This window comes from Elaeis guineensis, chromosome 12, assembly GCF_000442705.2.
Source record: "Elaeis guineensis isolate ETL-2024a chromosome 12, EG11, whole genome shotgun sequence".
Lineage (NCBI taxonomy): Eukaryota > Viridiplantae > Streptophyta > Magnoliopsida > Arecales > Arecaceae > Elaeis > Elaeis guineensis.
In genome coordinates this window covers 34131243-34203331 of record NC_026004.2, presented here as the reverse complement: position 1 = coordinate 34203331, position 72089 = coordinate 34131243, and the positions used below count along the sequence as shown (strand labels likewise).

General features: G+C 39.8%; 1 pseudogene; it reads left to right on the top strand.

The window, feature by feature from the left end:
- The first annotated feature begins 39912 nt into the window (after nucleotides 1–39912).
- On the top strand, nucleotides 39913–69618 carry LOC105032872 (chlorophyll a-b binding protein of LHCII type I, chloroplastic-like; annotated as a pseudogene).
- Nucleotides 69619–72089: the final 2471 nt, after the last annotated feature.

Here is a 72089-nt window from a genome sequence, read left to right as displayed (position 1 = left end):
TGCAGTCAAGTACTTATCAAGTTGGTGTGTAAGTCAAGATGGAATTGACCCCTCTGAATTAGTAGGAGATATGCATCAGTGTATTTTAATTTAGCAAAATCTTGACCAGGATAATCCATGAGATAAATTTGAAAGGTTGAAATATAATGTGGTCGACTAAATTAAGGTTGACAATTAAATCCTAAGTCACATTGAGCATTTGGGTCAAAGGGATGAATTATGCGGTAACCATACGCCAATAGGTTCTAGAAGGTTACTTTGCAATACTTCGACCTATCCGATCGTCGGGTCACTATTGCTAGATAATTACATCGATTGGTATAGAAAGTTATTTCTATGCTACCAACTTTGATTTGAATCTATGAGGTCACACGCATTAAAAGATTTGATCAGATCTGATGGCTAAAGAGTCCAATTGGATTATGACTCTGGTGACGAGTCCTACTGGGACTAGGACTCTGGAGGAGAATTCCACTGGAATTGAGACTCTACTTTTAATAAAAAATTAATTATTAATTGACTCAATTTAATTAAATAAAAAGCTTTGGATCAAGTTTAATTGAATTAGATTCAGTTCGACTCAGATTGGATTAGATATGATCAATCATGATTACAAAGAAAAATTTGATCCTGATTCGATCAGGATTTGAAATTAGCTCATTCCTAAATGAGTTAGAAATTTAATGAGATATTTAGATTTTTAATTGGATTATATTTATTTTTATCAGTGGGTTCAATCCAAATTAGATTTGGATTAGAATCAGATTAGGAATGAAGAGTCCTTGTCAACTTGGACTCTATCCTTATCTCTTTGTGCCAACATGGACCCTTGCCCACATCTCCATGCCAAATAGGATTTGACTTGACCTTTTTGGCATCAAAGTAATAGACCCAATAAGGGTGGGCAGCAATGATTGATGACTCATAATCCTCTCGCTTGTCAAATTCGAATGCGATCCGAATTAAAGATAAGATAAAAACAGGAAAAGAAAATTTTCATACAAAAAAGGTTGTTGGTGCCATAATAATTTTTTCTTTATTTTTATTGAAGAGTTCTTAGGCATGTGAGACACTAGAATCCTTCCTTATATTGTAAAACTTTTTCTAAAATTTTTTGGATGCCCAAAACTAGTTTGTGGCATGGTGATTATGGCCTTCTTCCCATGGATGAAAAATCTTAGTCTTTGCCTATAAAATGGGGTCACCTCTTCTTGGCATCATACATCCCTTCCCTCACTGCTTTTTGTTTTTCTAGAGCTCTTCTCCTCCTCCTCTCTTTCTCCTTTAGATCTTTTCATCTTTTGGAGTATCCAAGGTGCTTGAAGAAAAAGAAAGAGATCAGCTATTAAAGTTACTCGCAGGCTAGCACCTCCAAGTCTCTGATCTGCACCAGTCTTCATGTGGATTTTTTTATAGAAGTCAGATGGCTTCATGTGGCTATGAGTAATCTGAGGAACACCTTCTCTAACCATTGGATCAAAGAAAATTAATATCAAAATTATTTGGTAATATTTTCTATTTTATTTTAATCGCAATGTTAGATCTAATAGTTAGATCTAGAATTTCAGCATCGATGAGATCAATGTATTTTTATTTTTAAATCTAAAATATATATTTTTTATATTATAAATCATGATATAGTAGTCTAAGATTAGATCTTATTCATGTGATTAAGATTAAATTATTTAATCTTTTGTTTCTGCTGCATAATGCACTACTGCATATTTCCTTCATAATCAACCCCAGATCCAGAGATTGAATTGGATTCAACCCTAGTTATAGATTTGAAGTAAAGAAAAAGTGATTCAAGTATATGAATTGATTACAAGCTTTTATTTATTCATCTTAAAATTAATTTATATTAATTTTAATATATAAACTAGATCCATAGGTACTTTCATATGATGAATACATACTTAAATTAAAAATATTTTAATCTAATTTTTTTGCTATATTTTAGATTTAGAAAAATTTTGAAATTCACATGCACTAGAATCTGTAAAAAATCTAATAATGTTATCAGAGCCACATGTTCATATATATGAAAGTAGCATAAAAATTTTAAAAATTATTTTTAAAATTTTAATTATAGTTTATACATGAGATGTATATGTTTATGTTCCGATCTGAAAAGTATTTTAGATATAAATTTTATTCATATATGCGGTATATGAAAGTATGCATAGGTTAGAAATTAAATTTTTGTAATTTAAATTTTTTGTATAGGCGATATATGATGGTATGTTTAGATCTAAAATTGATTTCTGAAAAATTTAAAATTTTTCATATATATGATATATGATTGCATGCATGTTCTGAAAGTATTTCAAGAACCAAAAACTTATTTTTATGCAATGAATTTAGATCTAAAATTTATTTCAATGATCTAAAATTAGTATATGCATGAATTGTTGGGCATAAGTAGTTTTGTATTAAGTCAATGAATTGCATCTTAGGTTAAAATTGGATCATATTGGGTGAAAATTGATGTAGCTATTAATCAAATCGAGTCAAATATTGATTTAGGTTAGATCAATTAGGCTTATGATTCTACAAGTGTCATGATTGAATTGATTAACTCCATATGTAGAATCGAGTCAATCTAAGGACCTAATCTGACTTTATGGCTTAAATTTGATTCACCTAATCTGACTAATTAAAATCAATAAGCCATTTGGTGTCTAAGGTAAGTCTCGATCGGTGGTTTTTAATTGGAAGACTACTCACCTAGATAATTTTGCCTATAGTGAGTTAATGGCATATCCTTCCGTCAGTCTCACTTATCTGGCCAATTAGATGATTGGGTTCATTAGTTACTAAGGTGTTTTGATTTAGTTTATGCTAATTAGATCGATCATGTGATGACTGATTAGATGAGACCTAACCTAAACCTCCCTAATTAATATAAGCCTTATGGTCTTTCACTATTGTAGAAGTACGGGCGTGGTACTGACGTTGACTGTTCTCGACTAGTTACAGTAGTTCAGTTGCATCGAAAACATGTAACCACTCTACTAGCAAAGAGTTGCTCCAAGGTGAAGATGGGGTTAGGCCCAATATATGTTATCTGAGCGACTCAATGACGGCTTCACATCTGCTTGTGAACGGTGGGTCAGACATAACTAAGGAGTGGGGCAATATGTGTTATCTAAGCTCTCATGACTTAGAGACCAAGTCATTGCAATATACTTAGAAAAGCATCTAGACAAAGAGTTGCCTATGCATCAATATATGTGTCATCAATAACTATTAGGTGAGGTGCATGACATCGGTGGGACTGCAGCACCCACTAGAAACCTTGCATTGGTCACTTTGGATTTTTGCTTTCCACCCTAGGAGTGTCAGAATTCGAAAAAATAATGAGAATCTATTTGCATCTAAAAATTTTTAGAGCAAATATAAATTTTGAGTACAAATGTCTAACTAGAATCTCTACTCTCATAAATAAATAATGTCAGCCTCAACCTACTAGCCCGCATCCTTGAAACCAACTGACTGATTGGTACAAATTATAAGGACTGGCTTAAAAACTTTAAGATAGTCCTGACATCCAAAAAGATTGGGTATGTACTCGATCAGGATACCCCAGCCTTACCAGCTCGTCCTACAGTAGAGCAAAGAGCTACTCTGGACAAGTGGATGGATGATGACCTTAGGGTGAAGTGCTATATTCTAGCTTCCATATCAAATGAGTTGTAAAGCTAGCATGAGCACATGCCCATTGCTTGTGTCATGATCACTCACCTACAAGAGTTATACGATGAGTAGAGCCAGACCGCGTGCTTCGAATTATCCAGATAGTTATTCAATATGAAGACGCGTGATGGACAGTCAGTCCACGATTATTGTATGACAATGATTAAGGACCTAGAGGAGCTTGAGAAGCTCGAACTTAATATGCAGAGAGAATTAAAGATCAATTTGGTCTTCCAATCCCTGACCAGTTCAGTTGGGTAGTTTATCATAAACTACCATATGAACAAATTGGATTGTAACTTATTCGAGTTGGTTAATATGCTGGTCACTGCTAAGGGTACCTTGAAAAGTTCAAGGAGCTCTATTCTTGCTATTGAGCAGACACCTTCCAAGAAAAAATTTCAAGAAAAGAAAAAGAAAAAGCTTGCAAAGAAGCAGAAGAAGGAGAGCAAGCCTAAAAAGGACACTCCAAAGAAAGTTGTGGATAAAGGAAAGTGTTTCTACTGCAACTCCGATGGTCACTGAAGGAGAAACTATCCATCTTATCTGGAGAGCCTAAAGATGAAAAAGGATGATCAACCTTCTGAAGGTATAATAGAATATAACCTAACGGTTTCTTCTACTTCTAGTTGAATGTTGAACTCTGATTCTAGTGCTCATATATGTACTTCAATGCAAGATCTAATAGGAAGTAGGAGGTTAAGGGAAGATGATATGATCCTTCGGATCGGCAATGGAGCAAAAATTACTACAGAAGTCATTGGAACCTATCCTCTTCGATTGCTGTCAGACTTTAGATTAGATTTAAAAGACTGTTATTTTATTTCTGTAGCTAGCTAAAATTTGATTTTCATCTCTATACTAGCACAAGATGGATTTATTTTTTAATTTAATAAAAATTTTTATTTCATTTATTTATAAAATAAATTGATTGTATCTGATCTTTTGATTAACAGTCTTTATCACTTGCATATTGATGCTAATGTGAACTTAAATGAGCAAGTAGTGAGTGTCGTAGACTAAAAGAGATCCAGAGATGAGTTTAATCATAAATACTTATGGCACCATAGGCTTGGCCACAGTGGAGAGGACAGGATAAATAGACTAAAAAAAGATGGGATCCTTAGTTAAATCTGAGTCGATTCCGGCCTGTGAATCTGCCTTCAAGAAAAAATGGCTAGGTTATCCTTTATAGGACAAGAAAAAAAGGCCACTGAGTTACTCACCTTGGTACACACTGATGTGTGTGATCAATTTAATGTGCAGGCCAGAGGTGGTTATAGCTATTTCATTACTTTTATTGATGATCTATCATGATATGGATATGTGTTTCTTATGAAACATAAGTCTGAAGCCTTTGAAAGGTTCAGAGAATTCAGGCAAGAGGTAAAGAAGTAAACAGGTAAACCCATCAAAATTCTATGATCCAATCGAGGAGAGAAATACCTAAGTACTGAATTTTTAGAATATCTTAAGGAGAATGGCATAGTCTCTCAATGGACTCCTCTCTGCATACCTCAACTCAACGGAATATCCGAAAGGAGAAATAAGATTTTATTAGATATGATCCGATCCATGATGAGCTTCACTGATTTATCCATATATCTTTAGAGACATGCCTTACTTACCACAATGGATATTTTAAATAGAGTTCCTTCTAAGTCTGTTCCTATCACACCATATAAAATATGATATGGTAAGAAGTCGAGTCTGAGTTACCTTAAGACTTGAGAATGTCCAGCCTATGTTAAAAAATAGAAAGCTGACAAGTTAGAGGATAGATCAGTTGTAACTCAATTTATAGGGTATCCCAAGGAATCCATTGGGTACTACTTTTGCTTTGCACATAACCACAATACAATTGTGAGTCACAATACCATGTTTCTAGAAAAATAGTTTATCCAGAATGGTGGTAGTAGAAGGTTAATTGAGCTTGATGAAAATATCTCTGAAAAATAACGAGCTATAGATCTTCAGAAATCCATCAATGATGAGCCAATAGTTAATGTTCCACTTCCACCTCGTAGATCAGGTAGAATCTCCTATCCTCTTGAAAGATATATGGGTATACTGAAAGAGGATGTAGAGGAAGCATTTCTTGTGGGAGATGAGGATCATGGTGATGATCCTGGTACTTTTGATGAGGCGATATCTGACATCGATTTTGAGAAATGATTAGATGTAATGAAGTCAGAAATTGACTCAATGCACTCAAATCAGGTATAGTCCTTAGTGGATCCATTGGAGGAAATTATTTCCATTGGGTGTAAATGGATCTATAAAAGAAAAATAGATGCTGATGATAAGGTAGAGACCTATAAGGCAAGATTGGTGATAAAGGATTATAGTCAGTGTGAAGACATCGACTATCATGATACTTTTTCATCTATAGCCATGCTAAAATCCATCCACATATTGCTTGTTGTTGCAGCTTATTATGATTATGAAATCTGATAGATGGATGTGAAAATTACTTTTCTAAATGGATATCTTGAGGAAGATATCTATATAGAGCAATCTTTGGATTTCACATCCGGTGATAGTGATCAATGAGTTTGCAAGCTGCAACTGTCCATCTATGGACTAAAATAGGCTTCTCAGAGCTGGAATCTTCATTTTGATGATGCGATCAAATCATTTGATTTCATCAAAAATAAAGAAGAACCTTATATATATAAAAGGATCAATGGGAGTGTGCTTGTCTTCCTCGTATTGTACATTGATGACATCCTCCTTATTGAAAATGATATTCTCATACTGACTTCGATCAAGACTTGATTATCTAAAAAATTCTCCATAAAAGACCTAGGAGAAGCATCCTATATCCTTGGGATAAAGGTCTATAGAGATAGAGATAGATCTAGAAGGATGCTTAGTCTGTCACAAAAGTTGTACATAAAAAAGGTATTGAAGTGGTTCAGCATGAAAAACTTCAAAAAGAGTTTGCTATCTCTTAGATATGGTATTCGACTCTCCAAGAAGATGTGTCCTAACACTTCTGAGAAGATTGAGTGCATGAGTAGGATCCCTTATACTTCGGTGATTGGGAGCCTCATATACGTCATGCTATGTACTCGACCTAATATTGTCGTTGCTATGAGTGTCACGATTAGGTAACAGTCAAATCTAGATGAGGAGTACTAGATAGCTATGAAAAATATCCTTAAGTACTTATGAAGGACTAAAGATTTGTTCTTGATCTTTGGAGCACCTGAATTGCGGATTAAGGGTTATACAGATTCAAACTTCATATCAAATCCTGATGATAGAAAGTCTACATTGAGGTACGTGTTCGTATGCAATGGTGGTGTAGTCGGCAGAAAGTATTCCAAGTAAAGCATCATCACAGATTCAACCATAGAGGCTGAGTATGTCGCTGCTTCGGATGCTGCAAAAGAAGACTTTTGGTTCAAAAAGTTTGCTGTGAAACTTGGTGTAATGACATCGGATGTCATACCACTGTACTATAATAACAATAGAGCCATGGCACTTGCTAAGAAGCTCCGATCTCATCAAAAATTAAAGTACATTGAACAGTGGTTTCATATCATACATGACTACCTTGAAAAGCAATATGTCGAGGTGCGAAGAGTAGACTCCATGGATAACGTGACAGACCCACTGACAAAATAGTTAAGCCAGCACAAAATGGAAGCCCATCTTGAGAAGATGGGGCTTAGATGAATGACCAATTGACTTTACTCTAAGTGAGAGATTGTTAGATGTATGTCCTAGATGCCAATATTGACTGACATATTTTTTATTCTATGATATATATTTATACTTAAACTATTGATTTAAATCGATAAAGGATAAATTTTTATTTTTTATTTCAGTGTTATATGTCCTTGAATCATCCTTGGAATTGATGTTTTGATACATATTCTTAAGTGTTAAGAATTAGAGGCATATATGATCGATTCCTAAATTACTCTCAATCATAGGATAGTCATGAGGATGATGATTCATCCAAATAAACTGATACACAATTCATTCTTTTGAGATAGATGAGTCTCTAGTCTACAGTATAGAGACACTAAGCAAAAAATACAGATAGTTGTTAGAGAACAACTCGTATCGAGCGTGACCATACAAGAGATCATATGAATTTTTATTCGATTGTCAGTGATTATCTTGATGCTGTAGTTGTATGATTGGTCCTTTGATCTACGGTATGGATGTTGGCTTCAATTGTTGAGCTATGCAAGCAACGTATGCATTTATATGAGATCTATCGATCTTGATAGAGAGGAGTAGTCCTATGAGATTTGAGAAGTTGAGTCCACAAATCTGTGGTCATAGTAGTGTGATTGATGGAAAAGAGTTTTTATTTAGAATCACTATTGGACTTAAGCTGATCGGATCTATCATATGACTGATAATGAGGTTTGATGATTTATCTATGATCTGCCATCTAGTCAGGACTCATGATAGAAAAATTATATCATATATTAACTACAACTAGATATTCTATTTTGATTCTACTGTGTTACCATTACATATTGCTAGATGTCATTAGTGGATTGTGAGAGCTCAATAGGATCATTTTGGATCAATGATCCTTGTCAAGTTAGAGAAAACTATTTCGACCTACTGAAAGAGATTTTAGTAATACCTATGATAAAGATCATAGTATGTCTCACTACTAGACAGAATTGAATCTATAGGATCACACATAAAGGAAGAAGATCTTAATTAATTATAATTAGGCTTATGAAGTACCAATTAATATAGATTTAGAGAAATCTTATTGGGCTCATGTTAACCTTGCTAGCACCTGGGTGAACCCAATTTTACTTGTAGTTGGTTTGCTTATATGATAAGTATTAATCAATTTCTATACTTGATTTGAACCTAATTGAATATGATTCAATGGCCTCCAATGGTTGGATACTTAATTTATGACTTGGATTAAATTAAGAAAGAGTTTTTTGATTTTATTCATTAAGAACCTTTGAAGTGAATTTATGAAATCATGTGGGCTGATTTGAGATTTTTTATTCGGTCCCATATGATGGGATGCCTAGCATTTATGAGTGTGGGTGAATTATGGAAGGCATCCCATTTATTTGATCCAAATATATTTAAGTTAGAACTTCTAATATGATTAAGAGGAGGGATCCTAATTTGATTAGGACACTCTTATTTTGTCTATATAAAGGATCCTAGCCTTACTCCTCTCAATATCTCACTTCTTCCTATCTTTGCCGCCACCCTTACTGTGCCCACGCCCCCTCCTCTCTCTCTAGCCAACGCCCTCTCTCTAGCATCCTTCTTGGAGCTAGGGAGAACTGGGTGGCATCCTTCTGCTAGGTGTCAATTGGTTGGCACCAAGTTCTAGGTAGTTTCATCCTCTTCCTTTCAAGTTGTTTAGAGTTAGTTACAACCACTTCTTAGTTATTATTCTTTTTGATTAGTTGAGGGATCAAGAAAGATTTTTTATTTCTTCAAGAATCAAGAAAGAAAGATCAAAAGGATTCATGAATTATTCTCTATCCAGGCTTGGCTCAAGCCTATTCAGGCTTTCAGCTCAAGCAAGCAGGATCCAAAAAAAAATAATTGAGGTCGGCTCTATGGATACCCATAGAGACAGGATACTTGTGCTGCTGATTCAAAGTTTGATCAACCCCAGATCTAGAGATTGAATTAGATTCAATCCCATTTACAAGTTTGAAGTAAAAAAAAGTGATTCAGATATGTGAATTGATTACAGACTTTCATTTATTCATCCTAAAATCAGTTTATATTAATTTCAGCATATGAACTAGATCCATAAGTACTTTCATATGATAAATGTATGCTTAGATTAAAAGTATTTTAATCTAATTTTTTCACTGTATTTTAGATTTTGAAAAGTTTTGAAATCCACATGCACTAGCACATGTAGAAAATCCAACACTGCTCTGAACAAGTGGATGGATGACGATCTTAGAGTGAAGTGCTATGTGCTGGCTTTTATATCAAATGAGTTGTAGAGCCAGTATGAGCACATGCCCACTATTCGTACCATGATCACTCACCTGCAAGAGTTGTACAATGAGCAGAGCCAAATCGTGTGCTTCAAATTGTCCAAGCAGTTGTTCAATATGAAGATGCTGTTGGAATTTGAGGTTTGAGATATGCATGTGTGTTTTAAAATTTTATTTTTTAAACACCGTAGTAAAATATAAGATTAAAATACTTTTAATCTGAATTATGCATGCATAAAAATATAAAACCACAAGGATCTAGTTTATATGCTGAAATTGACATATGCTGAAATTCAAATTGTGATCAGTTCATATACTTGTTTCGCAATCTCTTTCTTCAAATTTGAATCTAGAAGAGAAGAGGTTCTCTTATAGCTACATAAATATTCAGTCTCTATGGATATCCACTTGGGATCAGCCTAAAACAGTCCTCTAGAAATTGAATTTTTTTCTCTAAGAAAATTCAGCCTGCTGAATCTGAACGAAGCCTGGATCGTGATCAACACTTGATCTCTTTTCTTGATCTTATTTTTTTTTCTCTTCTCTAACTTTTTTCCTCACTTTGTGCTACTACTAGACACAGGAACCAGCACCAATTGGGACGTCCAACACCCTTGGCGTGGAGGAGAAGGGAGGACACCCAAAGATGGGGCATGTGGGACACCCAAGGAAGAAGGAGAAGGAAGAGGAAGAGAGGGCGTGGGAGTCTCTTTTACGGTGTGTGGGGTGGTGGTCAGATTTTTAAGGGATCTTAGGGGAGGTCCCTTTAAATAGGCATGAGGATTGAATCCTATTCAATCTCATAATATAAGTTCTACTTGCATTAGTTTTTTTAATAACTTAAGTTATTTAACTTATATTAGGAATCCTATTAAGTGCCAACTCTTAGAACCTTTGCACCTAATTAAACACATCCTCTTTTGCACCCAAGGGATACCCCATATAAGATCAAGAAGTCCTCTAATCATAAGACACATCCAACTTGATCAAATCAAAGTGACGTCCAAGAATAACTATCAAGAAAATTAATAAGGGACTTGTACCCTTAATTTAATTGATCTAAAATCTTAGACACCCAATAATTAAAATCTCATGAATCTAATTTATGTAGGTTATTAATAGATAATTAAGTTTGAATTATCTTATCAAATAAGTAATCTAAATGAAAAGAGGAATTGGATCTAATCATGTGCTAGCAAGGTTATTTGAAATCCAATCGGATTTCTCTAAACCCAATTGATACTTCATAAGCTCAATTACTAATTTCAGACCTAGTCTCTTTATTGTGTGATCCCATAGGTTCAATTCTATTTGATAGTGAGATATATAATGATCTCTATCAAAGTATCATTGAAACTCTTTTCAATGGGTCGGAATAATTTCACTCTAACTCATCAAGAATTATCGATCCAGAATAATCCTAGTGAGCTCTCACAATCCATCAGTGACACCTAGCAGTATATAGTGGCAATCTAGTAGAACTGAAATGAACCTCTAGAAGTAGTTAATGTGTGATTCAGTCCCTCTATCGTGAGTCCCGACTAAATGGCAGATCATAGATAAATTGTCAAACCTCATCATCAATCATATAATAGATTTGATTAGCTCAAGTCTAGTTGTGACTTTTATAGAAACTCTTTTTCATCAATCACACTACTGTAGCTACATATTCTCATATTTAGCTTCTTAAATTTCATAAGACTACTTCTTTCTACCAAGGTTGAGAGATTCTATTTTGATGTACACCCTACCCCTACAGTGGATAACTGTCACCAACATCCACTACAAGGGCTCATCGAGATCCATATTTATGTGTCAGTCAAACTCCAGCAGTCTCACTATGGGTAATAGTATAATCTCAGATCAGAGGACTATTCACACAACTACAGCATCAAGATGATTACTGACGATCGAGTAGAAATCCAAGTAATCTCTCGTATGATCACGCTCAGTGCTAGTTGTTCTCTAACAACTACCCACACTCATCGCCCATGTCTTTATATTGTAGATCAGAGACTCATTTATCTCGAAGAAAGCGATCCGTGTACCAGTCTATCCAGATCGATCACCATCCTCATGATGATCTTATAGTCGGGAGTATTTAGGAATTAAATATATGTCTCTAATTCTCAATACCTTAAAAATATGTATCAAAACTAATTTCATGGATCATTCAAGGATACGTCATGCTTAAGTAAAAAATAAATTTATCCTTTACTGATCAAATCAATGTATTAAGTATAAAATTATGTTCTAGAATTATTACAATGTGTCAGCCATATTAGCTTCTAGGACATACATCTAACAGATGCATGACAGACAGTCAGTCCACGATCATTGTATGACAATAATCAAAGATCTTGAGGAGCTTGAGAAGCTCGGACTTAATATACAGAGGAAATTAAAGATCAATTTGATCCTTCAATTTTTGATCAGTTTGTTTGGGCAGTTTATCATAAACTATTATATGAACAAATTAGACTATAACTTATCCGAATTGGTCAATATGCTGGTCACTACTGAGGGTACCTTGAAAAGTTCAAAAGACTTAATTCTTGCTGTTGAGCGGGCACCTTTCAAGCAAAAGTCTCAAGGAAAGAAAAAGAATAAGCCTGTAAAGAAGCAGAAAAAGAAGAGCAAGCCTAAAAAGGATACTTCAAAGAAAGCTATGGAGAAAGAAAAGTGTTTCTACTGTAACTCCAACGACCACTAGAAGAGAAACTGTCCGTCTTACCTGAAGAGCCTAAAGATGAAAAAGGGTGATCATCCTTCTGAAGGTATACTCATAATAGAATCTAATCTAACGATTTTTTTTACTTCTAGTTGGATGGACTCTGGTTCTAGTACACATATATGTATTTTAATATAGGATTTAATAGGAAGTAGTAGGTTGAGAAAAAGTGATATGACCCTTTGGATTGGTAATGGAGCAAAAGTTACTGCAGAAGTCGTTGGAATCTATCCTCTTCGATTACCGTCAGACTTTAGATTATATTTAAAAGACTGTTATTTTATTTCTATAGCTAGTCGAAATTTGATTTCGATCTCTGTACTAGCACAGGATGGATTTATTTTTCAATTTAATAAAGATTTTTGTTCCATTTATTTATGAAATAAATTAATTTCATCTAATCTTTTGATTGACAGTCTTTATCACTTGCATGTTGATGCTAATGTGAACTTAAATGAGCAAGTAATGAGTGTCGTAGGCCAAAAGAGACCCAAAGATGAGTTTAACCATAAGTACTTATGGCACCACAAGCTTGGCCATATTGGAGAGGACAGGATAAACAGACTGAAAAAGGATGAGATTCTTAACTTAGTTAAATCTGAGTCAATTCTGGTCTGTAAATCATGCCTTCGAAAAAAAATGGCTAGATTATCTTTTGTAGGACAAGGAAAAAGGGCCACTGAGTTACTAGTCCTGGTACACACCGATGTATGTGGCACATTTGATGTGCAAACCAGGGGTGGTTATAGCTACTTCATTACCTTTACTAATGATTTGTCATGGTATGGATATATGTTTCTTATAAAATATAAGTCTGAAGCTTTTGAAAGGTTCAGAGAATTCAGGCAAGAGGTAGAGAAGAAAATAGATAAACCCACCAAAGTCCTACCATCTGATCGTGGAGGAGAATATCTGAGTGCTAAAATTTTGGGATATCTTAAGAAGAATAGCATTATCGCTCAATGGACTCCTTCCAGTATGTCCCAACTCAATGGGATATTCGAAAGGAGAAATAAGATCCTATTGGATATGGTCTGATCCATAATGAGCTTCACTGATTTATCCATATATCTTTGGGGACATGCCTTACTTACCATGATGCATATTTTAAATAAGATTCTTTCTAAGTCTGTTCCTACCACACCATATGAGATATGGCATGGTAAGAAGCCGAGTCTGAGTTATCTTAAAACTTGAAGATGTTCGGCCTATGTTAAAAAATAAAAAGCTGGCAAGTTAGAGGATAGATCAATTATAGCTTGATTTGTAGGATATCCTAAGGATTCCATTAGGTACTACTTTTATTTTCCACATGACCACAATGTGATTGTGAGTCACAATGCTACGTTCCAAGAAAGATAGTTTATCCAAGATAGTGGTAGTGGGAGGTTAATTGAGCTTGATGAGAATATTTCTGAAGAGCGACGAGTTATAGATCCTCAGAAATCCATCAATGATGAGTCAGTAGTTAATGTTTTACTTTCACCTCGTAGATTAGGTAGAATCTCCCATCCTCTTGAAAGATACATGGGTATACTGAAAGAGGATGTAGAGGAAGTATTCCTTGTGAGAGATGTGGGTCATAGTGATGATCCTAATATTTTTGATAAGATAATGTCTGACATCGATTTTGAGAAATGGTTAGATACAATGAAGTCAAAAATTGACTTAATGCACTTAAACTAGGTATGGTCCTTAATGAATCGATCAAAAGGAATTGTTTTCATTGGGTGTAAATAGATCTATAAAAGAAAAATAGATACTGATGGTAAGATAGAGACCTATAAGGCAAGACTGATGACGAAGGATTATAGTCAATGCGAAGGCATTGACTATCATGATACTTTTTTATCTGTAGCCATGCTGAAATTCATCTGCATATTGTTTGCTGTTGTAGTTTACTATGATTATGAAATCTAATAGATGGATGTGAAAACTACTTTTCTGAATGGATATCTTGAGAAAGATATCTATATGGAGTAGCCTCTAGGTTTCACGTCTAGTGATAGTGATCATCGAGTCTGCAAGCTGTAAAGGTCCAGTTATGGACTAAAGCAGGCTTCATAGAGCTAGAATCTTTCTTTCGATGATGTAATCAAATCGTTTGGTTTCATCAAAAATGAAGAGAAACTTTGTGTTTATAAAAGGGTTGTTGGGAGTGTGCTTATCTTCCTCGTACTGTACGTCGATGACATCCTCCTTATTGGGATGATATTCCTATGCTAACTTCGATCAAGACTTGGTTGTCTAAGAAATTATTCATGAAAGATCTAAAGAAAGCATTTTATATCCTTAGGATAAAGATCTATAGAGATAGATCTAGAAAGATGCTTGGCCTGTCACAAAAATTATACAAAAAAAAGGTGCTGAAGCGGTTCAGCATGAAAAACTCCAAAAGAGGTTTGCTATCCCTTAGGTATGGTATTCGACTCTCTAAGATGATGTATCCTAATACTTCTGAGAAGATTGAGTGCATGAGTAGGATCTCTTATGCTTCAGTGATTGGGAGCCTCATGTACACTATGCTATGTATTCGATCTGATATTGTCTTTACTGTGAGTGTCACAAGCAAGTATCAATCAAATCTGGATGAGGAGCACTGGATAGCTATGAAGAATATTTTTAAGTACTTATGAAGGACTAAGAATTTATTCTTGATCTTTAGAAGAGTACTTGAATTGCTGATTGAGGGTTATACAAATTCGGACTTCATGATGGATCCTGATGATAAAAAGTCTACATCAAAATATTTGTTCGTATGCAATGGTGGTGTAGTCAGCTGAAAGGATTTCAAGCAGAGCATCATCGCAGATTTGACCATAGAGGCTGAGTATGTCATCATTTCGAGTACTGCAAAAGAAGATTTTTGATTCAAAAAATTTATCATAGAATTTAATGTAATGACATCGAATGACATACCACTGTACCGCAACAATAATGGAGCATAGCACTCACTAAGGAGCCCCAGTCTCATCAAAAATCAAAGTACATTGAACAATGGTTCCATATCATATGCGACTACCTTGAGAAAAAATATGTCGAGGTGTGAAGAGTAGACTCCACAGATAACATAACAGATCCACTAATAAAGCAGTTGAGCTAGCCCAAAATGGAAGCCCACCTTGAGAAGATAGGGCTTAGACTAATGGCCAATTGACTTTAGTCCAAGTGAGAGATTGTTAGATGTATGTCTTAGAAGCCAATTATTTACTGACATATTTTTCTTCTATGACATATATTTGTACTTAAACTTTTGATTTAATCAATAAAGGATAAGTTTTTATTTTTCATTCAAGTGTTATGTGTCTTTGAATCATCTTTGAAATTGATGTTACGATCAATATTCTCAAGTGTTAAGAATTAGAGGTATGTATGATTGATTTCTAAATTATTTTTGATCATAGGATAGTCATAGAGATGGTGATCCATCCAGATAGACCAACGTACAATTCACTTCTTTTGAGATAGATGAGTCTCTAGTTTATAGTGTAGAGACACTGAACGAAAAGTGTGGATAATTGTTAGAGAATAACTTATACTGAGCGTGACCATATGAGAAATCATATGGATTTCTATTCGATTATTAGTGATTATCTCGATGCTGTAGCTGTATGACTAATCTTTTGACCTACGGTATTACAGTTGCTTACAATAAGACTACTATAGTTTGACTACACATAAACATTAACTCAATCATAAATTTTTGTAGTGGATATTGGCTTCAGTTGATTGAGCTGTGCGAGCAATGTGTGTATCTATAAGGGATCTATTGATCTTAATAAAGAGAAGTAGTTCTATGAGATTTGAGAAGCTGAGTCTACAAGTCTATGGCTATAGCAGTGTGATTAATGGAAAGAAATTTCTATTTGAAATCATTATTAGACTTGAGCTAATCACATCTATCATATGATTGATGACGAGGTTTGATGATTTATTTATGACCTGCCATCAAATTGGAACTCACGATAGAGAGACTGTATCATACATTAACTATGCCTAGAGGTTCTTTTTCAGTTCTGCTAGGTTACCACTACATATTGTTAGATGTCATTAATAGATTGTAAGAGCTCAATAAGATCGTTTTGGATCAATGATCCTTGTCGAGTTAGAGTGGAATTGTTCTGACCCATTGAAAGAAATTTCAGTGATACCTATGATAGAGATCATGGTATGTCTCACTATCAAACAGAATTGAATCTATGGGGTCACAGATAAAGGGAGAAGACCTGGATTGATTAATAATTAGACTTTTAAAGTACCAATTTATTTAGATTTAGAGAAATCCTATTAGGTTCATGTTAATCTTGCTAGCACCTGGATGAATCCAATTCCTCTTGTAGTTGGTTTGCTTATGTGATAAGCATTAATCAATTCTTATACTTGATTTGAACCTAATTGAATTTGATTCAATAAGATTCAATGGTTGGATGTTTAATTTATGGCTTGGATTAAATCAAGAAAGAGTTTCTTGATTTATTCATCAAGAATCCTTAAAGTAAATTTATGAAACCATATGGGCTGATTTGAGACTTTTTATTGGATCTCATATGATGGGACGTCTATCATTGGGTGTGAGTGTGGGTGAGTTATAGGTAGTGCCCTATTTATTTGGTTCAAGTATTTTTAAGCTAGGACTTCTAATATAATTAGGAGGAGAGATCTTAATTTGATTAGGACACCCTTATGTTATCTATGTAAAGGATCCTAGCTTTAATCCTCTCATTATCTCACTTCCTCCCTTCCTTGCCGCCACCTTTACTATGCCCATCACCTCCCCTCTCCTTCCTCCCTCTAGCCCACGCCCTCTCTCTCTCTTGGCATCCCCTTGTTGGAGCTTTTAGAGAGGTGGGCGGCAACATTGTTTTGGTGTCAATTGGTTGGTGCCAAGTTGTTGTTTGGTTTTATCTTCTTTTTTCTAAGTTGTTGGGAGTTAGTTATAACCACTTCTTGATTGTTGTTCTTGTTAATTAGTTGAGGAATCAAGAAATATTCTTAGTTTCTTCAAGAATCAAGAAAAAAAGATCAAAAGGGTTCACAATTTCAAACCTATCCAAGCTTGGTTCAAGCCTATTCAGGCTTTTGGTTCAGGCAAGTAGGATTAAGAGGAGCCTATCTAGGTCGGTCTTGTGGATATCCATAGAGGCAAAATATTTATGCTACTGATTCAGAACCTGTTCGGCCCCAGATCTAGAGATTGAATTAGATTCAACCCCAGTTACAGGTTTGAAGCAAAAGAAAAGTAATTCAGGTATGTGAACTGATTACAGACTTTCATTCATTCATCCTAAAATCAGTTTATATTAATTACAACATATGAACTAGATCCATAGGTGCTTTCATATGATGAATGCATGCTTAAATTAAAAATATTTTAATTTATTTTTTTTACTATATTTTAGATTTAAAAAAAAATTTAAAATCTACATACACTAGCACCTCTAGAAATTCCAACACTAACTACCAGCATATAAGAGCATATAAAAGAAATCAGATGGTTATGGACTTTTCTAATGTAATCCATTCGAGCCACTGGATGGATTAAGAGTTTAACCCTAGGTGTATGACAAACTGAATCATCTCATGGTCAATCTACATGTGTCTCTGCTCTCTAATCGTTTGGTAGTCAAGTCTTCATCTCCAGGAAGGCTTCTATGAATGCTCCATCTTTATTCGAAAATAAAAAAATAATTTTTATCTATTTTTAAATTAAATTTTTTATTCTTAATTTTACATCAACATATAAAAGTCTCAATCTGTAGTTGAAAATATACAAAGAAAGGAACAGAAAAGTACAACTAAAAATATAATGTATTAGGGATACCTAGCCCCTATTGCAGCCATTGCAGATGCATCCATATAATCAGCCATCACAGATATATTCAATAATTCATCCATCATATGGATGTTTCTAGTCCATAACTATGCATCATATATTTTATAATAATTATATAAAGTATAAAAATAAACTACCCATATTATTCTAATTGTGATAGCATTCATGATCATGTCACTTAAAATATTCAATTTTATGGGCACAGGACCCATATAGGGTTTTGATTCGGGTTCAACTCTTGATCTAAATTTAATTATACATTAACCATATATCACTTTATTTGAGTTCAGTTAATCAATTCTTAAACAAATCCTAATCCAATTAGGTTTGCAGAGATTCGATCTATTATAACTCAAGATCTAATCAAATTTGGTTAATGACAATCGGGTCAACAAAATTTCTAATCAAATTAAAACTATGAATCTGATTTGATCTACAATCATAAACCCTCATCAGATTGGGTCAACGAATTGTAGTCAACATCAAATCCATCAATCAAAATCCTAATTATTTTTTGGAGCATCTTTTTATCATGATCAAATTTTTCAGCCACCAACATGCCAAGGACAAAAATCATGATGGAAGACCCATCATGATGAATGCCCAATCTATGGTGGTCAGCTCTTGGGTCTATGGTGAGCGCATCATATGCAACAATGTTATATTTTGGCTATGTACATCACATGTAGCATTCTAAGGTTCCGTGCATCGCATGCACAAGTCTTACAATTTCATGAAAAACATATCGCAAGATCTATCCTAAACTTGTCACACAAGTCTAAAGGCCATAGAATTTCATACCAAGATTTGATCATGCGCTTAATGAAAGATACAACAAAATAATAATTAAATATTTTGAAAAATCATATTTTTGACATAATATGAATTTGATCCAATCAATATCACAACAATAATATGATGTTTGATTGAATCAATCAAGAGTGGCTCTGATACCACTATTGGATTACAATTATGTAGTGGAATATAGTTTTCAAAATTTTTTCACATGCATTCAACTATTGAAAAAAGGTTTTAACACTTAAAACATGCAAACTGGAACATAAACCCTAGGACTATCTTGATGATTACAATCAAATATTTCAAGCATACATATAAATGAGAGATTAGAAGTGATATACCAATCATAAAGATCTAAATAGCCTGATATCTGATATCCTTGAGGTACTCAAGTGTGTATCCTCCAACGATGATCCACATGAGATAGATCAGGATCCTTTTCAATTTGATGTAGTGCTGCAGCCATCTTCGCAAGTACACTGCAAGATTTTTTCTCAAAGATCGGATTACACTATCTTCTAGTTGCCTTCTATCCTCCACTAGAGCTACACCAGAAATCTTTTCTCAAAAGGTCTCACCACCTCAAACTGATTCAGAAATCCAACTCTTGGAAACTCTGAATCCAAGGATAAACAACTCTTGCCTTTCCATTTCTCTCCTATCTTTTTCTCCCCTTTTTCTTATCTTTTTTAGATTTTTTGCTATCTTTTTCCTCACATTCTCATGCCTAAAAACCCTTGGAGCAGAGCCATATCCCATATGGAGCATTCCTTAAATAATGGATGAAAGGGCATGAGAAAACATCCCTTGGCACCTCAGTTTCCACACGATGACTCATTATTTTCATAAAACTTTATTTCACTGTGTAGAATACTTGGAAAGTTAAGAATTTAATTTGCAGAAGGACTCTCCTATCTACACGCAAAAGCCAAGGTGCCATCATATGGCGTGTCCCATAAGTGAAGGCATGGGAATTTAAGGGAGATTAGTTAAGAGACTTCATTAAGAAGGATTCTTCCTTCTTAACACAAACTTAAATGTGTACCTCTATTTAAATGGCATGTAAGAGCCTTCATGAAGAAGGATTCTTCCTCTTCTGTACCCATATATTCCCAGAAGCCATCTGATGGCATGTGGAAAGAATACAATGCGTGGGAATTAAAGGAAATTAAGAGGAGGGCTCCAGAAGGACTCCTCCTTCTGGATGCATATTTAATATGGGACGCTTCCTTTTATTTGGCATGGTAATATGGCATGAAGGAGGTTATTTCCAGATGAAACTCTTTCAAATAGATTGGTTAGACAAACCAGGAAACCAAAAGTTTGAACCTAATCCTATTAGGTCGAGGCATCAAGCTTAGGGTTAGATCAAAGAATTTTGAACCAAACCCAATTGAAAACTTGAGTTAATTCATGTGCTTTCAATTTAATTAACCCATAAAATTTATAATAAACTCAATTAGTTTAGATCAAGATCAAATTTTTAATATATGTGACCCATTGGATTCCACATCTAGCTAGCAGTGGACTCAGGCTCATGACCTAAAATAATCTGATTAAATTAGATCAGCCTAAATGCATTAATTAATCAAAATACTTTTTAATTAATTTTTAAATTAAACTCTTTTAATTCTTGTGAGTCCATAAGTCAAGATTGATGTCTAGCAACATGTCATGGGTATCTAAAAAATATAAAATTTAATAAAAATATTAAAATTATCCTTCCATGATAAGTTATCATACAATTCAATCCTTCGATCACACAACATCCCAAGCAGGCCATTGGCATGGAATCATTGAAGCAAAAATTTAGTGCAGGGGCAAAATGGTAATTTTAAAACTTTTTTAAAATTACTATTTTACAGCGGAATTATTAATTAATCTCATTAATTAATATTAATTAACCCTACACTAGGATCTAAATATGATACAACAGCATGCATTTAAATTTGAAATTCAAATTTGAATCATTAAATGTTTTACAGTACTGTGTTCAGAACACATCACCTTTTGTGGGTAGTCGATCACCGCAATCTGATCACCGTCGGGGGGCTCTGATTGTCACATCGCAGCCACACAAATATCTGGCCTCTGCGGATCATCCACACGAAGCTCCCGTCTGATCAGCTCCTCACGAATGCTAGTTCGTGATTTCACCCTTTTGATGGCAGATGTTGATCGAACTCCTTCGATCGATGTGTGCCAACTTCTTGGATGCTCTGGATCGTCTGCACAATTGCTAAAGAGGTTGATTGATCTCTCCTTGAAATTTGGTGGACTCACGACACTCGTGGCACACCAATCTCACTTCCCGAACCCTAGGTAGAAACCCTAGGATACACACCAAAAACCCTGCGCCCGATTTTCTCTCTTTTCTTTCTTTTTCTCTCGGAAGGTTTTGGACCTTCACCTTGTGCAGAAGCCTTCCTCACGCCCCAAAGTTTCTCTCCTAATTTTTCTACACACGTCCCACCTTTCTCCTCTTTTTAAAACAACATCGAACGTGTCTTATCCGTGTGAGAGGATAAAGACAAGAGGTTACACATTTGAATTCAAATCAAATTTGAATTCAAACGAAAACCAACTTATCCCTATCCTTTTGGGCATAAGAAGAGAAGGGGCATAGGCCTTTGTGCATGGAAAAAGTTTCACGAGAAACCTTTTCTCGTGTAAGTAATGTGGCACACAAAATGGATAAGGATGAAAGGGCAAGTGATAAGTTATCCATTCAAATTCAAACATGCTTTGAATTTGAATGGCTAACTAATTATTTTATCCATCCATATGGTGCACAAATGAGGATGTGGGGAAGGGTTTTGTGTGAGAAAAATTTCACGAGAAGTTTCTTCTCGTGAATTCAAATGGGTGCAAGGAAGTTGGGTGTCGCAGGGAATTTAAAACAAGGTGGTTTGATTCAAATTGAGCCAACCTAGTTTAAAATAGGTTAAGCACAATTAGACCAGATTAAACCCAACATAATTAGGCTTAATTAGGCTCAATAAAATCCTAATCAAATCAGAAATTAATTAAACCTAACCCCTGATCAAATCAGGGACTAAACCACCTTAGCGATTAGGTCAACATTTAACCTAATCGGGTCAATCCAAACTGAATCCAATTCAATTGGACTTGATCCAAAAATAATTACTCAATAAAATTGAGTTAATTAGTGATTAAATCACTAATTAAACCTCTCATAAATATTGAGTCCAAATCCGATGGGCAATCAGGCATCAGAGACCATCGATATGAAACCCTGATCAAAGAGTTCAAATTTCAAATTCAAAATTCGAAATTCAAAATTTTGACCCCGATACCCAAAATGTGTGGAACTCATGATTAGAGAATCCTAATTCTCAATCATAGAGTCCCAGATAGATAAGACTCATAATCAGCCATCAGATCAGAAAGGAACCTCTAATGTGTGTGACCCCGCAGGTTCGAACCTAAGCCGGTAGCACAGGAATCAATTCCTGTACTAATCGAAGTGACCATCTAGCAATGGTACCCGACGATCGAATAGGTCAAATAATCGCAATCACAATATTCAGAACCTACGTGAATATAGTTACCTTATAATTCATCCCTTTTGACCCCTGTGTTTAGGATGACTCAGGGTTAAACTGTCAACCCTGATGATATCATCCGAATCGTGCTCAACTCAATTAGTCCTATGACTCCTCACTAGGACTACCCTGGCCAAGGTTTTGCTAAATTGAAACATGACTGTACACAGCTCCTAAACTGGAGTGGTCAATCCCATCTTGACACACGCACCAACAAGTCAAGTACTTGACTACACCCAGCAACCTTCCGTCACTGAATTAGAAATTCAGGTAGTCCAGTGCCTAAGTGCAGTGAGTTGCTTGCAAGTCACCGTGGCGGTCTCAGGTCGGAGGGACATTTATACCCATATCCCATCGGAGCAAATCTTGACAGCAGAAATAGCTCCAGAGTTGGTCACGTTCAGTGCAGATGTACCATTACATCTCACCTGTATGCCATACCAGTGTCTCCACACTCTTTGGTTATGAGGACAACCAACCCATATGGCACACAACGACCTATGCTCGATAAACGTTGTCATCCTTGGTAACAACGTATCATTTGGTCGCGAACATGTTTAAGGACTAAGCGACAAATCCTCCTTTGTCGAGTCTAAATAGTCCTAAGGACTTCACCACAACACAGGAGTTCATTAGAAGATGAAACATTTGTGATGAAAAAATACCAAAATAACTTTTATTTATTTATAATTCATGTACTAATACAAAAGGAGCACAACCGTCAACAGGCTGACGATTGGCTTTGGGACACTATTCCCAATAATTTCCGACTTGGCCTAAAGCCTATCGGTACAGTATCTAATACCCATCTTCGACTTGTAGTCGTTGAACTCCTTCACCGCAATGGCTTTAGTGAATGGGTCGGCCAGGTTCTCCTTCCCGTCGATCTTCTGAAGGTCGACGTCACCTCGATCCATGATCTCCCGGATGAGATGGTAGCGGTGCAGAATATGCTTCGTCCGCTGGTATGCCTTTGGTTCCTTCGCCTGAGCAATGGCTCCAGAGCTGTCGCAGTAGAGCAGAACTGGACCAACAAGGGAGGGTGCTACTCCGAGCTCGGTGATGAATTTCCTCAGCCACACCGCTTCTTTGGCAGCATCTGATGCAGCAATATACTCCGCCTCGCATACTGAATCAGCCACAGTGTGCTGCTTGGACCTCTTCCAGCAGACAGCCCCACCATTAAGGGTAAAAAAAAATCCTGACACACTCTTGCTATCATCTCAATCAGACTAGAAACTAGAGTCTGTAAACTCTATAAGTCTCAAGTCTGATTCACCATATATAAGCCACTGGTCCTTAGTATTTCTCAAATACTTCAGGATGGTTTTAACAACCTTCCAGTGATTCTCTCCTAGATCAAATTGGTATCTACTCACTACCCCTAGTGAGTATGCCACATCTGGTCGTGTACATGTCATGGCGTACATGATAGATCCCACTGTCGAAGCATATGGAATCCTACCCATACGCTCTCTCTCTTGAGGTGTTGTCGGACAATCCCTCTTCGAGAGAGAAATTCCATGGCCTATCGGTAGATAGCCTTTCTTGAAATTTTCCATGCTGAACCTTTTCAGCATAGTATCAATGTACGTGGACTGGGATAAGCCAAGCAACTTTTTGGATCTATCCCTATAGATCCTCATCCCTAGGATGTAGGAAACTTCTCCCAGATCCTTCATGGAGAACTGTGACGATAGCCAAATCTTTATTCCCTGTAATGCAGGGACATCATTCCCGATTAAGAGAATGTCATCCACATACAATATAAGAAATACTACTACTGGACCATTAGCCCACTTATAAATGCAGGGCTCTTCTCCGTTCTTAACGAAGCCATACGTTTTGATCGTCCTATCAAAACGTATGTTCCAACTCCGAGATGCCTGCTTAAGTCCATAAATGGACCTTTGTAGCTTGCACACCTTAGACTCATCTATGGATGTGAACCCTTCAGGTTGTATCATATACACCTCTTCGTCCAGCTCTCCGTTTAGGAAAGCTGTCTTCACATCCATCTGCCAGATTTCATAGTCCAGATGGGCAGCTATCGCAAGCATAATCCTAATGGATTTGAGCATTGCCACAGGAGAAAACATCTCGTCATAGTCTATACCATAACGTTGACGATATCCCTTGGCAACCAGATGGGCTTTATAGGTCTCCACCTTTCCGTCTGCGCCCCTCTTCCTTTTGAAGACCCACTTACATCCTATGGGTTTTACTCCTTCGGGTGGGTCAACCAATGTCCACACATCGTTGACTTTCATGGACTCCATTTCGGATTTCATGGCCTCTAGCCATTTCTCAGAGTCAGGTCTCTGCATTGCATCCATGTAGGTGATCGGATCCTCATCATTTTCATCAAGTTCGACAGGATCACCATCCCGGACCATGAAACCATAGTATCTGTCCGGTTGATGTGGTACTCTACCAGACCGCCTTAAGGGTGCATAATCAATGGGCTCTGGATCTGATCTAATCAAATCCGGTTCAGGTTCAGTAATATGTGTCGGTTTTTCCACCTGTCGAACTTCATCAAGTTCGACTTTAGAGGCAACAGTTCCTTCACTAAGGAACTCCTTTTCTAAAAAGATTGCCTTAAGACTGACAAACACCTTTTGCTCATCAGCAAGGTAGAAATAATATCCTTTGGTCTCTTTTGGGTACCCTATAAAATTACACTTGTCAGACCTAGGTCCAAGCTTGTCTGTAATTAAATGTTTAACATAAGCCGGACACCCCCAAACCCTAAGGTGCGAGAGTACTGGCTTACGTCCTATCCATATCTCATATGGCGTTTTGGCTACAGACTTACTCGGAACTCTATTTAGAAGGTAACAAGCCGATTCGAGCGCATATCCCCAGAGGGAGATCGGCAAACCAGCAAACCCCATCATGGATCGAACCATGTCTAACAGGGTCCGATTCCTCCTTTCAGATACACCATTATGCTGTGGTGTTCCAGGAGGAGTCCACTGAGAGAGAATTCCATTCTCCCCTAGATACGTCAGAAACTCATTGGAAAGGTATTCACCTCCTCGATCAGATCGAAGAGTTTTAATACACTTCTCAGTTTGTTTTTCTACCTCATTTCGGAATAGTTTAAACATTTCAAATGATTCCGACTTATGCTTCATTAAATAGACATACCCATACCTAGATAGGTCGTCTGTGAAGGTTATGAAGTAGAAAAATCCACCTCTTGCACTTGAGCTCATGGGTCCACATACATCAGAATGTACCAGACCTAAGAGTTCACTGGCTCGTTCACCTTTTCCAGTAAAAGGTGACTTGGTCATCTTCCCAAGAAGACAGGACTCACAGGTTGGAAGTGATTCACAATCACTAACTTCAAGAATTCCTTCTTGAGCCAACCTGTTTATCCTGTTCTTATTGATATGACCTAGCCTACAATGCCAAAGGTAGACTTCTGACACATTATCTATTCTAGAGCGTTTACCGAATTTTTGAACCACATTAACAGGCTGTGATAGTAAGTAAATTCCATTATTTAATTATCCAACAAATATTGTAACACCATTCAAAATGATATTGCAAATATTTCTTTTTATTAAAAAATCATAACCGTACATGGCCAAAAGGCCTACAGAAATAATATTTAATAAAAAACTTGGACAATAGTGACATTCACTCAGAATTACATTACGAGAATTGATTACAAGACTCATGATTCCTAAAGCTAGAACTGGAACTTTGCTTCCATCTCCAACATTCAGGAACCTCTCGCCTCCATCAAATCTCCTACTGACCTGCAGACCCTGCATCGAATTACAAATATGATAAGGGCTTCCGGTATCCAATACCCAGGCAGTAGTATCACAAATCGAAAAGTTGCAAGGAGTTATCATATAATTACCTTGCTTCTTCTTTGGCCTGTTCGGGTCCAGGGAGGCAATGTATTGAGGACAGTTCCTCTTCCAATGCCCGTGCTTCTTGCAAAAGAAGCACTCCACCTTGCTCTAGTCGTGCTTGCGCTTCTTGGTCTGACCCCGTGCTACTGTCCCAGCATGAGATTGCACCTTCTTATTTTTCTTCTTCTTGTTCTTCTTCCCCTTCCCAAAGGGTTGACGACGAGAAGAAGACCCTCCCACTACATTCACCGACTCCTTATGGAGTTGGTGATCCTTCTCAAAGTTCTGCAGCAACCCCAACAATCCGTGGTAGTTTACTGCAGGCTTTGTCATTCAAAAATGAGTAAGGAATGGGAGGAAGGACTTGGGCAAGGAATTAAGGATCGCATCCTTACCGAGCTGCTCGTGCAGAGAAAAGCCCAATTTGCTTAGGCGCTCAATCATCTCGATCATGTACAGTACATGATCAGTGACTGAGGCCCCATCCCTCATCCGAGCATTGAAAATGGCACAACTAGTTTTGTGCCTTTCAACATCGTCAGGCGTGCCAAAGGAGTCGTTCAACATTTGAAGCATCTCCTGTGGCTGGGCGTTCTCAAACCTTCGGCTGAACTCGTCATTCATTGCTGCCAGCATAATACATCGAACGGTGGTGCGGTCATTGAGCCACTTCAAGTAAGTGTCTCAGATCGCCTTACTAGCGTTCGGAGCTGGCTCCTCAGGTGCTGGATCCGTTACTACATAAAGGATCCGCTCATGCTCAAAGATGATTTTTAATTTTTGATACCAGCTATCGAAATTGGGTCCCATGAGCTTGTCATTATCTAATAATGATCGGAGCGACAGGGTAGTGGCCATAGCTGCTTAAAAGAAAATGAGACCTCTATTAGTACATAAATTAATACTAAAGACTTGGACTTTAGTCTAAAGTTTTTCCCAATATTTTTACGAACTGGTAGCCTCATCCTCCAATTCGAGGAATTACTTTAATTTCTTAATGGGTACTAGAATCCACACAGACTACACACGAGCCCAACTTTGGTTGGTCAACCCATGTGCATCTATGGGTAGGTTCTTAACCAGTTGTTTCTCTAAACAACTTCTAGTAATTGATTTTGCCCCAGAACCTAATCAGTAGGCTTTGGCCTCCACTGAAAAGATCTGGTTAGGTCCAACCATTAACATGACTTAATTTAGTGAATCGGACCAATAAATGATCAGGCCCGACTTTGGCCGGCCAACCTAACCACCATCAGAAAGACTCAATCAAATTATCATATTATGAATAATAATTCCATTAGCCAATGAGCACCAGGCCTTTGGGCCTCCAATGATCATTAAACTAATGGACTCATTATCATTCACTTAATGGGAGGCTATGACTTAGTTATCATTATAACTTAATCATTTTAGGGACCTAATAATTTTGAGAATTTTATTAAAGAATAGTAGAGAAGAAATCATCCAGCCAATTTCAATCCTCCCACTGACTTCACCAAGTCAGATTAAAAAGGATTTAATTAAAGCTGGCATTAGGAGCACCTAAATCAGTTACACTGATTTACCTAATGACATGGGTGAGCTCTAATCATCAAGTGATCTAATCAAAATCTAACTTACCAGATTGGCCAGGTAAGTGAGATCAGTGGTGGGGATTTGCCATTAACTCGTCAATGATCGAATCAATGCGAGTAGCCCCCGCTTAAGAACCACTGGTCAAAACTGCCGAACTTATCTTAGACACCAACCGGTTCATTAGTTTTAATTTTGATCAACTTAGTAAATAGGGCTCCACCGCGTAGCCATGAATTAAGTCCATCTTGGTCTAGTTAAAGACATGGACCCATTCAACTACAACTATTGAAGTTGAGTCTAGAGTATCCTTGACCTAATCTAATTCAACTTTTGATTAGATTTGACCAATTACTCCATTTAGTCCATTTTTTAAACTAACCTTAGGTCTAACCCAATTATGGACCTAATTCATCTAACCCATTGACCCACAAGTTTATGCAATTGTCTTAGGTCTTAATTCACAATTCTAGACCTACTAGACAACACTTAATTCTTTTAATTAAGTACTTGGGCCGATGGGTCAGGGTTTGGCATTTCGAAAATAATTTTCAAATTTTGAAAGATTTTATTTTCTGTTCACCAAATGTGTTGACTCATTTCACAAACGGGTCAGCATATTTCATAAACAGCAATTCTATTGCTCATTTCATAACAGAAAATAACTCAAAATAAATTATAAATTTTCTTTTAGATCTAATCTAACACATTCATGATAAATTTCTTAATTAAGTCCTTTCGCTGCTTCATCGGCATGGGATATAATTGCATCGGCACCCCTACCGCCATAGGAGACCCCATCGAATGGGAAGAGAGGGCCTTTAAACTCTACTTTTCTCCTATGATCGGACGGCCATGACAACCAACCCAATTAGATTACTTGCTACTTGGATCAAGTATATCTAAATATATCAATTTCAAAATTTAAATTTTGAATTTCAAATTTCAAATTTCAAATTTCAAATTTTAAATTTCAAATTTGAGATTTCAACCAAATTTCAAATTTCAAATTTTCAATCTTTGAATTTTAAATTTTGAATTTTGAATTTCAAATTTCAAATTTTGAATTTCAAATTTCAAATTCAAATTTGAGATTTCAACCAAATTTCAAATTTCAAATTTTGAATTTCAAATTTCAAATTTCGAATTTCAAATTTCAAATTTCAAATTTGAGATTTCAACCAAATTTCAAATTTCAAATTTTGAATTTCAAATTTGAAACTTCTAACAAATTTCAAATTTCAAATTTCAAATCTTTTTGAATTTCAAATTTTGAATTTTGAATTTCAAATTTAAACTTATAGATTACACCTTAATCTACGCCTGCATATGTATATCATATTCTAGAACCATGCTCTGATACCATTTTGAAGCGAAAATTTAATGCAGGGGCAAAATGGTAATTTTAAAACTTTTTCAAAATTACTATTTTACAGCGGAATTATTAATTAATCTCATTAATTAATACTAATTAACCCTACACTAGGATCTAAATATGATACAACAGCATGCATTTAAATTTGAAATTCAAATTTGAATCATTAAACGTTTTACAGTACTGTGTTCAGAACACATCACTTTTTGCGGGTAGTCGATCACCACAATCTGATCACCGTCGGGGGATTCTGATCATCACGTCACAGCCACACAAATATCTAGCCTCTGCGGATCATCCACACGAAGCTCCCGTCTGATCAGCTCCTCACGAATGCTAGTTCGTGATTTCACCCTTTTGATGGCAGATGTTGATCGAACTCCTTCGATCGATGTGTGCCAACTTCTTGGATGCTCCGGATCATCTGCACAATTGCTAGAGAGGTTGATGGATCTCTCCTTGAAATTTGGTGGACTCACGACACTCGTGGCACACCAATCTCACTTCCCGAACCCTAGGTAGAAACCCTAGGATACACACCAAAAACCCTGCGCCCGATTTTCTCTCTTTTCTTTCTTTTTCTCTCGGAAGGTTTTGGACCTTCACCTTGTGCAGAAGCCTTCCTCACGCCCCAAAGTTTCTCTCCTAATTTTTCTACACACGTCCCACCTTTCTCCTCTTTTTAAAACAACGTCGAACGTGTCTTATCCGCGTGAGAGGATAAAGACAAGAGGTTACACATTTGAATTCAAATCAAATTTGAATTCAAACGAAAACCAACTTATCCCTATCCTTTTGGGCATAAGAAGAGAAGGGGCATAGGCCTTTGTGCGTGGAAAAAGTTTCACGAGAAACCTTTTCTCGTGTAAGTAATGTGGCGCACAAAATAGATAAGGATGAAAGGGCAAGTGATAAGTTATCCATTCAAATTCAAACATGCTTTGAATTTGAATGGCTAACTAATTATTTTATCCATCCATATGGTGCACAAATGAGGACGTGGGGAAGGGTTTTGCATGAGAAAAATTTCATGAGAAGTTTCTTCTCGTGAATTCAAATGGGTGCAAGGAAGTTGGGTGTCGCAGGGAATTTAAAACAAGGTGGTTTGATTCAAATTGAGCCAACCTAGTTTAAAATAGGTTAAGCACAATTAGACCAGATTAAATCCAACATAATTAGGCTTAATTAGGCTCAATAAAATCCTAATCAAATCAGGAGTTAATTAAACCTAACCCCTGATCAAATCAGGGACTAAACCACCTTAGCGATTAGGTCAACATTTAACCTAATCGGGTCAATCCAAACTGAATCCAATTCAATTGGACTTGATCCAAAAATAATTACTCAATCAAATTGAGTTAATTAGTGATTAAATCACTAATTAAACCTCTCATAAATATTGAGTCCAAATCCGATGGGCAATCAGGCATCAGAGACCATCGATATGAAACCCTGATCAAAGAGTTCAAATTTCAAATTCAAAATTCGAAATTCAAAATTTTGACCCCGGTACCCAAAATGTGTAGAACTCATGATTAGAGAATCCTAATTCTCAATCATAGAGTCCCAGATAGATAAGACTCATAATCAGCCATCAGATCAGAAAGGAACCTCTAATGTGTGTGACCCCGCAGGTTCGAACCTAAGCCGGTAGCACAGGAATCAATTTCTGTACTAATCGAAGTGACCATCTAGCAATGGTACCCGACAACCGGATAGGTCGAATAATCGCAATCGCAACATTCAGAACCTACGTGAATATAGTTACCGTATAATTCATCCCTTTTAACCCCTGTGTTTAGGATGACTCAGGGTTAAACTGTCAACCCTGACGATATCATCCGAATCATGCTCAACTCAATTAGTCCTATGACTCCTCACTAGGACTACCCTGGCCAAGGTTTTGCTAAATTGAAACACGACTGTACACAGCTCCTAAACTGGAGTGGTCAATCCCATCTTGACACACGCACCAACAAGTCAAGTACTTGACTACATCCAGCAACCTTCCGTCACTGAATTAGAAATTCAGGTAGTCCAGTGCCTAAGTGCAGTGAGTTGCTTGCAAGTCACCGTGGCGGTCTCAGGTCGGAGGGATATTTATACCCATATCCCATCGGAGCAAATCTTGATAGCAGAAATAGCTCCGGAGTTGGTCACGTTCAGTGCAGATGTACCATTACATCTCACCTGTATGCCATACCAGTGTCTCCACACTCTTTGGTTATGAGGACAACCAACCCATATGGCACACAACGACCTATGCTCGATAAACGTTGTCGTCCTTGGTAACAACGTATCATTTGGTCGCGAACATGTTTAAGGACTAAGCGACAAATCCTCCTTTGTCGAGTCTAAATAGTCCTAAGGACTTCACCACAACACAGGAGTTCATTAGAAGATGAAACATTTATGATGAAAAAATACCAAAATAACTTTTATTTATTTATAATTCATGTACTAATACAAAAGGAGCACAACCGTCAACAGGCTGACGATTGGCTTTGGGACACTATTCCCAACAATCATGTCAAGCTCAAATATCTATCCTTATGTATCTCGATCTAATGATGATAACTCGATTGATGAACTAGTAGAAACTTTTTTTTACTGTTCATCCCTGCTCTGGCTAGAGACTCTCTGAGTCATCATCCTATGAGACTACATAAGATGTTCTCTCCTCTTACAAAGAGTGATCGATTTTTTGTTGATCACTCACAACCTCTATGTATACTGTACCATATCCAGAACATCCCACACATGTTTCAAAGAGTCATGCTAGAGTATGAACCAAAGTATGGATCTACATACATAAGATACCATGATGATCTCAGATCAAAGGATCACTTGCACCACTCCCGCTAGAGAACCATCTATTAACATACTGTAAGGCTCCATCAGATGTTCTCTCTATGGATCAGTTCAGTGAACTCATTCTCTAATAAGCATCTACATCCTTATATTAGTGTCACTACATAAGTGATTGTGAGATCAATCACCCTTTTTATCGAGCATACATAGAATGTACCATCTTCTGACATTATCGATCTCCGACTCGATGATCCTACGATTAGAAATATTTTAGACTGGAGCTATCAAGATTTTAGATCTCACTGGTATGATCTCATCATAATCCTAAAATCATTGCCCTAATCTTTGAGGTTCATCATAATTATGAATAAAATATGATACAGTAAATGATGAAATACAATGCCTCATATATGTAAAATAATCAATATCATGTATATGAGTAGGAAGATAATACAGAATAGTCTGATCGCATCATCCATGCGATTGACTTGTAGAGTACTATTCTTTCAATTTTTACTGACGGTCGTGACCCACGATGCCACCATCGTCAGTAAGCCATCCCCCTCCCTTTTCTTCTTTCAACATGGGATACTGCTACCATGGCAGTGATAAGCAGCAATCCCCCTTTTTCCTTTTTTGGCTCCCTTGTGCACTATTCAACCACCATCCTTAAACACCACTAGCCATGCCGCCACTCCCCTTTCCCCTCCAACTATAGAAAAAAAGAGAGAGAAAGAGAAGAGAGAGGAAAGAGGAAAGAGAAGAGAGAGAAGGAAAGAAGAAAAAGGAGAGAGAAGGGAGATGAAAGGGGAGAGAGAAAGAGAGGAAAGTGAAGAAAGGGAAAGAGGAGAGAGAAAGAGAGGAAAGAAAAGAGAGAAAAGAGAAGAGAAAAAGAAAAAGGAAAGAGAAGAGAGAGAAAGAGATAGAGAAAGAGAGGGAGATAGATTCAACCTCTTAAATCCATTTTGTGAATCAAATCCTAATCCAATTGAGTTTAGATCAGCCTAAACCGCATAGATCTAACTTGTGAATTGATCTAAGCCCTGACCTAGATCAGAGGCCAGATTGAAATTCTCCTTCTCTTTGCACTAATTTTTCTAAAGTGAAGGCTAATTAGATTGTAATTTGCTAGTGCTAAAGCTTTCATTATCGAAAGAGCATCAGATCTGTAGATTGGACTGTGAATTAAAGATCAAAACTTTCAAATCTGATCAACTGTAAGTTTCTTTTTTTCTCTAAATTTTTAGTACATAGTCATGTATTTTAAAAATTATATTTTGTATATAAAAATAATTAAAATATTTAAAAATTATAAAAAATTTGAAAGTATGTCTTTATGCATGAAAAGTAACTCAAAATATTGGATCAAATATAGTACCATCTCAGCTTGACTACAAATTTGAAAAGAGATGACTTCTTTGTTTTAATGTTGCATAATTTTTAGAAATAAGATTATTCATGTTTATCCTTGTATACATTTTGCATAAAAATTGTTCTCTTGCCTTTGGAAATGAAATGTGAAAATTTTGATATGAAATTATTTTAAAAATAAGTATGATTATTTGGTTATGATAAAATTATGAGAAAAATTCTTTAATTAGACTATGATCTAGATCTAGTCAATGGGATTGATTCTTGGCCATACATCAGAAACTAATTTCTTCTAGGGCTGCCAGTCGGTGCTGATTATTAGCACATGCCGATGCATCATGTGTTTCTTTTCAGAACTGATCTCTTAGTCCTATCATGGGGCTAATCGTAACCGTATGAATCAGAGCTAGTTCCAGTACATCAGAAACTAGTTTCTTCTAGGGCTGCCAGTCAGTGCTGATCATTAGCACATGCCGATGCATCATGTGTTTCTTTTCAGAACTAATCTCTTAGTCCTGTCACGGGCTAATTGTAACTATATGAATCAGAGCTAGTTTCCTTCTGGACCTAGCCAGTGAGCTGATCACTAGTACATATTGATGGATTACATATTTTTTAGCCTCTTTTGGGCCTTATCACTAGAATGATCATGGCTGTGGTCACCAAAAATTGAGAGAGGATTTTGTATTTTACTACAATGCATGACATATTTATTTGAAAATTAAAATTATGTTGGTATATGTATCTATTATTGTCAATTGTCAAATTTAAAAAAAAATTAATTATGTTTAATCCTTTAGAGATATTAGTAACTTACTGAGCCTACAAAGCTCACTTCCTCTTTTCTATTTATTTTGTTTTAAATCTAGAAGATCCTATGGGGTTTAGGATCAATCAATGAGGAGTATAGGATTTTAAGTGTTACTTACTTAGCTGTCTTTAAATAAAAATTATTTTGGACATTTGTTGAATTTTTGTTCTATTTCTTATTAGCCTTAGAGATATCTTTCTATTGAATAAATATTAGTGAATTTTCCTTTACCACCATCGGAGTTGGGTTGATGTGATTATTTATTGATAAAAGGCTGGTCTTGCATATTCTTTAGGGCCTTACCCTAAGAAGTGTGCAGCCGTCACGTGTCCGATTTGAATACTAGGTTTAGGATATGACAGAGTGATATCAGAGCTTAAATTTAAGATGTTAGGGCTTACATCTATAATGAGAGTGGGATAGAACTTAGGGTTCTGATTGATATCTTGAAATAATTACTAGTACTAGAAGTCCAATAAATTGTCCCATAATATCTATATTTTGTGAATATAAGATTTTACTTAAGATAAGTATAGAAGGTTTACATTGATAAATTTTGATTAAATGTACAAAGCCTAGTTCAAAAGGAATGTAATCAAGAGTTAAATAATTAATATATAGATGTATATTTTGAGTTGTATTATTTTGTATTAATATTTAATTTAGGAATCTAATCTTGATATGATGGTGGAATATGTTAGCAATTTCAATTTGATTGAAAATTATTATGGATTACCTTAAAAAAAAAAGTAGCAGATTTTGGATGCATTTTGAAATTTATGGAAAATTTGAAGATTCAGTTCTCTTATTCAGAAAATAAAATGGAATGGAAGTGATTAAAAAGGATGATCAATTATTATAAAATGGACTGAAAGTAATTAAAAAAAGTCATTCCTAAATTTGGCTGTCAGTGCTTCACATGCCAGCAATGGCTATACAAAAAATTGACGAAATTTGCAGATCCTTTCCAGTGGGACACTGATAGCAAAATCAAGTGCCTAGCCAAATGGATTCAAATATGTCAACCAAAAAGGTTTTGGAGGGCTCAGCATAACATATCTGACTACTGTCAACCAATTCTTGCTGCTAAGGTGGTGGTTTAAATTCTACAACAATTATAACAGACCATGGTGATTGTTGATCCACAAGATATATATACTATTCAAAGAAACTTCCGAGTGAATTCTCATTGAACTTGGTAAAGAAAGCCTCGCCATGCTGGAGGGGCATAATCAGTCTTCTTGAATTATTCGAACAATTCTCCACATTGGTGATTCACAATGGATAGCTCCCATCCTTTTGGCATGATAAGTGGACCAAAAACTACCCTCTATCCAAAAAATTGCGCATCTTGTTTTTGCTTGCTAAGAAGAACTCGAGATCTATAGCAAAATTCTTATAGACAATCGCAGCCTATCCAATGTTAGACAAACATTGAGCTTGACTGCGGCATCAGAACTCCAAATATTAAGATCACTCATTGGTAACATCTAGCTTTCTTCTAGGATGAACACCAGTCCATGGAAATGGCACTCATCCCAAACTTTTACTATGAAATGCTGCTATCTCTTCCTCATGCATGGTGGGATCACATCTTTCTTTAGCAACATTATATGGAGGTTACAAATCTCGGAGAAGGTGAAGATATTTAGCTGGCTTTGCTATCATATAAGATATTCACCATCGACAATCATGCGAAAAAAGGAATTGCAACACTCAGCTACTACCCTCTATGTTCCACTCATCCTGAGGATCTAAACCATCTCATGCTGAACTGTGAGTACTCAAAACTCATCTGGGATGCCATCTTCCAACAGTCAGCTGGCAATCAATTTCCTGAGAGCATTACTGATTTCTAACAAAAATGAAGGTCTACCACTTGGAACAATAAATCAATGGCCGCATATGACATGGTATTTTCTATAGGTTGTTGGTGTATCTAGAAGGAGCAGAACAACCAGATGTTTAGATTAGAGGCACTTTCTTGGCTTGGGGTGCTCAACCAAATACTCTTCCTGCACAGAGATTAGATAGTGCCCCTATAGCTCTAACGGCATGAGCATTACTTTGGACCTCTAATGGTGGCAAGCTTCATATCTTCATGCTTCTGGCTAACATTGAAGAGGAATTCCAATGACAAGGTAGCTTAGAATCGGTTGAATGGCTCTCCAATATGCATGGACAATCCGAGGGAGTCGTGATGATGGAACTGACATTCTTTGACCTCGTCATGTCTCCAAGTATATGAAACTTGGTGGGCCATACAACACCTAACCATGGGCACCATTGCCCTCTCCATGCACCAACAAATTCTTGACCCCATCTTGGAATGTAACTAAGACTAGGGTAGCAACTTACATCCATAAGTCATATTAATTAAGTCCGGGAGGCTCTCTGCCCCCTTACTTTCAAAAATAATCCAAAATCTTGCTGATGGGCTCTTCAAAGATGAGTGGCCTAGCCTACACCTATTACTTGGAATCTCTAATGTTTTTAACTTCTGATATGGCAATTGCCAACTTATTGCTTTCACATATCTACTACCCTATTACGTTTTGACATTCCAGGCAATATGGTTCAGTGAATGTAAAGTGAGTCAAAGAACTAGAAAGGTGTTCGCTTGAGGAGTAAGTGATAGGATAGCCCTTTATAGGGGTATATCTTTACCAAACTCCATAACGTGCCATGGAATAGGGATTTATACCATATGGAAGTATAAATGAGCCTACATGGTGAGTCTATTCTATCTAAATGTAGAATAGACTTATATCATGGAATAGGCTTGTCTTTATTTTTTTTTATTACCATTTTGCCCTTATCCACTATACGGACATTCAAAATAAAGAGAAGGCAATTTAGTTTTTTTGGGTAAAATTTAAATTTTCATGAAGTTTAATGCGAATTAAATGTATTTTATTCTTTGCATTTATTCCATGCACTATCCATCCAACCAAATGCCAAAGATCCTATTCCATGGAGTAGGTCGTTATTACCACCCTTGCTGTCCCATCCAGGAGAGCCAAAGAAATTGATTACCGAGGTAGAGGGTGCACTGCCGAGCTTTCTTGGATGAGACATGGATGCATGACGAGGCTGCCACCATTGTTGGGCGAGTTAAAAAGATATCGAAGGAAGGATAGAGAGCAGCATGGTGTTTCCCTTGATTTCAAGCCGAAATTGGGATATCAAGCAAATAGCAAAGCGAGGAGGCTTGTCCGGTATGCCACTGGCCTGTGGACAGAACATAAAGAAGATGAGATCAGGTTCGGATGCCTTGAAGTTTCAAGGATTTTTAGGATAATGGAATGCTGTCTAAATCTATTGTTGCTGCTGGTTCTAATTGAGGTCGAAAGGTGAGCGACCAGGTCTTACATAGGGATGTTGACCTATAAAATAAAGTCTGAGCCTGAGATTTTTGCTCCGATGACGATCCTCCAATGCTCAAGTCAGAAATCAAAGAACAGCAGAAAAACTCAAGTGATTCTCTGAGATGGGTTACTTATCTGAATCCTCGGAGCTTTGTTATTTATAGAGTACATGATCGAACAACCATGGGAACATGCAGTTTTGAGATTGTCGGGCTGTTGGACGTACCATTATGGGCGAGATTTTCTAGCCTTTATCTACTCTTGTGGGATTATGGATAGTTAGTTACATCTGAGCTTATCCACTTAGGACAGACAGCTACTGCACGTGTCAGAAAACTGACTGACCAAGATAACGGAGGAAGCTCATGTGCCAGATGAGCTACACATCAGACTGGATGCAAATAGTTCAGCTCCTTGTACTTCTGTTCGGTGTTTGGGTCAGCAACCATGAAGATAGCTCACTGATCTGAGATATCCAACTGATCTGAGGTATCTATGGTATCACCGTAACACTATCCCCCAACTCCTGAGTTTAAAAATCAGATGAAAAAAGTACCTCCAAAGTCATACCTCAGATCTGGGGATGCATACTCTCATGCTTTCACATGTCCCCAGTATTTAAGGTTAATGACATCAGCCTAATGGGCAGGGCTATTGCAAATGATTGCGATCAATGGGATCACTCAGCTGGCGATCTTCTCAATCTTTTCGATTGATGGCTTTTTGTCTTCTTCGCTCTCTTTTAAATCTACTTTTCGAGTGCATGGAGACGACTGCAACCCCCTTCACTCCAAATTCTTGTTGAAACTCAAAGACTGGATGAATCCAGAACTCTTGAAGAAGCTTGAATTGGCATCGGCCCAAAGAAGGTAGGCCAAAGTTTCGTTCGTTGGTCCTTCAGCCCTAGCAGATGGCGATGACAAGGTTCCGACCATCGAAACAGCTACCACAGTCGTGGAAAATGAGAATCCCCCTTTGATTGCCGAGTCCACAGTTTCATCATCCGTGTCCATGATAAAGACTCCAATAAAGGAGATTCCAACAAAAGAGACCCCAATGGAAGAGACAGAGGCAATAGAGATGGTCGATCATTCGAAAGAAACTCCGAACATGGGGGTAGAGAGTGGGGATCCATTAGAGTAGGTGATTTCTATCCAATGCCTTCTCCCAACCATTTTCCAAGCAAGCCCTTCACAACCAGCACCTTCTGCTCCATCCGTAATGGAGGATCTCAAGACTGCAGTAGAGTTTCTGAAAAAATTTCTTTCGCTTGGTGAGAAATAGTACTTGGACAGACAAGGGGCTCAACATCGGATGACTGGCACCCTAAGATCTCTCACTTAGGTAGGAAATTTTTGGATTTCTTCTTTTGATCTCTTGCAACTTGTGGCATTTAATCTCACATGGCTTTGTGTAAATTTTAGATAGCTAGGGCATTATTAGCTTTGTCGGCTCCACTTCTGAGACTTCGGCGTTGGAGCTTACAACAGTGAAGGAAAAGATAGATTGGCTGGAGTACCTTTTGGAGCAGAAAAAATCGGCTAATGCCGAGCTAATAAAAAAAGTTGATCTTTCTGAAGAGGCCCCCCGAGAAGTCTGAAAGACAATCGATCATCGAGATGATGAGATAAGGAGGGCTGAAAAAAAAATTGAAGACCTCGAAAGGCAAAGATCTAGGGTTGAGAGAGACTCCCACCGAGCCCGTGATGATATAGAGCCCCTAAGGAGGATACTCGAAGATAAAAGGAGTCGAGATTTTATCCCCTCCAAGGTTCATACTCAAAGGAGCCCCAATAGGAGCCCAGCTAAGAGGGTCAGAACCTCAGACAGAACAAGCCATAGAGAGAAGAAACCTCAGAGGGGTGAAGGCTATACTTCCAAGGGGATTTAGGAGACTCAGGAGCTATCTGCACCTCGAACTGAACCTCAAGAGGCTCTATCAAAAGTGGAGCACCTGAAGGAGAAGCTGAAGGAAGAAAGAGAAGGCAAAGTTCTCCTCTATCGTTGACTCTCGGATCAGGAGCTCCTAACCACGAACACTTTCAAAAGGATGGATCGGTTGGCGAGAAGAGGGCCAAAATTAAAAGCTAGGCCTGCAAGATAGCATTCTCCATAGGCTTCGAGAGGTGCAAGATAATGGCCCGGACATACCTTCCTGCTGACAATGCCGAACTTCTACAAGCCAACTTGCCGGATCAAAGCCTGAAGGCTACGATAGAAGGCAGCATGGGAAGATTTGCAAAAGTATCCCAATGCCTTATCGAGATGAATAAAATCAACATGGCCACCCAGACAAAAGGGATTATTGATGCTAAGGAAGGCTGCTCCGAAGCAAGTCGCCCTGATAGTGCTCCAAGGCAACGATGTATCTTTCTTCTTTTTGTAATCTAAGCTTTGTAATCAAATCTTCATGCAAATAAATAAATTTACTTTTTATCATTGGTGTTCATTGTGTTTGAAAAGTTGAATGTGAATTACATCCCAAGCTGTATTGGTCGAATTCCAATCTATACTAGCTAAACATTTAACTATGATCCAAATCATAATGCATGATCTAAGCTATAATCTGAGCTGTAATCCAAGCTATATGAATTATCCTGAAAGTATTCATTACCTATTTAGGTTTTTGAAAAGATCAAAATTTGAATCACCTCCACATGGTGGGTACTATCACACATCCCTGCACGTCCCTTCGAAAATGATGCATGGCACGATTTGCCTATCGCTAACATGGACTGCCATATCGACGGCACGAGCTGTGCCCAAGCGGTGGTTGCCACGCATCAAACATCCATTCAAACCTCATCAGCTCACACCTATAATAATCAATGCTTTGAGAAGAAGTATCATTAGAAGATTTTTTGAACTTGGGTCTATTTAAAGCCCAGGCAAGATGGGATGTCGATTTCTAGGGTTTTTAATTGTCTTTGTCTTCTTTTGCTATAGGTTCTCCTTCTTCCCCATCCTTCACTTCCAGAGTTTCTTCCTACGAGGTGAATGGGTTCTTTTGGAGACTCCAATTTTGCCCCACTAGCATTCTAGTCCGAACTAACAGAGATGGATGTGGTACTGCTCCACGAGCAGTTTCAAATCCCTTCAGAGTTCCAACAGAAAATCCCAAGGCCAAACGATCAAGTTTGCCAACCTCCCTCAGGGCGGATGAGCCTCTATGAGGAATGCTTTCGAGCTGGGCTGAGACTTTTCTTTCATCCTTTCTTTGTAGTTCTTTTTCAATTTCTTGAGATGTCACCTTGTTCGGTAGTTCCGAACGCATGGAGAAGTTATAGCATTCTAGGTTCCTATAATCGATAGACCTTAGAAACTAATTCAGAAACCCTCTCATCTTTGTGTATTAAGCCTACCTTTAGATTTCTGATTTCTTCATCAATTTCTTTTGTCTTCTTGCACCATCCCAAGGAAACCTTCCTTTATAAGAGATCAGAACTTAAATCTAGAAAAATCCCAATCACCATTGGTTATAACCTCTCCGACGTGATATTTGAAACCAATGGTTTGATAGCATCTTCCAACAAAAGTTATTTGTTTGGGAGAAGAATGGTCTCTTTGAAATCTTGGCCTTTTTCTATTCTCTCCTAAGAGCCAGTCGACCATTACTTCTTGTCTCTTTGTGTTTTTGGTCCTATTTGACCAGCACCTTTTATCCTAATCATGGCACAACTAGTATGGATCTCCTAGATCTAAGTATTCTTTTTTACCTCATGCTTTCTAATGAATATTTTAATGTCAATACTCCTGTTGATGTGCCCAATAATGATTTCGATTTGCCTTTGAACAAATATATTAGTTACAACTATTACATGTAAGCCTATTGCCATAGCACTGAGCCGATATCACATCAAGAGTATGTTGCCTTTGTCCTTATTTGAATCTATAGATACCATCTTTACTCTTGTTGGGTATAAAATACCCACAGCCGAAATCCTTAGCGGAACCGACTACAGCACAGCTCCGCCCGGACTCCTACGGGAGCCGGGCTCCGCCGCCGACACCGACTACAGCACAGCTCCGCCCGGACTCCTACGGGAGCCGGACTCCGCCGCCGACACCGACTACAGCACAGCTCCGCCCGGACTCCTACGGGAGCCGGGCTCCGCCGTCGACACCGACTACAGCACAGCTCCGCCCGGACTCCTACGGGAGTCGGGCTCCGCCGCCGACACCGACTACAGCGCAGCTCCGCCCGGGCTCCTACGGGAGCCGGGCTCCACCGCCGACACCGACTGCAGCACAGCTCCGCCCGGACTCCTACGGGAGTCGGGCTCCGCCGCCGACACCGACTACAGCGCAGCTCCGCCCGGGCTCCTACGAAAGCCGGGCTCCACCGCCGACACCGACTGCAGCACAGCTCCGCCCGGACTCCTACGGGAGCTGGGCTCCACCGCCGACACCGACTACAGCGCAGCTCCGCCCGGGCTCCTACGGGAGTCGGGCTCCGCTGCCGACATCGACTGCAGAACGGCTCTGCCCGGACTCCTACAGGAGCCGGGCTCCGTCCTCAACAGCGACTGCCGGTAATCCCCGTCCGGACTCCTACGGGAGCCGGACTTCGCCTTTAACTCTAATTGCAGGGAGACTTCGCCCGTACTCTTATGGGAGCCGGGCTTCATCCTCGACGCCAACCATTGCAGCCGCAAGCAGACTCCGCCCGGACTCCTGCGGGAGCCGGGCTCCGTCCTCAACAACGACTGCTGGTAATCCCCATCCGGACTCCTACGGGAGCTGGACTTCGCCTTTAACTCTAATTGCAGGGAGACTTCGCCCGTACTCTTATGGGAGCCGGGCTTCATCCTCGACGCCAACAACTGCAGCCGCCAGCAGACTCCGCCCGGACTCCTGCGGGAGCCGGGCTCCGTCCTCAACAACGACTGCTGGTAATCTCCGTCCGGACTCCTACGGGAGCCGGACTTCGCCTTTAACTCTAATTGCAGGGAGACTTCGCCCGTACTCTTATGGGAGCCGGGCTTCATCCTCGACGCCAACCATTGCAGCCGCAAGCAGACTCCGCCCGGGCTCCTACGGGAGTCGGGCTCCGTCCTCAACAGCGACTGCCGGTAATCCCCGTCCGGACTCCTACAGGAGCCAGACTTCGCCTTTAACTCTAATTGCAGGGAGACTTCGCCCGTACTCTTATGGGAGCCGGGCTTCATCCTCGACGCCAACCATTGCAGCCGCAAGCAGACTCCGCCCGGGCTCCTACGGGAGCCGGGCTCCGTCCACAACAGCGACTACCGGTAATCCCCGTCCGGACTCCTACAGGAGCCGGACTTCGCCTTTAACTCTAATTGCAGGGAGACTTCGCCCGTACTCTTATGGGAGTCGGGCTTCATCCTCGATGCCAACAACTGCAGCCGCCAGCAGACTCCGCCCGGACTCCTGCGGGAGCCGGGCTTCGTCCTCGGCTCCAACGACTGCAGACAGATTTAGTCTGGGCTCCTACGGGGGCCGGACTCCGACCACTGCCGAACTTCATCCGATGTGTCTGCACCCTCTGGCAGGCCACCATAACGGCCACAACCCTGCTCCACTTCCTGTGGCGGATTCCACGCAGCTCCATCATTCCCTGACAGGCCGCAGTAACCATCGCCGCTCTGCTCCACATCCTGTGGCGGATTTCGCACAGCTCCACTACCCCCTAGCAGGCCATAATAACGGCCACGAACCTGCTCCACCTCCTGCGATGGATACCAGGCGATTCTCCCACCCGCTGGCAAGTCACGACAACGGACGCTGCTCCACTCCCCGCCACTGATTCCACGTGGCGAGCTACGGAGATAGCCACGATTCAGCTCCACTACCCCTCGCAATAAATTCTCTCTGACTACAGGCGGCCCACGACCAGACGGTTACAGATGTCGCCATCAATCCGTTACCTCCTCCACCTATAAAAGGGGAACCCAGATACATTATTTTTTATGCTCATTTCTTATCTCAAAACTCTGTTAAATTCTCCGTTCGAGCACTCCATTCTTGTTGAGGCAGAGAACTGACTTGAGCGTCGGAGGGTCTTGCCGGAGCAACCCCACCTCCGATTTAGACTTCCTTTGCAGGTCCCGACGGCGACCGCGGCTTCCTCGACTCCAGCTTCTCCGGCGCAAGCAAATTTTTGCACCAACAAGATTGGCGCTAGAGGAAGGGACTAAACCTTCGCAGCACCCTTATTCTTAAAGGAGTGTTCAACGGAGCCGTCCCTGACCGTCTCTCCGTCACCCACTCCTAACCTCCCTTCGCGAGATCGACACTCGATGCCTCCGCGCAAGGCATCCACCCGACGGTCTACGGCCTCTGCGGCCAGATCTCAGGCTCCGGCCTCCCCTCCAGTTTCTCAGCCTCCTCCTCCCCCCTCCGGCGGCAGCGGTCGGCGCAGAGCAATTCGACTTGCTGGCACAGCAGGTCAAAGGCCTCGTCAAAGCCGTACAAGCAATGCAGTAGCAGCAACCGCAGGCGTCGGCGCATCCGGAAAGGGCATCACCGGAATGCCAGAACACGACGGTGGGGCGGGCCACCTGGGCCAGCCACCCCGTCCTTCCCGGGAAAACAAATCCGAGGGTAGAGAGCCCTCAATCAGATCACGACTCCACCCCTGGAAGATCCCTGCCCCCGTTCTGCCAAAGGACCCTCGAGACTCGGAGTCAAGAGGATTTTCTGGATCGGAGGCTCCAGGAGATGAACCGGTGGATCGAAGAACTCCGCCACGCGCCTCCCGCTTATAGTGAGGATATTTGCACTGACCCTCCCTTCTCTCAAATGATTATGCAGGAACCGATCCTGCCAAACTTCAAGCTCCCCCAGTTCGAAAGCTACGACGGGACTTCGGATCCGGTTGATCATCTGGAGGCCTTCCGGACGATGATGCTGCTTCACGGTGCTCCTGACGCCATTTTGTGCCGGGCTTTTCCGTCTACTTTGAAGGGAGCAGCGAGGAACTGGTACTCGGCTTTGAAGCTGGGTACCATCTTTTCCTTCGATCAAATGAGCCACCAATTCGTGGCCCATTTTGTCAGGAGCCGACGTCCCCAAAAGCGTTCGGAGTCCCTCATCAACATCAAGCAGAGGAAAGGGGAGTCCATACGGGCCTACGTCAACCGCTTCAACATCGTGGCATTGGAGGTCCGGAATTTGGACCAGTCAGTTGCCATGGCCGCCCTGAAAGGTGTCCTTCAGAAGAATGATCTTTTATACTCCCTGGAGAAGAAGTACCCCAGGGATTTTGCCGATTTACTGGCTCGGGCTGAAGGATACGCCCGAGAGGAAGAAGCCTTCAAAATGAAGGACGAGGAGACAGCAAGGGAGCGTCAAGCGAGAGATTCGAGTAAGCGCGCAGTAGAGAAAAGGCCAAAGGAAGCCCGGCCACGTTTCCGATCCCCTCCTGGACATAAGAGCACCCTCACTCCACCCCGGGCACGCAAGCAGAGAAGCCCGGACCGCAGGGTTCGACGGGATTCCCCACTAGGGAAATTTTGCAGCTACGCCCCTCTCAACGCCTCAAAGGCCCAGGTACTGATGGAGGTCAGGGAGCAGCTCCCTAGGCCGGAGAAGATGCGCACACATCCTGAGAAGCGCAACCCCAACAAGTTTTGCCTCTACCACCGCGACCACGGCCACGACACCGAAGAATGCATCCAGCTCCAGGATGAGATCGAGGAGCTCATTCGGCGGGGTCGACTCGACAGATTCATCCACCGCAGGCCTGAGGGTAGAGGAGACTGGCCAAGAGCCCTCCCACCGTCTAAATCGCAGAAAAGGGAAGAGCAGCCCGGGGACCGGCCTCCCATCGGGACCATCGACTCCATCACCGGAGGGCCTCAAGGAGGAGCGGGAAAACCGTAAATGTATCACTTACGATTTCGCCTTGAATCTACTTTTCTTTCTACCTAACGTGCCCCTCCCACCTAGCGTGGATGTATTATGATTGGATATGATCCCTCCAAAAACACAGCCATGTCAGGAACAGGAGGAGAACCTCGTCCTGACATGAGCAAAGTCAAAGGCCCGGTTCTTTTAGACCGGATGGGGGGAGAGGCCTTACAACGCCCTAATATGCCTCCATAGCCTTGTTAGGGACAGGAGGAAAACCTCATCCTAACTTGAGCAAAGTCAAAGGTCCGGTTCTTTTAGACCCGATGGGGGGAGAGGCCTTACAACGCCCTAATGTGCCCCCACAGCCGTGTCAGGAACAGGAGGAGAACCTCGTCCTGACATGAGCAAAGTCGAAGGCCCGGTTCTTTTAGACCGGATGGGGGGAGAGGCCTTACAACGCCCTAATGTGCCCCCACAGCCTTGTTAGGGACAGGAGGAAAACCTCGCCCTAACTTGAGCAAAGTCAAAGGCCCAGTTCTTTTAGACCGGATGGGGGGAGAGGCCTTACAACGCCCTAATGTGCCCCCACAGCCATGTCAGGAACAGGAGGAGAACCTCGTCCTGACATGAGCAAAGTCGAAGGCCCGATTCTTTTAGACCGGATGAGGGAGAGGCCTCACAGTGCCCTAAAGCGCCCCCGCAAGCCGGGCTGGTAACGCGAGGAGAACCTCACGCCGGCTCGAGCAAAATGAAAAGCCCGGACTCCTACAGGAGCCGGGTTCCAACGCCAAGGAAGACCTCGCCCGGACTCCTACAGGAGCCGGGTTCCAACGCCAAGGAAGACCTCGCCCAGACTCCTACGGGAGCCGGGTTCCAACGCCAAGGAAGACCTCACCCGAACTCCTGCGAGAGCCGGGTTCCAACGCCAAGGAAGACCTCGCCCGGACTCCTACGGGAGCCGGGTTCCAACGCCAAGGAAGACTTCACCCGGACTCCTACGGGAGCCAGGTTCCAACGCCAAGGAAGACTTCACCCGGACTCCTACGGGAGCCGGGTTCCGCCTACAAGGAAGGCTTCGCCCGGACTCCTACGGGAGCCGGGCTCCATCCGCGACTTCCGCAGCTAGGGTCAATGGCGATGAAACTCGGCCGCCTAACAAGATCGGACGAAAGGAAAAAGCCCCCCCCCGACGGCGTCTACATCAGACAAGCCAAACGTCAAGAAAGGTTCGGCAGACAACAATATTAGCACAGCGCATGGACGAGGTAACGCAAAATGCTCTTTTCATTTCATTTCCGATATATACACACTACGAGGCCAGGACGGCCAAGGAAAGAAGGACAAAACGACAAAAAGGAAATAACTACATGATAAGACAGAAAGGCAAAGGAGCTCTAAGGGGGTCCTGCTCCCTCCGACCTAGGGTTATCTACTCCGTCCCTCAACCAGGATTGCCTCATGTTCTCTATTGCTCCTTCTAGTTCTTCCCTCTTCCGCAGCGCATCCTGGAGCGCCCGACGAAGCTGCTGACTCTCAGCCTCCGCTTCTCGACGCCACTTCCGCAAAACTTCAGACTCCACCTCCGTGTCTGCGATGGCCTTCCGCTCAAGTGCCAGTTGGATCTTCACTTGTTGCAGCTCGGCTGTCTTCTCCCCGAGGGAAACAAAAATCCCTTCGACAGTGCCTCTCAGGGCTTGGAGCTCTTCGGAGTCTTGGGCGGAAGTAAGCTGCGCCCTATTAGCCAGCTGCCACTGGAGACGAACGACCTCATCAGCCGTCGTCCGGAATCTCCCTTTGTACTCTTTCGCTTGCCGGCGCCAGCTGGCCCGCTGCACGTCGTGGCTCATCTCGACGTCTTGAAGCTGCTTCTGAAGGTCGGAGATCCTCTGCGACCACTTCTGTTCATCATCAACCCGGGCCAAGAGCCGGGATGAGTTTCCCTCCAGCTGGCCGATCTTCCTCTTCGCAGCTGATAGTTCGACCTTAAGGGTGCTGATCCTGGCTTCTTGAGCCCAAATTCGGTCGCTGGTGCTTTTCTTGCATTCCTCGAGCTCCTTGGCGAAGCTCGCTTTCCTCCGACTGTAGTCCATAATTGCCTTCACATGGAGACTCCGAAAGTGGGCGGCCTCAGCGGTGGCTTCAGAATGGTCTTCTCTCGATTTGCGGAGCTCACCTTCCGACTTCTTCAACTTCTTCGTCAGGTGAAGGACCTCCTTTTTCAACTGTTGGATTGTTGATTTCAGTGGGACCCCCAGGGGCAAGGGGAGTGCTTCAGCAGGGCACTGCCATCGGAAGGTGCAAGTGTCAAAGATCGACTCATTACAAGAAGAAGAGCAGAAGGAAGGAGGAGGGGGAAGGAGAAGCCGTCCATAATAAGAAATTTGACTTTATTGATTGAATAACTTTGAAGACAAACAGAAAGGAAGTATGGCGACAAAATAAGGGCACAAGATCAGAGGTCTCAGACCTCAGGGGCAGGAGGTGGAGAACTCGGTGCGGGGGGTGCGACCGCGGTGGTGACGGACGAGGGGCCGGCCTCATCTTCAGACTCCTCAAGAAAGCTGAGGTCGAGTTCGGGGAACTTGCTGGCCACCTTCTCTTGGCAGAGCTCAAACCCCTTGGTGAACGCCTCCTGGCCGAACTGGACGTTCAGTTCCCTTATCTCCGTGGAGGCCTTGAATTCCTCCACCGCAAGGGCCCTGGCCTCCGAGATCAGGACCGGAGTTTGCTCGACCAAATGGGCGACCTCGGCCTCCGCCTTCCTCACCGACTCCTCCAACATCCATCTCTCCTCTTCCCGGGCTTGCCTTTCTCTTTCCAGGGCCTCCTGGAGGGTGACTACTTCGGCTGTCTTCGCTTGGAGGCGGGCAACCTCGGCTTGGCAGCGTTCCTCCGCCTGAAGGAGGTCTCTCCTCATGCGGCTCGTCGCCTCGACATAGGCAAAGAGCTGGTGCCCGATCTGCAAGGACGGATAGGAAATTACAACAAAGGCCGAGTGATCGTATAAATAAATATCCGCTTACCTCGAGGAAGGACCCCAAAGAGTCCCAAGCCCGCTGCTCAGGATCGGCGCGGTCGATCCTCTGCACGACGTCGGACAGGATGCAGCCGTCGAGCAGCCGCCTGATCAAGTCCCTGTCGTTGAAGGGATTCTCCGATCCCTCCTCGGAGCAGACGGACTCGTCCGCAGCAGCTCGGTGGCTACTCGCCCTGCGAGCCACCGTTTTCCTCCTCCTCCCCGCGGCGGGCGCCTCCGTGGGGTGAACCCTCGGGGTGGGGGCCTCAGTGGCCGGGCTCCTCGAGGAGGCCCGGGGAGCCCCTGGCTTGGCATCCGAAGGAATGTCGATGGCCGGGGCCGCCTGGACGGGCGCAGCCAAGCTCGTCTCCTCCACCCTGGCCCTCTTCGCCGATCCGGAGGCTGTCGCGCCCTTCCTCTTCTGAGCCCTCATGCCCCTGGCAAGCATCCGTGTTGCTTCGGCGTCCATTGCTAAAAAAAAAAAAAAAAGAGAAAAAAAAGAGAGAGAACAATGATGAGAAAAGAAAAAGGAAAAAAGAAGCAACACCGATCAATCAAGAGTCAAAAAAAAAAAGAGAAGAAGAGAAAGAAAAAGAGGAGAGTGGGAAGGAAAAAGAGGCAAAGAGAAGAAGAAGAGGAAGGTGAAAAAAAAAAAAAAGATAAGATGAATACTTGCTGGATCCTGAGGGCTCAAGCTGATGTTGAAAAGAAGCTGCTCCCTCAGAAGATTAGGAAGGGAAGGAGCGGGATAAGTTAGGAGCTTCTGGGCGGCCTGAAGGTCGTCCTCCCCCAAGCTGGGAGCCCGGCGGACGGAATCCCTCAGAGACCCCCAAGGGGGCAGGCCCAGTTCCAGGGTCGGGCAGTGGACGAAGAGAAATTTCCCTTTCCAATTGTGAATCGAAGAAGGAGCGCCCTTCAGCAACCCCTTCTGACCAAACTGAGGGGAGAAGTACCACCAGTCCTTCGCCGAAGGATGGCGTTTGAAGGTATAAAAATGCCTAAACAAGGAGAGGGACGGCTGAATCTCGGCTATGTGGCAGAGAGAGAGAAACCCTATCAAAAACCTAAAGGAATTCGGGGCCACGGAAGCGAGAGAAATGTCCAAGAAGTGGAAGAAGGCAGCGACAAAGACAGGAAGCGAAAGTCGGAGTTCGGCACGGAACGCTTCCTGATACAAACAGAAGCGACCGGGAGGAGGAGTGCTGGCCCGGTCAGAGGGGCCAGGTAGCTCCAGGTCGTACTCCGGAGGAACTCCATACCGAACCCTTATCAAAAGGAGTTCATCCGAAGTCGACGAACATGGAATAGCGCCCGGTGCAAAAACCGGGTGAGGTCCTGCCCCGGACGTGGGTTCGTCCGCAGAGACAGCGACCTGGGGGTTTGAAGCGGAAGAACTCTCAGAACTGCCGGGAGCAGAAGAGTCAGAGGACATTTTGGGTAGTTTCGAAGGAAGGATCTAAAGGACCCTAAAAAGATAGACCGAAAGGGGAATGAGAGGCCGAAGGCTAACTCGGGGGGAGGCACAAAAGTAATGAAGAGAGGAGAAGCCCCTAGGCGGTGAGAGGAAGGTTGGCACTAACCTATGTTACTCTGAGGGACCTGGAGGATGAGAAACGGGAGGCGCCTACGGCTCGAGAAGACGATCACTAGAGCAGGGCTCTCGAAGAGAAGACAGACACCAGCGAAAACTCAGGAATGGAGTAGGGCGCCCGAAGGGGGGAGGACGGGTTTAAATAGACCCTGGGATCCGGCGCCATAATGATCATGAATCCCCCAGGCCAGTCCGCATCCGACACGTGTCCCACTCTCCCTGGCAGGCGGCTAAAAGCGGCTGACGGTTGGCAGGATCATAATTGCGCCGTACCTAGGCCAGTGTACCTGCGGGATTTTCGAAGCGTCCCCTCGTACCGCTCCAATTCGAAAAGACTCCGGCACGCGCTCATTTAATGCCAAAATATCTGGAGGCGGCAGTGCGCAGGATTCGAAGGGACGGTTCCGGCTGCGCCCATCTCTCTCTGTACTTCCTTTGTTTGAAATTCAAACTCGGAAGTAGGGAGACTGGTGTTGGGTATAAAATACCCACAGCCGAAACCCTTAGCGGAACCGATTACAGCACAGCTCCGCCCGGACTCCTACGGGAGCCGGGCTCCGCCACCGACACCGACTACAGCACAGCTCCGCCCGGACTCCTACGGGAGCCGGGCTCCGCCGCCGACACCGACTACAGCACAGCTCCGCCCGGACTCCTACGGGAGCCGGGCTCCGTCGCCGACACCGACTACAGCACAGCTCCGCCCGGACTCCTACGGGAGCCGGGCTCCGCCGCCGACACCGACTATAGCACAGCTCCGCCCGGACTCCTACGGGAGCCGGGCTCCGCCGCCGACACCGACTACAGCACAGCTCCGCCCGGACTCCTACGAGAGCCGGGCTCCGCCGTCGACACCGACTACAGTGCAGCTCCGCCCGGGCTCCTACGGGAGCCGGGCTCCGCCGCCGACACTGACTGCAGCACAGCTCCGCCCGGACTCCTACGGGAGCCGGGCTCCGCCCGGACTCCTACGGGAGCCGGGCTCCGCCGCCGACACCGACTACAGCGCAGCTCCACCCGGGCTCCTACGGGAACCGGGCTCCACCGCCGACATCGACTGCAGAACAGCTCCGCCCGGACTCCTACGGGAGCCGGGCTCCGTCCTCAACAGCGACTGCCGGTAATCCCCGTCCGGACTCCTACGGGAGCCGGACTTCACCTTTAACTCTAATTGCAGGGAGACTTCACCCGTACTCTTATGGGAGCCGGGCTTCATCCTCGACGCCAACCATTGCAGCTCCAAGCAGACTCCGCCCGGACTCCTGCGGGAGCCGGGCTCCGTCCTCAACAACGACTGCTGGTAATCCCCGTCCGGACTCCTACGGGAGCCGGACTTCGCCTTTAACTCTAATTGCAGGGAGACTTCGCCCGTACTCTTATGGGAGCCGGGCTTCATCCTCGACGCCAACAACTGCAGCCGCCAGCAGACTCCGCCCGAACTCCTGCGGGAGCCAGGCTCCGTCCTCAACAACGACTGCTGGTAATCCCCGTCCGGACTCCTACGGGAGCCGGACTTCGCCTTTAACTCTAATTGCAGGGAGACTTCACCCGTACTCTTATGGGAGCCGGGCTTCATCCTCGACGCCAACCATTGCAGCCGCAAGCAGACTCCGTCCGGGCTCCTACGGGAGCCGGGCTCCGTCCTCAACAGCGACTGCCGGTAATCCCCATCCGGACTCCTACAGGAGCCAGACTTCGCCTTTAACTCTAATTGCAGGGAGACTTCGCCCGTACTCTTATGGGATACGGGCTTCATCCTCGACGCCAACCATTGCAGCCGCAAGCAGACTCCACCCGGGCTCCTACGGGAGCCGGGCTCCGTCCACAACAGCGACTGTCGGTAATCCCCGTCCGGACTCCTACAGGAGCCGGACTTCGCCTTTAACTCTAATTGCAGGGAGACTTCGCCCGTACTCTTATGGGAGCCGGCCTTCATCCTCGACGCCAACAACTGCAGCCGCCAGCAGACTCCGCCCGGACTCCTGCGGGAGCCAGGCTTTGTCCTCGGCTCCAACGACTGCAGACAGATTTAGTCCGGGCTCCTACGGGGGCCGGACTCCGACCACTGCCGAACTTCATCCGATGTGTCTGCACCCTCTGGCAGGCCACCATAACGGCCACGACCCTGCTCCACTTCCTGTGGCGGATTCCACGCAGCTCCATCATTCCCTGGCAGGCCGCAGTAACCATCGCCGCTCTGCTCCACGTCCTGTGGCGGATTTCGCACAGCTCCACTACCCCCTAGCAGGCCACAATAACGGCCACGAACCTGCTCCACCTCCTGCGACGGATACCAGATGATTCTCCCACCCGCTGGCAAGTCACGACAACGGACGCTGCTCCACTCCCCGCCACTGATTCCACATGACGAGCTACGGAGATAGCCACGATTCAGCTCCACTACCCCTCGCAATAAATTCTCCCTGACTACGGGCGGCCCACGATCAGACGGTTACAGACGTCGCCATCAATCCGTTACCTCCTCCGCCTATAAAAGGGGGACCCAGATACGTTATTCTCTAGGCTCATTTCTTATCTCAGAACTCTGCTAAATTCTCTGTTCGAGCACTCCATTCTTGTTGAGGCAGAGAACTGACTTGAGCGTCGGAGGGTCTTGCCGGAGCAACCCCACCTCCGGTTTAGACTTCCTTTGCAGGTTCCGACGGCGACCGCGGCTTCCTCGACTCCAGCTTCTCCGGCGCAAGCAGATTTTTGCACCAACAACTCTCAATCGATCCAAGTAGTTAAGCCCCACCTTAGATTAGTGACAATGTTAGGAATTGTGTCTTAAAACCAATTGGCTTATTGTAAATAATTAGATTTTGTATATGAATTATTGATCAATGAATAAAATTATTTTGATATTTTTATCACAAGGTATACATTTTCGTTATTAGAATTCTTGTATTATGATAAAATCTTTAGAACTATTTTATAATCGATAAAGAAAGATTTATGGAATAGTTCTTAAATATGTTTGCGATCAAATGATACATCATTAATAAGACGATGACGTTTATCGAGTATAGATCATTGTATGCCATATAAGTTGATTGTCCTCGTAATCAAAAAGTGTGGAGTCACTGGTATAGCATATAGATGAGATATAAGAGTACATCATCACTGAGCAAGTGACTCACCTACTGAGCGCTCTACTGTCAAGAGCAGCTCACTAAATATATGAGAATAGGTATCTCTTAGACCTAAAATCACCATAGTGACTTGCAAGCAACTCACTGTGCTTAGGCACTCGACTACTTGTATTTTTAATACAGTGATGGAAGGCTACTGGGTACAGTCAAGTATTTATAAAGTCTATGTATGGATCAAGATAGGATTGACCCCTCCAAATTATAGGAGTTAATACATCATTATATTTTAATTTAATAAAATCTTGGTTAGAATAATCCATGTGATGATTTGAAAGGTTGAAATATGGTGTGGATGACTGTTTCAGGATTGACGGTTAAACTCTAAGTCACCTTGAGCATTAGAATCAAAGGGATGAATTATGCAGTAACCATATATCGAGGTTCTTGAATATTGCTTTATAATTATTCAATCTATCTAGACATCAGATATCATTGCTAGATGGTCACTTCGATTAGTATAGAAAGAAGTTCTTATACTACCGACTTAGTGTTCAAATATTTAGAGTTGCATACAAAAGTCAAACAATGTAGAAAAAAATTGATCAAGTATTTATGTGTTCAATTTGAATGTATGAGACTTGATTAAACATATAAATTAACTTAATTAAAAATTAAGTTCTAGGTCATATGGAATTAAATATTGACTATGTTCAGCTAGCACTGTGCATGAGATGCGGGTTTGATTTCAAGGATGAATTAAATCAAATCAATGATCCAAGCAATTATGAAAGATTCAATTTGAGTTTTAATTACTTTAGATTATATCTAATTTAATTAGACTTAATTTTAAAGCTTGATTGGATTAATTTATCAAGTTGGATTTGGACAAAAATTCTAATTAGATTAGGATCAGCAGTCTTTTCGAAATTGATTCGAATCGGATTCAAATCAGATTCGAATTGAATCCAAATATGAACCAAATCTGACTTGATGCACTTAGCCATTTTTTTCAATCATTCTCTCATCATGTGGGCTGACCAAGGTGGTTGGGAAGGGGTTGAAAATAGCCCCTCCCCTTGGGCGTGCAGCATTATGAAGGGAGGCACAAGTTAGCGCCTCTCCTACTTGGATTGAGATTCCATGTGCTTTAGGAAATTTGGATATGATTCAAACATGGAGAGTCCTTTTTCTGACACCTAAAAGAGTTTGATTTGATCTTGGACCTCTTGCCTATATAAAAAAGGGTGTGGAGAAGAGAAACAATCAATCAATCAACCGACCTAGGCATGGAGATTATCTTTAGTGTGAGCATCCCCTCTCTCTTGGGTGTCACCTCTCCCTGGGCTTCTCTCCCCTCTTGGCATCCTCTCTCCCTTTGTGGTGGTGTGTGGGCTGTTCCAAGATCTTGAGATTAGATCTTAAGAGTGCTTTTCCTTTCTCTCCGAAGAAGATATTCATCTCTCTTTTCTATAGAGTTTGGCATGCACGCGAAGTAGAGGATTCGCGCATCTAGATCTCACGAAGCATATTGATTGAGAAGCTTCTTCAACCTTGATCCTTTACCACTATGAATCAAGATAAGAATTTATAAATATTATGAAAAATTTTAATTACTAATCTATTCTTTCCTCCTACCATCCAATAAGATCGGACAAATTTTTTCTTCAATTAGTATCATGGCCAGCCCTGTATGTCATGATCGTATAGTCAAATTTTGAAATTTTTCTGATCTAGTTTTGAATCAAAATTTTTAATGTGATTAAATATTGATCTCTTCTGATATCTTTTATATATTTTTTATCTAGTTTTGATCAGAGTATTAAATCGAAATCAGCATCTACATCTGGACTGCTGAAAATCTATTTTAGCAAAAATTTTCTATGCAGATTTTTATGCTGATTTAATACCTGATTATGCATGGATTTACATATGCTTTGATAGATTTTTTGTAATGTAATTCAATTAGAGAATTGATGATCGAATTAGGATCAGATCTGAATTTGTTTGACTAAGTTTCAGAAATGATTTCAGCATAATATCGATACATATTTAATCACATCTCTAACCAAAAATTTTCTATGCAATCATACATATACTTTTAATAGATTTTTATATTATTTTAGATCTAAAGTAATAATTTTATATGCTGTATAAAAGTAAGTTCAGATCTGAAATAAACTTATGCATTGATCTAATAAGATTAGATGCACATTATATTTGTATGATTTTGTGCATGCATAGATTATATGACAATTTACATATTCATGTAATTAATTTTTAAAATTAGATTTTAGATCTTTGTAGTTCAGTACTCGAATTGAGAAAATCACCAAGCCATCTGATCATAAGAGTAAGTAGGATTTAAAGATTCTATCTTCTTATTGATGGGGTGCTCTTATGATGTGTAGGAGTGTCATTATGATCAAGTCTCATGATGAAGAATAGCAAAAAAAATTTTAAAATTATTTTGATCATGAATATATTTAAATTAGATATAAAGTGATTTATAATTAATTATAATTTTAGAAAAATAAATTTAGATATAAAAATTAGATTTTATGATCTAAATTGATTGTTTCATATGATGTAGAAATCTAATTTTTCTATGATACATATGATGTATACATAAAATTGATACATATTTAATTATTAAATATATATTTAAAAATTAGATTTTGATTTGAAATATATGGTATGCTTCCCTTGAAATCTTAGTAAAATAGTTCTATAAACTAAAATACACGTTTCACACATTTAATTTAGAATTAAGTTTTAAAAGAATCTAAATTTAAGAATTAAAGATCTTAAGACAACTCATAAATCGTTGGACAATGGATTAGCACGAATTATGTCATCGAACTAGGTTAGACCTAGGATTAAAAATAAATATGGACCAATTAGAGAAATTGATTATATCTAATTAAATATTGAATTAGATTAGATCAAAATTTTTTTAGATCAATCTCAATAGTTGTAGCTTGATCAAGTCCATATTTTTGACCATACCTATTGGATCATGATCGTGGCTCAAATATTTAGCCCGAGTCTTTTGGCTAACTAAATTGAAATTAATTCACCACTTGATGTCTAAAGTAAGTTTGCAATATTGCATGGCAATTTGATCGATGGTTTTTAATTGATAGTCCTCTTACCTAATCATTTTGATGGTGTCTAAGACAAACCGAAGTAGACCTTCCCACCGATCTCACTTCTCTGGCCAATTCGGTAGATCATATTTTGATTAGATCATTGATTGATTCGAGCTGACTCATGCCATTAAAGTAAATTAGTGTAACTAATTTAGGTGTCTTTAGACCAACTTGTATCAAATCCTCTTCATGACTTGGTGAAGTCAATGGAAGAATTTATGACTCATAGGTCAATCTCTTCTCTTATTCTTAAACCATTAAATCAATTTTTTAAATTATTAAGTCCTTAAAATGATACAGTTATAGGGATAACTAGTTCATAGCCTCCTATTAAGATGCGTGATAATACATCCAATATTCTAAATAGATATTGGAGGTGCCACATGATTGGTGTCTATTAAGTATTGAAATTATCATTCATCATATGACTATCTTGTTGTGTCCTTCAGATCAATGGTCAAGTTGGTCGAGCCACACTCGAGCCTGGGCATTCATTTGTTGGATGTACTTGGTGTAGTCATATTAATGGTTGGGCCTAATCAGGATTTTCAGTGGAGATGCCACACGCCTGCTGAAGAGATGCCTAGGGTAAAACCTAATTGCTAAAAATTATTTAGTAAAATAATTGGTTAAGAATATACCCATGAATACAGTAGGATTGGCCGAGCCACACTCGGATCTGAATGCAGTCTGTGTGGATTCTAGTACCCACTAAGAGACTAATGTAATTTCTTAAATTGAAGATAGAGGCTATCAATTCGTATAAAATAGTGGGAGGATCTTTAGACTAAAATTCATATCTTTAGGATTAAAATAATTCATATACTAATAGATTTTTAATTTTTTCAGCTATGGCCAATATTTTATCACTCTGATCGTTGTTGGATGGCGACAAGCTTATCGGAATAAATTTTGATAGCTGTTATCGAAAGCTTAAAATCATCCTAGAGTATGAAAGGATCCTGTATGTGCTTACGGATCTCGCATCCAAAAAATCTACTGCTAACGCACCCCGTGCTGCGAGAGATACTTATATAAAGTGGCTCAATGATCGCACTATAGTACGTTGCATCATGAGGATAGCCATGAATGACAAACTTAGTCGTAAGTTCAAAGATGCACAATCCGAGGAGATGATTCAATTATTGAATGAGTCCTTCAGCATCCCTGAGGATACTGAGAGACATAAGACCTCTTGCACTATATTCAATGCCCATATGTGAGAAGGAGCGTCAGTCACAAATTATGTATTGTACATGATCGAGCAGATTGAATGCTTGAGCAAACTTAACTTTCCATTGCATAAATAGTTAGGCAAGGATGCTATTCTTAACTCGCTACCAAAGTCCTACCTATCTTTCTTGAGTCATTATAGAATGACCATGTCTGTAGTGAACTATCATGGTTTGCTAGAGTTGCTGCAGACATTCGAGAAGGACCATCAGCTCCAGAAGGAGCCGGTGCATATTGTGAGAGGATCATCTCCAAGTCATCGTTTCTCTAAGAGAGAAAAGAAGAAGAAGGTACAAAAGGTTTGTGCTGTCGATTCAAAGTCGAAGCAGAGCAAGAAGTTGAAAGTCGAAAAGAGTCAAGTAGAATGCTTCTTCTACAAGAAGCTGGATTATTGAAAGAGAAACTATCCTATATATAAAGTTTCTCTTAATCCAAATAGGCCAAAGAACAAGAGAAGCAAGCAATCTATTACTTTATAAGGTACTTATATGACAACTCCTTGTAATTTTTCTGTCTATGATACTACTACCTACATATTGGATACTAGAAATCTAATTAATATTTGCAATTCATTGTAAGGACTACAGATCAGTAGAAAGTTTAGAGAAGATGAGCGATTCTTGAATGTTGGATATGGAAGCCTTGTTCCAGTTCTAGCCTTAGGAACTATGCAGCTTTTTTTCGAGTCTAGTAGTATCATGTTAGATGAGTGTCATTATTATATTTTTTTTATGATGAATGTCATCTCTATAGGCCTTTTGACCAAACTTGATTTTAAATTTTTAATAAAGGATGATTTTTATGATATTATTATGAATGATACTAAAATCATGCGAGGATAATTGAAACATGGCATATGCTTACTATCACAGCCTGTTGATATAATGTACACATCAAACAAACTCTCTAGGATAGATAATATTGATGATTCCTATCTTTGACATTGTAGGTTGGGTCATGTAAATAAGAACATGATAGACAGATTAATCAAGGAGGGTATCCTTGAAATTAATGATTATAAATTATTATCGATCTGTGAATCCTGTCTTCTTGGTAAGATGACCAAATCACCTTTTAAAGAAAAAAGTGAGTGAGTCAGTGATGTTCTAGGCCTAGTGCATAGCAATGTATGTGGTCCTATGAATATAGGTACCAGAGGAAGATATTATTACTTCATTATATTTACTAACGACCTATCAAGGTATGGGTACGTCTACCTTATAAAGTAGAAATCCAAATCATTTGAAGTATTTAAATGATTCTACAGTGAAGTAAAAAAATAGACTAAAAAGAGTATTAAAATTCTTCGATCAGATCGAGAAGGTGAATACCTCACTAGTAATTTTTTGATATATCTAAAAGTGAATGGGATTCTCTCACAGTGGACTCCTCCTGAAATACCACAATATAATGGGGTGTCAGAAAAGAAGAATTGAACACTATTAGATATGGTTCGATCCATGATGGGCTTTGTGACTCTGCCAATCTCTTTTTGGAGATATACTCTTAAAACTGCTTGCTACATACTTAATAAGGTTCCAAGCAAGTCTATAAATAAAATATCATTGAGATATGGTCAGGACATAAGGCAATGCTCACACACCTTAGTGTTTGGAGATGTCGGATTTATGTAAAGCATTTAAAGACAGACAAGCTTGGATCTAGGTCTGATAAATGCTTGTTCGTAGGGTACCCAAAGAAAACTAAAGGGTACTACTTCTACCTTACTAAAGAACAAAAGGTGTTCGTCAGCAACAAGATAGTCTTTTTAGAAAAAGAGCTTCTTGAGAAAGAAACTAATACCACCAAAATCGAACATAGTAAAATTTATGAGGTAGAAATACTGGCACATACAGAATCAGATTTGATTGAAGAATCAAATTCAGAGCCTATAGAGGCACCATTAAGGAAGTCTGATAGAGTACCACATCAATCGGATAGATACTATGATTTCTTCATCTGAGATGGTAATCCTGTCGCACTAGATAAGAACGATGAGGATTTGATCACCTATATGGATGCCATGTAAAGATCCGACTCCTAAAAATGGCTTGATGCCATAAAATCTGAGATGGAGTCCATGAAGATCAATGGTGTGTAGACACTCATCGATCCACCTAAAGGGATTAAACCCATAGGGTGTAAATAGATTTTCAAGAGAAAAAGAGGAGCTAATGGAAAGGTGGAGACCTATAAAATCCATTTAGTTGTCAAAGGATACTGTCAGTATTATGGTATTGACTATGACGAAACATTATCTCCTGCAATGCTCAAGTCCATCTGGATTATGCTTATGATAGCAGCACACTTAGATTTTGAGATTTGACAAATGGATGTCAAAATCGACTTCTTTAATGAGGAGCTAAATGAAGAGGTGTATATGATACAACCTGAAAGGTTCATATCCTCAGATGAATCTAAAGATGTAAGCTAAATAGGTTCATCTATGGACTAAAGTAAGCATCTAGGAGTTGGAATATACGTTTTGACTATCAAAATATATGGCTTCATTAGGAATAGAGAAAAATCTTGCATCTATAAGTGGGCTAATATTTCTGTAGTCATCTTTCTTGCACTGTATATAGATGACATACTGTTAATAGAAAATGACATTCCAGCTTTGCAAAGTGTATAGCTGTAGCTATCATCGTAGTTCTCCATGTGATTTGGGAGAAGCATCCTACATCCTAAGGATGAAGATTTATAGAGATAGATCTTGTTTGAATTTTTTAATCCATGTACATCGATACCATACTGAAACGGTTCAGCATAAAGAATTTCAAAATGGACTATCTATTGATAGGCCAAAAAATTTCTCTCTCCAAGAAGGATTGTGCGATAATTCCTTAAGAGAAAGTATATGAGTAGAATCTCATATACTTCGATAGTGGGATCTATCATGTACATCATGACGTGTATGAGATCGGATGTGGTCTATTCACTAGGAGTAGTGAGTAGGTACCAGTCTAATCCGAAAGAGAACTATTGAAAGGTTAGGAAGACAGTCCTTAAGTATTTAAGAAATACTAAGGACCAATGGCTTATCTATGGAGATACTGATTTGAAACTTTTTAGATATACTAATTTCAGTTTTCAGTCAAATCACGATAACAGTAAAAGCATATCGAGCTATGTGTTCACCATAAACAAAAGAGTAATTTGCTGGAAGAGTTTCAAGCAACATACAGTGGCTGACTCAGTATATGAAGCGAAATATATTGCGGCATCTGATGCTTTAAAGGAGGCTATTTGGTTAAAAAAGTTTATCACTGAACTTGGAGTGGTTTCCTCTATTGATGGTCCAGTTTTACTATATTGTGATAGTACTGGAGCCATAGCACAAGCAAAGGAGCCCAAGTTCCACAACATAATCAAACACATGCTACGATGCTATCATCTTGTCCATGAAATCATAGATCGAGATGACGTCGAGCTGAAAAAGATTGACGAAAAAAAACTAACCGATCCCTGCACTAAAGCTCTTAAGATCAAAGAGTTTGATGATCATAAGTGAAAGATGGATATAAGATTCTATCTTGATTAGCTTTAGTCTAAGTAGAAGTTGTTAGAAATTATGTCCTAAAGCCAATTGGTTAATTATAAATAATTAAATTTTATATATGAATTATTGATCAATAAATAGAATTATTTTGATATTTTTATCACAAGGTATGCATCTTCATTATTAGAACTCTTGTGTTGTGATGAAGTCTTTAGAACTATATTGTGATTGATAAAAGAGGATATATCGAATAGTTCTTAAACATGTTCATGATCAAATGATATGTCATTAATAGGACGATGATGTTTATTGAGTATAGGTCATTGTGTGTCATATAAGTTGGTTATCCTCATAATCAAAGAGTGTAGAGATACTGATATGGCATACAGATGAGATATAAAAGTACATCATCACTGAACATGTGACTCACCTGCTGAGCACTCTACTGTCAAAAGCAGCTTGCAAATATATAAGTGTCTCTCAGACCTGAGATCACCATAGTGATTTGCTAGCAACTCACTGTGCTTAGGTATCGAACTACCTATATTTCTAATACAGTGACGGAAGACTACTGGGTACAGTCAAGTACTTACGAAGTCTGTGTGTGGATCAAGATAAGATTGATCCTCTGAATTATAAGAGTTAATACATTACTATATTTTAATTTAATAAAATCTTGATCAGGATAATCCATGTGATAGATTTGGAAGGTTGAAATACGATGTGGATGACTGTTTCAGAGTTGACAGTTAAACCCTAAGTCACCTCGAGCATTAGGGTCAAAGGGATAAATTATGTGTTAACTATATGTTAATATTCTTGAATATTGCTTCACAATTATTCAACCTAACTGGATATCAGATATCATTACTAGATGATCACTTCGATTAGTATAGAAAGGAGTTCCTATGCCATCGGCCTAGTGTTCGAACCTATGGAGTCACACACAAAAATCAAACAATATAGAAAAGAATTGACCAAATATTTATATGTTCAATTTGGAAGGATGAGACTTGATTGAATATATAGATTAACTTAATTAAGAATTAAGTTGTAGGTTATACGAAATTAAACACTGACTATGTTCAGCTAGTACTGTGCATGAGGTGCGAGTTTGATTCTGAGGATGAACTGAATCAAATCAATAATCTGAATAATTATGAGAGATTCAATTTGAGTCTTAATTATTTTAGATCAGATATAATTTAATTGAACTTAATTTTAGGGCCTGATTGGGTTAATTTATCAAGTGGGACTTGGACAAGAATCCTAATTGGATTAGGATCAGCAGTCTTTTTGAAATTGGTTCGAATTGAATTTGAATTAGATTCGAATTGAATCCAAATTTGATTTAGTGTACTTAACCATTTTTTTCAGCCATTCTCTCACCATGTAAGCTGACCAAGGTAATTGGGAAGGGGCTGAAAATAGCCCCCTCTCCTTGGGCATGCGGCATTATGAAGAGAGGTACAAATTGGCACCTCTCCTACTTGGATTGGGATTCCTTGTGCTTTAGAAATTTTGGATTTGATTCAAATATGGAGAGTTCTTTTTCTAGCACCTAAAGGAGTTTGATTTGATCTAAGGCCTCTTGACTATATAAGGAGGGGTGTGAAGAATAGAAACAATCAATCAATCAACCAGCCTAGGCATAGAGATTATCTTTGGTGTGGGCGTCCCCTCTCTCTTGCACGTCATCTCTCCCTAGGCTTCTCTCTCCTCTTGACATTCTCCCTCCCTTTGTGGCAGTATGTGGGCTGTTCTAAGGCTTTGAGATCAGATCTCAAGAGTTCTTCTCCTTCCTCTCCAAAGAAAATGTTCATCCCTCTCTTCTATAGAGTTTGGCGTGCACGCGAAGTAGAAGATCCATACATCCAGATCTCGCGAAGCATATTGATTGAGAAGCTTCTTTAACCTTGATCTTTTTTCACTACAAATCAAGGTGAGAATTCATAAATATTATGAAGAATTTTAATTAGTAATCTATTCTTCCTTTCTAGCATTTGATGAGATCGGACAAATTTTTTCTTCAGACAATCCTTACTGAGGACTATCCCATAGCTATGGCTCCTCTTATTTTAGCCTATCTTTGCTAGCATCTTAGCGAAATCAATTTTGGATGTTGGGGATGTGGAGCTCCTCTATTGGTACTCTAGATTTGATTGTATGCATACTTCTTGAAAATCTACCTACCACACCTAAGGTGATTAACACCATTCTTTTCGATCATCGATACATCCAATTATAGGGCTCACTCCTTTTCTTTTCAGAATACTACCATTCCTTTTACAAAGGCCTCTCTTGTAGAGGTGTAAACATCATGTTTCCTTTCTTTCACTCTTCGAAGCTCATCTGGTTGATATTTCTCAAGATTGACATGTTCTTAGTTGAGATCGAAGCTGTGGGACTTTACAGAGAGACCAAAGGATCTCCATATCAGCTTAGTAATATATAGATCAATCAATGTATAACTAGTGCTTCATTGAATATAGGGTTGAAATTAGATCAAATATGGATCGGATACCAACATATCCATATCCATATTTATTTTATCTGATGATTACAAATATGGATACAGATATTATTCAAATGCAAAAATTCATATCCATATTTATTTTAAATGGATATAGATATAATTCAAACACTAGAAGTATAGATATAATTATGAATATTACTTAGATAATTAAATTTTATGACTATAAAATCAAAAATATTACTAAATAAATAATAAATCAAGTTAATAACATATTTATATGATTGTATATTTTTTAAAAAAATTAATAAGTACTATATAAAAATTATATATAGATTCAGATATTCGGATACAAATCAGATAATTATCTATCCATATTCATATCTATTTTTCTTTCATGGATATGGATACAGATATGGATATTAGTCGAATCTTCAAATTTTTATCCATATTCAGATTGATTCGGATACAAAAATAGATCTGGATGGATAATATCCATATTACTTTCACCCCTAATTGAATGTTAATCCCCTAACTTCTTCACATATTAGTTGGGTCAGATCCATGACATACCTTGTCTACCATTATATTCCTTAGATATGCAACTTGTGGATCGGCTCCTTATTTTTAAGCTGCATTAGATTACTTTGGTGGATTTCTTCTAGTAGTTATGTTTGGTTTACCACTTTATCCGTTTTGACCTTTGGCCTAGCATGATTGGAGAATTTCTAACTTGGTGGAAAGCTCATACCATCAATATTCAGTCAGACAATGTATCCACCATCTTAGGTTGTATCGACATCGGCACTCCTCTTCAGCATCTTTTATGCCCTCTGGTTTGCTCCTGACTATTAATGAATCTCCAACTATGATCAAAGGCAAAGTTATATTTTTTTGACCAAACTAAGTAAATCTATTTCTGTATAACCATCCCTAATCAATCTTGGCATCCATAGCTTTTGCTCCACCTATTTAGCTAGTGTTGAAGACTAAAACCCCTGCATCAAAAAAAATAAAGATGATAGTTCACAAGCCTATGCCCTCTCCTCTTTAACAAAGTAGTAGGGTAAGATGCATTGTAACTATAGGTGGACAGATGTCTTCAAAGCCTATCATATTATTGGATATTACCAAACTTCTAAGAGGAGCCATTGGACGTTTTTACTAATATGGTAGGTGTACCATAGGCCAAACTTTCAGAAGACTTAGCCTCATTAGCTAAGTTTACTCCTTTCTCTTGATCTCCACTTTCTGATTGCCCCCTAAGAGCCACTATGGCCTTCGATCTACCTGAACAATACAGCTAGCACTTATCAGTTTGATAATTATAGGGCATTGCCCACTCTAACTCCATCTGCATCTCCCAAGACCCCACATTTCATCTCTTGAACTATCAATCATGAGGTACCGCTTGTTTGCTTTTATAGCAATCACTCTATTCTTTACTTATCTAATTTTACAAGACCTCAATGGTCCTTCCATCTTCCAGTCTCTAGTTAGTGCAAGGATTAGGCTATTGGCTTGATCAATTGATGCTTATGTCAACTACTTATCATCCAACATTGCTATAGAAGTGAAGATGGCTAAAAAATTGCTACAACTCATTCTCACCATCCTAATTGACAATTTGATTTCTCTAGAGAATATAGCCAAATTATTTAATACCTACCTTTCAACAAACCAAGCTGATGATTTCCACCACAAGTTGGCCAATGTTTTTTAAATTTATTATCTATTAGCCCCTAAGTAAAGAAGTCGATGCAGTAACCACCCATACTAACAAGCTCGAGGTCATGGTCTCATCTTTGGAATAAGAAATTAAATCTATTTTGGACACATATTTGTTAATTCAAGATAGATTATATACTCAAAAAGATTGTCTTGCAACCCTTAAAGCAAAATTGACTGACATTCATTGAGAAATACAACTTTTGGAAGAGGACAAGCAGAATAGGAGCAAAATAATAAGAAGACATTTCCGACGTTGAATGTGGTTAGAAAATGGCTAGAAGTCTACAAATCTCAACTCTTGTCTCTCTTTAATAGGATAGTTGCCTTCAAGCTGATGTTTCAAACTCTTCAAGTGAAAAAGATTTAGAAGAGTTATGATAGGATTTTAGATGAAAATAGGGCACACTTTTTATATTAAAAGAATTTACTCTTGATGATAAGATGATATCATTATAATATTCCACTTGCTAACCGAATTCATCGCTTCTTTGATCTTTTGATAGTTATTTTGCATAGCATTGAGACCATACTATCTGTTATCCACATGAAGTTATTTGATCATCAGTAATATTGGGTACCAAGCCAAATCAGCCTTTAAGTAGTCATGTTGTCGTTAGCTTATGAAATATGCATCATATAGAAAACTTCCAAAAGCTCCCTTTGATAAGGTTGCCCCCGACCATTGTGATGCTTACAACCAGAATTGTGAGGCTGTTATATTTTTGGCCTTCACTCTTGTGTAAATGAAAAAAAACTAATGTCAATAAGGATTTGCTGACCTTACCAGCATTCCTTTGTGTCTCAACATGATCAACAATCTTGATTTTTGGCCAAAATAAAGCTGAAATATCTTTTGACTGTTTGATCTATTGTAACTTCATTGGTGCGACTTGCACAATACCTTGGTTAGTAGATTCTGCCTCTTTTGCTCTAGTCTTATGATGAGTTAAAGTCTTCAACTTTGGTACTTTATGCATTGCAGTACTTTCATATGCTGGTTGATAGATCCATTCATTTGTTACAAGGATGGACTAGGTTGTCAACAACATAGAACTTGCTAGAACATACCATGGCTTCGCAAATTGGCTTTCAATTATAGAAACAAGTCTTTCAATCTATCCCTCTATCGGAACCAAAGATGCTACATACCTTAAAAGTGACTTGAGTATAGTGGCCATCTTCTTTATAGCTACTTCCTTTGCTTCCCTTGATAGTGGCATGATGGCATGTATGCAATTGTCCCACTAGAAATGGCATGATGATGACTACATAGGGTTCCATCAAACATGCTCGAAAGTTTATTGCCCTACCATACATAATATGAGGATGATTACATAGTATTTTATAGGGTGTGCTCAAAAGCCTATTGCCACTATTTTCATTTAATTTCGATTAAGGAAACCTAGAATTTTTGAAAAACTTGATTGGTCAAGATAGAGGATGTACTATCAAGCTAGCCTATGAGAGGCTTAGATGCGTGCATGGGCTTACCATTAGTGTTAGGCTAGCCAAAATGATGTAGGCTGAATAGACGATAGAAATTAACATGGATCCAAATGCTTAACATGTAAAGAATTTCACCACCATCACATCATCAGAAGATGGAATTAGATCCAGATATACTGTCAGGCTGTGATAAAAGAGTACATCATTAGGCTATGCTAGAAGGATATAGCATTGAGCTATGATAGAACGGCATAGCATTGGGCTACGGTAGGGGTGTAGCATAAGACTATGGTAGATGATCTAAGTTATGCCTACTTTTAAAATAAACTGTAAAGATAAAAATAAAGATAAACGTAAATTGATTGGATTGATTGTCCAATGGTCTTTCCAGAGTATAGTTCTTTTTATTTATACTAATATATAATAACTACCCTTAAACACTATAGCTATCCACTTCAATGATTGCTTCCTATATCTAATCTTCATTCTTGATGATTTTGGTAATTACTGCTAATCGTCTTTCCACCATACAAGTACAAAAGCAAGATCATTTTACATTTAGTAAATCGATAGTCATATCATATCGGCTTTTAATCCATTCTAATATAGCTTATGTTGGCTATCCTTGTCTAGCCTATAATATAGCCTTTTATTTTTAGGAATTTGCAATCAATATGATTATCTCAGTCTTCTACTAGCCAAAACCTTGATCTTTTAGCCTATTTATCCATATCATAGCCGAATTACCTATTTGGCTTGGGTTCCTATTGTTTGTGTAGTTTTATAGCCGAACTCTTCTCAGTACTAGCAAGAGTCGTGTTTCACACTAGCTCCAATTCTATCAAGCTTAAGACACATGGTGCTTGCTTTGGCTATCAATTGGACTGTTGAGATATGGTATGAACAGTCCCTTCAACATTACGAGGGATATATTTTTCAAGTCTATTAGAAATCCAACAGCCCTTCAAATAAATAGAAATATTAACCCTCAAACTTGAACCAAATTTAGCACTAAAGTTATAGAGCTGCAAATGGGTCAGATAGACCTGTAACTTGACCTAGTCCCAACTTGATTAGACTAGACTTGAATAATATTTAAAGGCTTATGGGTGGGCTGGGTTCAAAAATTGGACCAAATTTAGGTCTAGGTTTTATATGTTCCAACTTGGCTTAGGTCGACTTGGCCTATGCATAATTTAGGTCTAATTTGGGTCAACAACAAGTGAACCCAATGTGATCTGAACCCAATCTAGCTAATCTAAACCCAAATATAAACTTTGTTCTCCTTCACTCTAGATATCTTTCTGAGTTTATTTAATGAATTTTCATTTACCCTAATTCCTCCTTTTATCTCAACAACATAGGTAACATACGTACATACATACATAGATACATACATACATACATACATACATATATATATATATAGAGTTCGGCTAGAATAAGATTGACTAGATTTGGATTCAGATCTGATCAGATCAAAACTCTATAATGGAGGTCCTACATCGATGATCAAACTATTGGATGTGATCTACTATCTCAAAATTATTTGCACATAAAAAATCATATGATTTGAAGATCCGTAGTCTATGCATCAAGTAGTCAAAAATTAGACAATCTAAATAAATTAAGGATAAAAAGTAAAAAAATCTCCATATTCTATCTCGATTTGTAAATATCTCCTACATCTTCAATTTCAATAATGTCAACCTTATACTTTGTATATTATTATAATATTGCTCACTAACCCTCTAATTTGGGGGAAAGCTCGCCGTCAATACCAGGTGGTATATTATTTAGAGTTAGATGGCTAATATAGCTTTGTTGGATTATTTTAAAATATAATAAAATATGATATGAACTTAAAATAATCTAATGACTAAACTACCCAAGTCCCGACCTTTACTTCATCTCTTTTTCCAATCCTCTCTCTTAATTGGCCGTACAACCCCCACTAGCGTCCCCCTAACCACCACTGAAGAAGGAAAGAGAGGGATAGGGAAAATAAGATGAAGAGAGGAGAGAAGAGGAGGATGGGGGCAATGGTGTAGGGGGGGAGGTGGTGAAGGTCACTCCCTCAGCTTCTTCCATCCTCGAGAATGGTAAGGTCACCATACAAAAGACTGTCATCAAGCATGTCTCCTCTCGTAGCCTGTGGTATGGCTCGGACCCTATCAAGTACCTTGGCCCCTTCTCTGGCGAGCCCTCATCCTACCTGATCAATGAATTCCCCAACGACTATGGGTGGGACATCGTTGGCCTCTCGGCCAACCCTAGGACCTTTTTGCCGAGAACCAGGAGCTCATCCACTACATGTGGGCCATGCTCGGTGCCCTCATGTGCATCTTCCTAAAGCTGCTGGCCTACAACAATGTCAATTTGATGAGGTTGTTTGGCTCAAATCTTCGACGAAAGCGGTCCATACTACCTGGGCAACCCAAGCTTGATCCATGCTCAGAGCATGCTGGTCATCTGGGCCTACCAAGTTATATTGATGGGTGTCATCAAGAGTTACTGCATCACCAATAGGCTACTTGGTGAGGTCACCGACCCTTTATACCCAGGTGGGAACTTCGATCCCTTGGGCCTTGTCGATGATCCGGAGACATTCATGGAGCTTAAAGTGAAGGAGATCAAGAACGATAGGCTAGCCATGTTCTCCATGGGGGGCCATCCTCATCTATTCATCTTATTTTCCCTCTCCTTTTTTTTTCTTCACCGACAATGGCCGGGGTGTCACCTTCAAGGGTTGTACAGCCGTCATAAGGATGAGGGCTGGAAAAAGAGATGAAGTTAAATTTGGGGCCTGGATATTTTAATAATTAAACTATAGATAAAAAGTAAAAAATCTCCTGTATTTTATCTTGATTTGCAAATTCTCCTTGCACATTTAATTTTAGCATTGTCAACCTTATACTTTACAAATTGTTGCAATGTCTCCTTTCGGCCATCAAAATTGGATCTGACCTCACCACCAGTGCTGATGTGGAAGGATAAGGAAGGTGGTTATCTGATACGTCAAATTAAAAGCTAGATGGACTTAGGTGATCAATGCACTAATATGCCATAAGAAGTATAAAAATTATTGATATTTAATCTCTATTATTTAGTATTTGATACTTCTTATACTCTTTTTAGGAATTGTTGATCATGAGAAATTATTTACAAATCAACCAGCAAAGTGCCTAACAAATATATGTTATTGGCCCCTCATCAAGTCCAAGATGAAGTCTAAATTAGCCTATCTTGATCGATAAATTTCAGCATGACACAGGCCAAAAAACAGCAACAACCAAGCCCAAAAGCCCAAAGCAAGGCACGACCCACAATAGAGAACCTTGCTTGGCTCACGCGCGGTGCACAGAAATCAGCTGTGCGATCCATGTGTGTGTTAGATGACTGCCCTAGAAGTCAATTATTGACTGATATATTTTATAATTTCAACGTTTAATCTTGTACTTGTAATATTTTTATTATTTATAAAGGGTATTTTTATTTCAATTATATTTATATGTCCATAATTTATCCTAAAAATTAACAAAGATGATTTTGTATATTCTTAAGGTGTTGAAAATTTGAGACATACATTATTAGTGGTCAGTTTCTAAATACTCCCAATCAAAGGATCATCATGGAGGACAGCGATCAATCCATTTAAGATCGGTGCATAGATCACCTCCCTTCTGGACAGATGAGTCTCGGATCTATAGTGTAAGAACACTAAGATGAGAGTGCAGGTGGTTGTTAGAGAATAACTTACACTGAGCATGACCAACATAAGAACCACTTGGATGTCTACTCACTTGTCAGTGGTTGTCTAAATGCTGCAGTGGTATGAGTAATCTTTTAACCTGCGGTGTCATCAACTATTTGCAACGAGGCTACTGAGATTGACTGTATATTTTTTTGATCCCTAGCAATTCGAATTCTTACAGTGTATGTTGGCTACAGTAGGTTCAGATTTGCTGTTAGGATTAGGATGCACCTAAATAAAATCTATCGATCTTGATAGAAAAGGAGAAGTTCTATACGATTTTCAAGACTGAGTTTAGAAAGACTTTGGCCAGAGCAAGTGTGAATATCGAAAAAAAAATTCACAGGATTCACAAGTGAACTCAAGTCCAGTCAATCTGGTATATGACTAATGATGGGGTCTGACGAGTTCTCTATGACCTCCATCTAGTCGACACTCATGATAGAAGGACTGAATCATACGAAAACTGTACCTAAAGATTTATACTTTCATTCTACTGAGTTGCCACTACATACTGCTAGATGTCACTGATGGATTGTGGGACTCGTTGGGTGTCGTCTTGATGATCGATGACCCTCAAAAAGTAGAATTAAAATTATTCCAACACATCGAAAGAAGTTTCGATGATATTATGATGGAGTTCATAATATATCTCACTATCAGATAAAATAAAATCTATGGGGTCACACATTAAGAGATTTAATCTCAAATTAACCAATTGGGCTTATAAAATTCTAATTAAGTTAGGATTTAGTGAAATCCTATTGGGTTTAGGAGAACCATGCTAGCACATAGTTAAATCCAATTCTTCTCCAGATTTAGATTTCTTATTAGATAAAGATTGAATCAAGTCCATAGTCTTGAACCTAATCTAAATCTATTTTGATTTGAATTTAGAGGAGTACCTATTTGAGGATCCAAAAGAATTGGATCAAGCTAATTAGTTGGCAAATAAATCTCCTTATTTTTTTCTTTAAAATTTTCTTTTTGTTATGGATCATTTTTGGAAAGAGAAGAGGAGAGGAGGTGCACGCCTCCTTTTCTTTTTGAAATTTCTAAGGGGTGCATGCCCCTTTAGAGTTGGCTTGGAGAGAAAGAGAGAGGGGCTATGCCCCCTCTATTGTGCACACAAAAATCCTAAGGGGCACCAAAGGTTGGTGCCCCCTCTACCTACCTTATGGGATGAGGGGTGCCCCCTCATCTTGCCTTATAAGATGTGGGCGCCCCCTCTATTTATCATATAGGGTGTGGGCCTTTCCAATTGGATCTGATTTTTTTTTTAAAAAATTAAATTAAAAGGTAAGAGACCTTATGAGATAAGGACTAACCTTTTCAACCTGATTGGAGATTGATTTGGAATCAAAAAAAGATCTATTTAAGAGATGATCTCCTAGGGTTTGTGGAGTGATTGAATTGTGAATTCAATTCTAAACCTCCTCCCCATCTCAATGCCATCCTCTCCTTCTCCTCTCTCTCCAATGCCCAAGGATTGGGTGTCCCACCTTTCC